Source organism: Peromyscus maniculatus, chromosome 19 (genome assembly GCF_049852395.1).
Source record: "Peromyscus maniculatus bairdii isolate BWxNUB_F1_BW_parent chromosome 19, HU_Pman_BW_mat_3.1, whole genome shotgun sequence".
NCBI lineage: Eukaryota > Metazoa > Chordata > Mammalia > Rodentia > Cricetidae > Peromyscus > Peromyscus maniculatus.
Window position 1 is genome coordinate 22,460,817 of NC_134870.1, and position 72,089 is coordinate 22,532,905.

Sequence of the window (72,089 nt, forward strand, 5' to 3'; positions counted from 1 at the left end):
TTTCCATGTTCATTACTGACTGTTAATTTGGGTTCTCTCTTTCTTTTTCTTTTTTTGTTATTTGGGCCAATGGTCTGTCCATCTTGTTTATCCTCATTTGTTGATTTTTGTATTATTCTCTTTGTCTCTATTTCACTGGTTTCGGCTCTGCTTTTTATTATTATTATTATTATTATTATTATTATTATTATTATTATTTCTTGCAATGAATTGGGTTTGGATCTGATTTGAATCACTGAGACACTTATCTGTGCTCTTTCTGATGTTTCAATGTAGGCATGCAGAACTACCAATTTCCCTCACAGGACTGCCTGTACTCCAAAGGTTTGATTGTGTTGTGTTTTCATTTTCATTTGGTTCCATGACATTTTCTTTCTCTCTTGATTTCTTCTTTGACCCATTCATCATTAAGTATTGAGTTGTTTAATCTCCATGAGTTTGTGCATTGACTAAAGATTTCTTTGTTGTCAGTTTGAAGTTTGGTTGCACTGCACTCAGAATGCAATCTGTGATTTCAGTCATTTTGAATTTGTAAAGATTTGTTTTGTGTCCCTGGATTTCATTTATTTGAGGAAAGCTTCCACATGTTGTTGAGTGTCTTTGAAATAATTCTACTTTTTTCTTTTGGTTTTTCAAGACAGGATTTCTCTGTGTAGTTTTTGTGCCTGTCCTGTTCTGGAACTTGCTCTGTAGACCAGGCTGGCCTCAAACTCACAGAGATCTGTCTGGCTCTGCCTCCTGAGTGCTGGGAATAAAGGCGTGCACCACCACTGCCCAGCTGAAATAATTCTACTTTAATTAACATGTAGAAATGTGATATAGCCATACATACTCATGCAGATGTGCCTATACATATATTGACACATACATGCACATACCTGTATTTTTTCCCTCACTAATGCAGCTGCCTGTTTTTTATCTGTTAGAATAATGTCTTAGTGGCAAGTGATTAATGATGGTTAGAATAAACAAGTTAGAGAGCTTCCTTCTATCTCCCTCGTGGGTAGCTGCAGCTAGCTGCTAAGAATTAAATATGCCTTAGCTGCTTCAATTTTTCAGTTTTTTTTAACTCAACCAAGTCTTCATATAAATAAAAAAACTCTGTAAGATAGGAATGAAAAATAGTTGTGATGGCTAATTGTTATTGTCAGGTTCACTGTATGAGGCATTACCATAGGAATACACCTCTGCCTGTGTCTGCAATAACCTTGCTAGATTACATTATTGACACAGAGAGAGATGCATTAGAAGTAGGTCATACCATTGCATGGGCTAACATCACAGACTGAATAAGGGGAGGAGAGTGAGTTGAGCATCAGTGATCATCACTGATTGCTTCCTGGCTGTGGAGGCAATGCGAGCAGCTGCCACACGCTCCTGATGCTGCGACCGCCTCACCGTGGTGAGCTGAGACAAACTCTTCCCCTCACAAGCTGCTGCTGCCAGGGATCTGGTCACAGCAATGAGAAATGGACCTCTGTAGTTGTCTCGACACAGAGCTCTCCTCGACTTCAAGAATCTTTGCACTTCACAGCATTGACTTATTCTAGTAGTTGTATAAGAAAGGGAAAGGGCCCAGTCCATTATAGGTGATGCCATCCCTGGGCTGCTGGTCCTGGGTTCTATAAGAAAGCAGGCTGAGCAAACCATGGGGTGCAAGCCAGTAAGCAGCTACCCTCCATGGCTTCTGCATCAGCTTCTGCCCCCAGGTTCCTGTCCTGCTTGAGTTCCTGTCCTGACTTCCTTCAATGATGAATTATAATGTAGAATTGTAAGCCAAATAAACCCTTTCCTCCCCAGCTTGCTTTTGGTCATGATGTTTTGTCACAGCAATTGAAATTCAAACAATGGGCTGCCCCCTCCCATCAGTCACTAATTTAGAAAATGTCCTACAAGCTGGATTTTATGGAGGCATTTTCTCAATGAGGTTTTCAGATAACTCTAGCTTGTGCCAAGTTGACATAAAACTCGGCAGCATACCTTGGTATCTGAGATGCCATATTGGGTATCTTGTTTTTATCTCCCTTTGGATTCTAGCCAAGTTTCTTTTGTCCCATAGCACTGCTTGTGCATCTAGGCCAATGATTCTCAACTTGTGGGTTGTGATACCTTTTGGGGTCAAACAACCCTTTCACAGGGGTCACCAAAGACCATCAGAAAACACATATTTATATTACGGTTTGTAACAGTAGCAAAATTACAGTTACTTTTTTTTTGTGTATCAATGAAAATAATTTTATGGTTGGGGTCACCACAACCTGAGGAACTGTACTAAAGGGTCAAAGCATTAGGAAGGTTGAGAACCACTGATCTATGTGATCACAAAGAGCTTGACTCACTTTATATAGGTTTTAGTGTCAAAGGAACAGTCTTTGTTCAAACCCACAAAGTTCATTCTTATCTTTTGCCCTGAGGGTTGTAGTAATCTGTGTATGTGGTGCCTAGCAGCTAATACAGGTTCAAGTGGATTCTTGGTCCTGCATCCATCTGATATACTTCCAATAACGTGTTTCACATCTGCCCAAGAGCAAGCCAGTTAAAAAGTCCAGCTCAGCATGGAGAGGCTCCTGAGGTTCCACCCTTAGCTGAGGGGCTATTGGCACTTAGTGGATGGCTGCTGGTAAAGAGATAGTCACTTTTCTTTGGGAGGTGGCTACTGATAGGTTGCTCATGTGCCTATAGGTGACTCAACACCCATGAGTATATATTGGTAGCACTAGTTGGACTCAATGGGTGTGGTGAGTTTTAATGAAAACGGCCCTCATAAGCTCATATGTTTGGATGCTTGGTGCCCAGTTGGTGGAACTGTTTGGGAAGGATTTGGAGGTGTGGCATTATTGGAAGAAGTATAGCCTTCTTGGAGTAAGTGTGTCATGGGGGTGGGCTTTGAGGTCTCAAAAGCCCATACCATTTAATTTGACTCTTTCCCTGCTTTGTGGTTGTTGACTCAGCATATAAGCTCTCAGCTGTTGTTCCAGTACCATGCCAGCTGCCTGATGCCAAGCTTCCCACCATGACAGTCACAGACTCCACTTTGAAAGTGTAAGCAATTCCCCAATAATCTCTTTTCTTTTACAAGTTGTGTTGGTCATGATGTCTCTTCACACCAAAACAAAAGTAACTAAGACAATAGGCTGTTGTAGAATATTATTTTAAGGTGTGTTACATGTGTTTATGCTCTGGAATATTTATTTAATGATGCGAAGATGTGTTGCATTCTTTTATGTTGCATTTGTTTAACTCTGAGAAGCTGTGTTACTTTGCCTGTCTAAATTAACTAATGGTCTATAGGTATAAGATATTATAGTAGATTATTGTATATACTCGTAAACAAATTTAGTAAATAGCAGCCTTAGATAATTTGCACTGTAGTTTGCACTGCTATGGATTCTTGTATGTTGATACAAATGTAAACTATTTTTATATTCCTGTTCAAGATAATTTGTATATTGATACAAATACAGAACTATATTTTTTATAATGTATATATATTTCTACTGTTATTAGAAATATTTGTATATTGATACAAATGTAAATTTATATCTGTCATACTTTATATATGTTCTACTTCTGTTTAGGATATTTGGCATATTGATATATATTTAAGATTATTGTCATATTGCATATCGCACTATATATTTCTACCTCTGTTATAAATATCTTGTGTATTGTCACAATTTTGAAGTTATCGTTCCTTACCATACATTTGCTTATAGACTGTTAACCTTGTTTACATGAAGCCTTAGTCCTTAGGTTATTTCAGTAGATAAGACTTATAGATTTATAGTCACCTATGCTTGTCATCTCTATAGTTACGTTAGTTAGGTTATCCAGATTTACAGATACATAGGTCAGATGGACAGGTAATCTTCAAACACTTCATAGATCTAAAGACTACGACATTTAAATAACTTAGAATTCTGTTGATGTGAGACACAATTGCTCGTGGCAGCACCAATTTGATCCCGAGAGAATGTTGGGCATCTAGACATTTCCATTTGAAAGTTTGTCTTCTTGGCACAAAATGGCCTAGTGGGCAAAGAACTGCCCTTGCCTCAACTGTTGACAGTACGAATGCAATGCTGTCCTTCCTGGACAAGCAGGACACAAAGAAAGTGACCACTGTATTCTGCCAAGACAGGGTAAGATGGTCTTTCAGAATTCCTGCTTCTAAAAATGGTCTGTCAAATACTCTAGACCTGTAGCCAATTTGAATGCACCAACAATGCTGAGAAACATTAGGTGACTGTCCAGGCTGCCAGCTGTCTCGGTCTACTCTTACAAGATTCCATCTTGCATCTTGCATCCATCTACCATTTCTCAGGTACCATTATATTCCTTCTCAGGTCTTTGATTGGACTGAAGATTAGCAGTTATAGTTACAACTTAGTTTATATATATATATAAAAAATATCTTAGATAGAACATATTAAGCATTAGATTCAGGTTCTTTAGGATAGGACACCCTTTGTAATGATCTTTGTAACATACCATTTACCTACGCTCTAGACTTCTCTGGATTTTAGTATGTGTTTTTTGCTTGATATTGTTCGCATTGGTTGTAGTTCCATCTTATCTAGGTCATTATCCCTCATTACTCCTGGACAATATTTAATAACCATTCCTTTGTATATAGTCTTGTATTAAGTTAGAACCTTTTTATTTAGACAAAAAGGGGGAGATGTAGTGGGTAGCCATTCCAGCTTTGGTCTGGAAGTTCCAACCCCCATTGAGGTTTTGGTAAGTACCACGCCCACAAGGCGGGGCCAAGGGAGGGCCTGAAGACCCAAGATCAGGATGTGCTGCACCCTCTTGCAGCTGGGAGCCCAGACGCTAGAGGTGGACAGAGGAGAGTTCTCTAGAGAATATCGCCGAACTACTGTTGCGTTTTTCCCAGAACCCTCAACCTACCTATTCCTTCATTTGTAAGTTACGCCACTAAATAAATCTCCTTTTAACTATGTGGAGTGGCCTTAATAATTCCACAATAAAGGATAGGTAGGGCTGGCAGTCAGAGAGAATAAATAGAAGGAGAAATCTGAGAGGAAAAGAAGAAAGAGCAAGAGAACAAGGAGAGGAGGATGCCAGGGGCCAGCCACCCAGCTACACAGCCAGTCACGGAGTAAGAGTGCAAGTAAGATTACAGAAATAAGAAAAGGAAAAATCCAGAGGCAAAAGGTAGATGGGATAATTTAGAAAAGCTGGCAAGAAACAAGCCAAGCTAAGGCCGGGCATTCATAAGTAAGAAAAAGCCTCTCTGTTTATTTATTTGGGAACTGAGTGGTGGGTCCCCCCAGAGAGCAAAGACTGAAAGAACAAAAACAAGCAACAACAATAGGCTATTCAAAAAAGAAAAGGACATGAAGTTGGGAGTGAGATGTGTTGGGAGAGTCCAGAGGGAACTGGAGGGAAGAAGTCAGGCGTAAATATGATGAGGATATGTATGCATGCATAAACATTTTCAAAGAATAAAATAGTAAGTTGTATTTGGGCCTGAATAACTTCCACTCTGTCTTTCTAACTCATCTCAGCATCAGCTGCCAAAGTGATTTGGCACACTTATCCTCCACCCCTGGTCTTAGTAAGGGTTTCTATTGCTGTGAAGAGACACCATGACCACAGTAATGTTTATAAAGGAAAACATTTAATTTGGGCTGGCTTACAGTTTCACAGGCTTACTCCATTATCATCATGGTGAGAAGCATGGCAGCGTGCAGGCCGACATGGTGCTGGAGATGTAGCTGAGAGTTCCACATGTTGATCTGCAGGCAACAGGAAGTGAATTGTCCCACTGGGCTTGGCTTGAGTATATATGAGCCCTCAAAGTCTACCTCCACACTGACACACTTTCTCCAACAAGACAATACCTACTCCAACAAGGCCATACATCCAGATAGTGCCACTCCCTATGGGCCAAGCATTCAAACACATGAGTCTATGGGGGACATATCTATTCAAACCACCACACCTCTCAATGACTCAGTACTTGTGAGACAATATTCAAGATCCTCAATGTGGAGGCCTAGGCCCTGGTGATCTGGTTCTTTGTTATCTCTGGCTTCAGCTCATCTTTAATCATTTCCATGTATGCCTCATATGATGGTTGGTTTTAATGTCAACTGCCACTAATTAGGATCGCCTGAGCAGGGAGTCTTCGTTGCCTTCATTGGTCTATGAAGAGCCTTCTCAAATGTGGGCAGTGCCTTCTTGTGACAGCCTGGATGAGAGGCCGTAGCAGAAGGAAGACTATTCACCATTTGCTTGCGTGGTTTCCTTGGCTTTCCTTCTTGCCACTGAGTTGATTTATGCTGTCGCTGCTGCTGGTTCCTTTGATGATATCAGACCCAGTGTTTCCAGCCTTCTACTCACTGAAGACCAGGGCTCTCCAGGAAACCTCCAGGCCTTTGGTGCCAGATTGGAACTGCTGAGCCACCCAGCCTCATGGATTGGGCAACTACTGCCCTCTTGCCTATCGTGAGGCAGCCCAGTGAGAGGACTCTGATTGCTGAGGGAGCTAGCCTCAAGGACAGAGCAGCTACAAGGTTCTCAGCCTCTCAAGTGCGATTCAGCTGTTGTGACCATTTCACTCCAGTGGATGTGTTCCTTCCTCTAGACTGTAGAGTCCAGAGAACCCTAACACACCTCATGTCCTGGGAAGAACAGCACAATGTCAACTTCCAGCCTCACACCTACTTCTCTGCATTCAACATTTCCTCCTAATGTAACTCATACAGAACTTGGCTTAGAAATTCCTCTTCAGGGGTGCCTGAGCTGGCCTAGCCAGGTAATCAGATTGGTGAATAACCTAACTGTCATCATAGAGCCTTCATCCAATAACTGATGGAAGCAGATGCAGAGATCCACAATCAATCTACAGGATGAGCTCCAGGAGTCCAGGCAAAGAGAGGGAAGAGGGATTCTATGAGCAAGAGGCATCAAGATCACAATGGGGAAACCTACAGAGACAATCAAACCAAACTAGTGGGAACTCATGAACTTTAGACCAACAGCTGTGGAGCCTGCATGGGATTGAGCTAGGCCTTCTGCACAAGCAACACAGTTGTGTAGCTTGATCTGCTTAAGGGACCCCCTGGTAGTAGGATCAGGATCTATCCCTGGTGCACGAGCTGGCTTTCTGGAACCCATTACCTATGGTGGGACACCTCCCACAGCCTTGATACAGGGGAAGGGGCTTGGACCTGCCTCAATTGAGTGTACCAGGCTTTGCTGACATGCTATGGGAGGCCTTACCCTTTTGGAGGAGGAAATGGGGGGTGGGTAGATGGGAAGGCTAGAGGGGAAGTGGAAGGAGGGAAGAGAGGGGCATGTGTGGTTGGTATGTAAAATGAATGAAAAATTTCTTAATAAAGAAAAAAAAAGAAATCCCTTTTCAAACATCCTTCCCTGCCCTTCTCAGGATGTTGAGTTTTCTTGGCCCCCTGCAATTGCAGCCATTTTAGCTCATTACTATAGTGAATATTCTTCAGCTATCATGCTTGCCACATGGTGTCAACTCGGACCGCAGATGCAGAATGAATGATAGAGTTTCACTGTGTGGGTACACATTCACCATCCTTTTATCCTACCATTCCCCTATCATTTGAAAAACATAAAGCTTATCTTTTTTTTTTTATCATATTTTTTAAAATTTATTTTACAATACTATTCAGTTCTACATAATAGCCACAGATTCCCTTGTTCTCTCCCTTCCTGCCCCCCTCCCCTTCCCCCCAGTCCATCCCCCATTCCCACCTCCTCCAGATCAAGGTCTCCCCCCGAGGACTGGGATCGACCTGATAGACTCAGTCCAGGCAGGTCCAGTCCCCTCCTCCCAGATTGAGCCAAGCGTCCCTGCATAAGTCCCAGGTTTCAAACAGCTAACTCATGCAATGAGCCCAGGACCTGGTACCACTGCCTAGATGCCTCCCAAACAGATCAAGCCAATCGACTGTCTCACCTATTCAGAGAGCCTGATCCAGTTGGGGGCCCCTCAGCCTTTGGTTCATAGTTCATGTGTTTCCATTCATTTTGTTATTTGTCCCTGTGCTTTATCCAACCTTGGTTTCAACAATTCTCGCTCATATAAACCCTCCTCTTTCTCGCTAATTAGACTCCCAGTGCTCCACCAGGGGCCCAGCCGTGGATGTCTGCATCCAGATTCCTCAGTCCTTGTATGGGGTTTCTGGCACAACTATTAGGGTGTTTGGCCATCCCATCACCAGAGTAGCTCTAAGTTACATGGCCGTTCTGGGGACGAGGGAGCTTTCTGGGCATCTGCAGGCTGAGGGGGCTTGATCTTAAAAGGACTGAGTGTAAAAATATTTCCTAAGTACCACTTCAAAAAGGTACCTGTCTTCGTATGTGAATGAAGAATTTTTATTTATTTATTTATTTTATTATATAAACAGTGTTCTTTCTGCAAGTTTGCCTGTATGCCAGATCTCATTATAGATGGTAGTGAGCCACCATGTGGTTGCTGGGAATTGAACTCACGACTTGTGGAAGAGCAGTCAGTGCTCTTAACCTCTGAGCCATTTCTCCAGCTCATGAATGAAGAATTTAATTGAGGTTACTTAAAAGCGTATGGGTAAGGAGCTCTTCAGAGGAGCGTGGGTAATTTACCGCTCTTTATCTCCTAGTAACCCTTAACTACTAGTGAATACTCAGGGAGGGGTTGGCCTTGTGAGACCGTCCCCCTCACTATGAATGTTGATGAGTAAATCTTACACAAGTCTCGAGCAGGCAATCACAGCTGTTGAGAGCTCAGGAGTGTAACGGGCACGCCGTGCCTGGAAGACAGCTTCCCGTAGACCCTCACCCCTTCCTCAGACTCTCACGGTCTTTCCACGCCCCCTCTTCTGCTGAGTTCCCCTAGCCGTGGAGAGGGTGATATGAATGCCTACTTTAGGGCTGGCCATGACTCGGAGAGAAAAAGAATCATAATTTCAGCTACTTGAAAACAGGAGTTGGCCCGAGGGTTCAGTTTTAAGTTGAAGTCCAGGGAATCTAAGCGTGAAGTATGGCTCTTTCTCTCAACCGCAAGGGGATCTCAGACACAGAGGCTGGCAGGGTCTTCTCAGCTTCACGGGGATCTATGGATCCATCCAGGGGCTGACATTTCTGCCTGCTTCCATGTGTTCCAGTGATGGCAAACCTGTCAAAGCTACTGAAACCGTGGCCACATTCCTCACAGACTAGCAAGAGAATGGAGAAAGCTTTCTCCTTGAAAACACCCCGTGGGGCTTACAAATCAGATATTTCAGTTTTCCAGTGATGAGGTTGAGGACTGTCACTTAGTTATTTACAATACTGTAGGGCTTGCCATATGTGCTGTCTTCACCAGATATGAAGCACTCACAGGGTATCATCAGGCACTGGGTAAGGTGGCACCTGCTTTGTTGGGAGGGCATTCTTCATGAATCCCACATTTTTGACATCTGAAGTAGGAAGGACACTTTTTTTCTGGCCCATCTTTCACACTTGCATATATTCATATTTGTATAATCTTTATACACACACACACACACACACACGTGTATGTGTGTGTGTGTGTGTGTGTGTGTGTGTGTTCGTGCACTTAGGTGAGCATGAAAGATTGTGTTGTTGCACGCATGTACATATGTGTGGGTAGATCAGCGGTCAGCCTTGGGTGTCATTCCTCAGGCACTGTATACATTGTCTTTTTTTTTCTTTCTCTGAAACAAGGTCTCACTGTAGTTTTGAGTGGCCTGGGACTTGGTAGTTAGACTGGGCTAGCCTTGAATTTACAGACATCCACATGTCTCCACCTCCCCAGTGCTAGGATCAAAGATTTGAACCACCATACCCAACTCTACCTTGTTTTTTTCAGTGTGTCTCACTGGCCTATAGTTCTGCAGATGGGCTAGGCTGGCTATTCACAAAGTTCCAGGAATCCTTCTTTTTCTAAATCCTCCATGCTAGGACTACAGGCATGCACCACCATATGCAGAGGGTTTTTATAGAACTTTAACTCAGGTACTTACGCTGGTGTCGCAAGTGCTTACTGACTGAGTTATCTCCCCAGCCCTCCAACATGGAAGGCAGAGACAGTGCTTCCTCGTGGATGAAAGGCAGGTAAGCTTCTAGTCCAACATACAGGAGTCTACCTTTCATAGTATCAGGTTTCTCTTCCCAACCTACTGTGTGAGAAAGCATGGTCTGGCATCATTTACACCAGCCACATGGGATATCTGAGCTCAGTCTGCTGATGCTCTTCTGTTCACTGGTAGTCAACTCTTACCTTTGTCTGGAATCTCCTGTCATCTACCCATATCCATGCAGCTGTTATGGGATAACTGTAAAAGTTGACCGGAAAACAGGTAAAATTCCAGCTCTTCACAACTCTTGACGCACATCTTGACACAAAGTCACGTTAGGCTGGGGACATATCTCAGTCTATAAATATACATTCTGTGCAGGCATGAGGACCTGAATGTGGTCCCCATCATCCATATAACAAGCTGGGCATGGTGACACACCTTTTTAATTTCAGTGCTGGTGAGGTGGAGACAGGTGGATCCTTAGGGTCCTAGCCAGACAGCCTATCGTAATTGGTGAACCTCAAGCCAAAGACAAACTCTGTCTCAGCAAGCAAGGTGTATGGCCCGTGAGGAAGGACATCCGAGGTTGTCTGTCCTCTGAGCTCCACGCATACCTGCACACTTGGTCACGCACCTTCCCGCACATATGTACTTCACCCCTACTTCCCCCACGAAGTAAAGTTCCAACATGTTGATTTGTTCTTGAGAACCTGGAGTGTGGAGGAGTCCGATAACTCCTCCTAAGCTGTAGAGAGTCAGAGCCTGAGGTGAGGTTTCTGTCTGAATCTAGCCTACTTCAGAACAGTTCTCCTGCATGAAGCTTTAACACTACATCGATATGCTAAGCTGCAAACTTGCAAATGTCTGCAGGTTTATCCCTGGCACTGAGCCAGCTAAAATCCGGTTGGCCCCAAGGCATTCCGATGCTCTGATGAGAAAATGTTCAGGAAAGGAATGGAAAACAATCGAGCCGCTTAAATAAGATAAACGTGTCAGGAGTTCTTTCCAAGGAGATACAGTTCTCCTCTGGGATTTACACAGTGCTTGGCTCTGAGCCCTGATCCACTGCCCCGCCTTCTGGAGAGCCTCAAGTCTACACCTCACTTGACAGGATGGATGAATTGGAAGAATACTGTGGAATCCAGCCCCACCAGTGGGATCATGGGAGCGGAGTGTGAGCCTTGTTCAGCCTCTCCTCCCCCTCTCCCGTGTGTGTGTGTGTGTGTGTGTGTGTGTGTGTGTGTGTGAAGGTGTAAGTTCACGGCATGTGTGAACCTATAGCGTCTTGTTTCTTCAGTGTTTTGTTTTAAACCCCCTATATAACTCTCCTCTATACAGACAAGGAGGAGAAAGAGAGCCAAGATGCTCTTTGGAAAGCTGACTGGCTCAGTTCTGTGTGGGCTCCACTTCCCCAGGCCACATCTCCATAAGCCTGGCGGCATAGTTCCGGACCCTCCTGTGTCTAGGTTCAAGAGTAGATGTCCTGCCTTTCAGGGTTGAGGTGGTGGTGAGGGAAGGTGAAGGAGAATGCATTGTGTGGGGCTGTTAGGAAGAGCCAGCCGGCTGAGTTCGGCTTTCCTGCAGTTTGAGTTAATGCCTTTGCTTTTAGCGTGCGTGGACCTCACTCCTTGTCTGTGGGATTCGCACACTCCAAAGCTGGGTCTTTCTAGGGTCCCCAGGGCCACAGCTGTCGTTTTGCAAGTGTCTTCCCTCGCAGGCCCTCCTCTCCATGGTTTACCTCATCTATCAGGTCTGTCCTTAGCCTTAACTCTGACCTCTGTCTTTAAAGACCTCTTGAAATCTCTTGATAGCAGTGGATCGAGCACACAGACCCATTTCTTCTCTGCCCTGGATTCTCATCTCCCAAATAAAAATTTAGGGGTGAGAAAGGATGAGCTACAGAGAGAAGTGAGATACGTGAGATACCACACCTTGTGTTTTTGAGACTGGTTGTCTCACTGGCTTGCCACTCTGGTTGGCCTAGAGGTTTGTCTGTTTCCCTTAGAACCACAAGTGTGCTCACTATTATGTCTGGCTTTGCTTTTTAAAATGTATTTTTATTTACTCTTTGAAAATTGCATTTACACACACAAGGCATTTTGATTGCACCCAACTTTATGGTCTCTCTTTTCTTTCAACTCAGCCCTGAGTTCAAGTCCAGCCGCCTGTATATGTGTAGGGTGTGAGCCCACCCACAGGAACACAGGCAGCTTACCTGGGGTTAGGGGTGGGGGCTCATCCTTGAAGAAGCCTGACTCTCCCTCCCCCAGCAGCCCTCAGCTGGGAACAGCTCCTCAGCTTGGGCAGGGCCTCAGGAGTCCCTCCCCAGCCAGTGCTGCAAAGCTCACTGGCTTGGATCTTACGCAGGCTTTGTTCGGACAACTACAGAGGCCGCAGGGGTTCAGAAGACCCCATGTCGCAACCGTCTTCTCTGGACACTCTCTTTTTCTTTTCATTTTATTATTAAGCAATTGTCTATTCATTTCACATACCAACCACAGATTCCCCCTCCTCCCTCTTCCAGCCCAAAAGCCTTCTCCCCCAATCCATCCCCTATTCCCACCTCCTCCAAGTCAAGGTCTCCCATTGGGAGTCAGCAGAGCCTGGTGCATTCAGTTGAGGCAGGTCCAAGCCCCTCCCCGCTGCACCAAGGCTGCGCAAAGTGTTCCACCATAGACACTGGGCTCCAATAAAGCCAGCTCATGTACCAGGGTTGGATCCCGCTCCCTCTGCCTGGGAGCCCCCCAAACAGTTCAAGCTAAACAACTGCCTTGCATATCTAGAGGGCGTAGTCCAGTCCTCTTGGGGCTCCACAGCTATTGGTCCACAGTTCATGGATTTCCACTAGAGTGGCTGGTCGTCTCTGTACATTTTCCCGTCATGATCTCGATGTGGAATCCAATTGATGAACACAGTCTCTTACAGTCTTTCACCCTGTCTTTCTACCACATTCTTTGAGCCCTGGGGATTGGGGAGTATGGTGCACACGCTTCATTTCAGGGCTGCACAATAAACCTTCATCCAGCCTTTTACCTGGAGTCTGGAGGTCGAACTTGAGTCTTTATGCTTGCAAGGCAAGTACTTCACTGACTGAGCTATTTCCCCATCCCCTGCCCTCTGTAGATTTCTACGGTCTATTCTGAGTCCTGTGTGATCTGGTCACTCCCTTTACCTTATGATAGATATCGCCCCGTTATTTCAGTGGCTCCTGATTCACGTGTGAGAAACCCCAACTTTCTTAGCTTGGGGCCTCGGCTCCTCTATGGTCCAGCTCCTACCTACTGTTCTGCTGACCCAACCTCCTTCCTCTCTGGGGCTCTTCCTAAGTCTGCCTTAGTCTTAGATTAAACTGTCTCTCTCTCTTTTCTTTTCTTCCAGTTTTCAAATTGATCTACCATCTCTTTGCTCTCAGTCTTTGTGATACTTGAGAGCTATGAACATTTGCATATGTATTTATATATCTTCTCTACTAAGCCTCAGACTCTTGAAGGCAGAAATAGTATTTGCAGCTATGTAGTCTCCACAATTACATAAGTACCTAGTAAATATGTGGCTGTCTCTGCACACACACACACACACACACACACACACACACACACACACACACACACCTCTTAAGTTCCTTACTAAATACAGATGACTCCTGACCCTGGATAGCTCTAGCTCAGTAGTTTTCGGCTGTATGGCAGGGTGAAAGTGTACACACACACAATCCTGTTTTCTCTATTCTTCGCTTTCACTACAACAGTCAAGAAATTACACATGATGGCCAATACTTCACTATATGAAGGCACTGGGTTCAGTGATTTTTGCCCAGCTCTACTGGCAAGAAGTGGAAGTATTCTGAGTGCCTGTAAGATACAGTAGGGTCAGCTGAGTTTGAGACCAGGTGTATAAATTACGTGTGTGTGTGTGTGTGTGTGTGTGTGTGTGTGTGTGTGTGTGCATGCATGTCATTATAGCAGAGGAAAGGAGAGAAAACCAGCAGTTTTGATGGAGAGGAAGTGAGACCAGTCACCCTTCAGAATGAGCTTTATTAGGAGAGGGCTCTTTGCAACCAAGGGGCCATGATGAGGCCTTGAGGTGGGAGAGAATTGTGACTATTCTGAGAAACCGCTTAAAGTAAAAGGTAAGAAAGATACCTGTCATGTAAAATGTGATGGGGGTGGGTGTAAGAGACAGAAAAGGAGGGGGAGGGGAGGAGGAGAGGGAGAGGGAGGGAGGGAGGGAGGGAGAGAGAAAGAGAGAGAGAGAGAGAGAGAGAGAGAGAGAGAGAGAGAGAGAGAGAGAGAGAGAGAGAGAGAGCTACTTCAGAGAAATCCTCCTCAGAACCAAGAGGATATATGACTTTTTTAAGGTTTTAGGGAATAGTGGGTAATTTTACACAGTGTGACTCCTATGTGGATCCTGGCACATGTCAAGCCAGGTACTTGATGGGACCACAAATTTGTATTTAAGCCACTAAAGGAGGAGCTTCAAGGCTACCACGTAACTTCTTAACTATCTGTCGCAGAGAAAGAAAGAAAGAAAGCTAGAGGGGGCGTGGCCTGGTTTCTGAGAGTGTGGTGATAGTAAGTCATTTAAAGAGCCTGTGATAGAATGTGTGTTCGCATACATGTGTGCATGCATGCATGCATTCTCTGTGTGTGCATGTGTACATGTGTGGAGACCAAGGAACAATGTTGGGTGTTGTTCATTGGTCGCTGTCCAAGCTGCTATTTGAGACACAGTCTCTTATTGGCCTGGGATCTACCCAAGTAGTCTAGGGTTGGTGGTGAGCAAGCTCACCTCTCTGCCTCACCATCACCGGGATTATCAATGTATGCCACCAAGTGTAGCTTTTTAAAATGTGGGTTGTGGGGATTGAACTCAGGTCTTCATGCCTGCAGGACAAGTGCTTTACCAATGAAACTTTCAATCGATGATGGGTTTACAGGACCAGATCATGCAGTCACAGGGCAAGGAGCAGCTCTGGTGTCGTTGCAGGGCGATTGGTTTTCTAGAAAGCAGCACAAGCTATTTCAAGGGTCGGCATGGTTGCTTCGTCACATTGCCATCCAGTGGTCGATTTTCCTTTGAATGTGAAGGTGGGCTGGGCTGTCCTCAAGCCCTGAGGCATGGATGGGGAGTTACTGACCCAATGGATACTGCTGCCTTCGTAGTTATACTCTCAGTGACAGGCCAGCTGCCCCACGTGATGCTCTCCCTCACAGAAAGCTCTATCACACTAGGTCAGCTCTCACCAGAGGTGGGAATGGTGTCCTAGGATGACAGATTTCTTTTTTCCTAATGGCCCTAAATTAACATTATTTATTTATTTTATAATTTAATTTAATTTTACATATCAGCCAAGGATTCCTCTGTCCTCCCCCCCCCACCCCCCCGCCAATCCCTCCATCCCCATCTCCTCCAGGGCAAAGACTTTACTGGCAAAGGTGCTGGACAAAGACACCTGGCTCAGGTGCTCAGCTTCTTGGCTAGTGAATTGTTCCAGAATTCCAAGTCCCAGGTGCTCAGCCTGAGTAGTGAATGGTTCTAGAATTCCGAGACCCAGGTGTTCCCACTCTGTAGAGCCCCGGATGATCATCTTCAACTCGCCAAAGGAAGAACAACCGGTCCTGATGTTGCTCTATTGTTGGAAGCAGCCTGACCTCCAGCAGCCCCCAGCCTTTCTCAGTCTCTGTAGATCTAAGGGGCAGGAGAGGATCTGCACTGGCCGGGGTTACTGTGGGGGTTAAAGGAGGCCTTCATGCTATGGAGCCGGGACTTCTCACTGTGTGCTCAGACCCCTGCTCTTTTCCCTCAGCCTTCCTTTCCAAGGCCTTTTTTCCCCTGTCTCCCTTCTTTCCTTCTTCACCTCCTCTTCCTTCCCTTCCCCCTTACTAGCTTATGAAAACTTCAGTGTGTGCAACTGTGCATACATTCCCAGCAACATTCTCTGAAGGAATGATGCCACTATGCACACACAGCCCAGCAACATTCTCTGCAGGCACAATGGGTCACTTCCATGCAGTGCCGAGGGAGAGAGAAAAAAGCTTCTCCCTGATTTATGGAGGCATAAGGTGTGTGTGTGTGTGTGTGTGTGTGTGTGTGTGTGTGTGTGTGTGTATGTGTGTGTGTGTGTGTGTGTGTGTGTGTGTGTGTATGCACACTCATATGTGGTCATGCACGTGTATGGACACTACTTCATTTATTCATTTTACCCATTGGCACAGCCTTCTGGTTTCTGCAGTCACCATCTTTATTGGTGGCATCTGACCGAGCCACCTTCAATGAGCCAGTCCTGTGGTCTTCACTGCCGCTGTTGGATCTGACCCAGGCTGGGCTGCACATTGGGCTGTTCTGGTAGGGTTTCTAGGCACTGGACAGTTAATGAGGTTGACAGGAGAGGGCAGCCATGTATGAGCACAGGAGACTGCTTCTCAGTGCCCACAGACAACACAGATGCCTTTGGGCCACCTAGGGGAAGGAAGGACAGATGGCCAGATAGCAATGTCAGTCCTCCTGGAACCCAGGGGCACTAGGACCATCCTGTACCAGGAGGCGTGTGTCTGTGGTGGCATGGATGCCTCTCCTGTGCCTGCTGAACAGCCGCGTGTGCTTACATTCAAGAAGACAAAGCCCCAAGCGGTGCACGCTGAAAAGCTGGAAGTGACGTCACCACAGGAGGAAATTAGAAGTCCTTTAGTGTTTCCTAGACATGTTCTCAGGAACCCACACAATAGGAGAGAAGCAACTCCCCCAAGTTTTCCTCTGGCTGACACATGTGTGCAACAGCCCCAGCCACACATATTAAGTAAATATTACGAGAAACCACAAATATTCCGTGAAGACATGGTAGGTCTCTGGCCAAGCCCATATGAAAGTGCAACATTTCTCAGCTCCCCTTCCTCAGGAGCCATGGGATACCAGGCTTGGTGAAGATTTAGAGACACCTCATCTGGTTTCAACTCTGTTCCATTATGGTGCTTTCTACGCCCTCTACACTTGACCACAGCTTCTGTTTGCTTTGCCCTACAGTCATTTGCCCAGGCTGCTGCTGTGGTGTGGCACAGTCTCAGGTTGGGCAGATAACAGCAGCTGCCCCCATCCATTGGTGCTTTCTGAGGTTGTAATTACTCATGGCCAACTGCCATCGGAGAATATTCAATCAGAAATTCCAGAAATAAACAAGTCATAGTCTCAAGAATCTTTTATTACAGCTTATGGTTATAATTATACCATTTTACTGTGAGTAACTGCAGTTAATTTCTTACTGTGCCTAATTTAAAAATTACATCTTAACATAAGTGTGTGCACAAAAGCCAAATACAAGGGGTTTAATACTGCCTTTGGTTTCAAGCATCCGCTAGGGTTTTAGACCAGGTCTCTCTAGATGAATGGGTGACAGCTGTAGCCAGCCTTTTACTTCATAGATGAGAATATAGACATCCATCAATCTGGGGTCATCTGGCACTTGACCAATCCCTTGTTATAATTAAATCCCTGCTTCTCAACCACACAGCATTCCCAGGACTTCCAGCTCCTTTGGCTGGTGGCCACACTTGTCTGGGCTTATATCCTTATTAGCTTCCCAGGGAATATGATATGGGTCTTTTTTTGATGGAGTCTAGTTGGAGATGACACAGCTGGGGGGCTCCTGAGAGGACCTAGGTACATTAGGGGGGCAGCCTGTGAACTCAGCAATGCTGGTTTCAGAGTGACCACAGAACCACTGATAATCCTACCTGGAAGGGGGTGGTTAATTAGCTCATCTTCTCCCTATTATTCATTTTAAATTGGTGGCATTCTCAGGACGTTTAGAGGTGATGCAATGATGAATTCTCACTAGCCAACACAGGCAGCCATGAATTCAGTGACCCAGCAATACAGTGATTACCTAGTATCTGATATTCTGTTCCTGCCCACAATGCTGGGAGTTAGGAACCAGGGGGTAACACAATTAGCATTATTTCCACTTGAAAAATGCCAGCATTAAGGCCAGAGGGGTCAGCTGCATGGCTTAAGGCCCTAAGACCAGTACAGAGGAGCTAGGATCCAAACCCAGGGCTGATGCAGTTCATTCATGGTTGTTGAATACAACTCTCTTTTTCTGATATTATTTATCAAAAAATCAGTGCGTCAGCCAGTAGCCCAATCACTGCGCTTCACCCTTCCATTTGTTTCACATAGCTGGTACCAGTGAGGGCAAAGGTCATTCTTCCTTCTGTTTTCTTGCCAGAACTGGATAATTCTTGCCCCATGCACACAGACACAATGTTATACAAGAGAAAAGCCAGCAATGGGTGGCATTCACTGTTTCCTAGACACTTACAGTAGTGCCATTTGATAAAGACTGCTCGGTTACATTCCAAATTTATTTGTCATCATTTTGAGCCGGGTTGATGGGAGATGAAGGTGCCTTCTAGCTCAGGCACCTGCTGTTCTCCCCAAATATCAAGGACTGACATTTGATGCCAGTTTCCCCAGTCAGCTTATAGGTGTCACACTTCTATACATCCCCATTCCCAGGCCCAACCACCCCATGCACACTGAAGAGAACTTTCATGCTAGTGAGATGAGACCTGCACTGTACAGGGAGACCTGTGTATCCAGATGTTCTCTATTCCTTGTAGAGCCAATGCCGGCCTCTGGGTGGCCATCAAGTCCCTGGAGGAGGTGCTGTGTGTCCTGGTTCCTCCCACCTGTATCAGTTTCCTGGCAGGCACCCAGTGTTCTGCAGTAAGAGTCTTGGGGTGCCCTTGAGGGCCTCCTGATGTGGATAATGGTGGCACAGAGTGGGTGTGCTTTCTCTCCAGCAGCCAGAAACATCTTGCAGGGAGGTGAAGTCTGCTACCTCTCAGATGAAGTATTCCTTCTTGCTGTTGTCCCCGGCGTCCTGGAGGGCAGGGTCACATTGCAGGGCTGCATCGGCGCTCTCGGCGAACTCTGTACCTTTGGCCTCGTTGGTGTGGTAGGTGCCCTTGTGCCTATACATGTAGCGGAGCATGAGGAAGAGGAGGCAGACCAGGACCAAGGCCACTGCAGTGATCACAGCTGCAAGAGGGAGACAGGATTGTAGGTCAGCTTGGGGTAGTGCTGCAGTATGACTTTTTCCTCTGGGCATAATGTCATGCCATCTTGGAGTAGAGTGCACCTTGGCAAGGCCAGCTGGCCGTGGCCAATCAGTGAAATAATGCAGTGGTATCTGGGTCCATGGAACTACTAACCTTCCCTAGTTGATAAGAGGGGATCACCTGGGGGGAAAAGAATCTCTATTTGCTATCTTATGTCTATGCACGATTGAGCATGAATGTTATTAAAATCAAACGCGTCATAGGAAAGGCCATGTGTAGTATACAAAAGCTCACATAACCAGAGCCGATCAGTCAACACAAACATTCACCCAGTGACTGCCCAAAGGTGAGCTGAACAAGAATGACTCCAATGAACTTGCCAAACTGGACTTTAAAAAATCCTGTGAGATCATAACCCTACACAAAGAACTACAGGAAACCGAAGAAAGCTGGTAATGGGAGAGGTGGCCTTCTCCAAGGAAAAGTACACTAATTGGTTGACTGGTGCCCAACGGTCAGCCCTGAAAACATACACACAGATTGCATTGTATGAACTAAACAGGTTATATTTGGGAATATATATATATATATATATATATATATATATATATACACACATATATACATATATGTACAAATATGTAAAAATACATATATGCAGTCAATAAAAATGAGTAAAAACAGAGGCCACAAATTTAAAGGAGAAGGAGGAGGGATATATAGGAGGATTTGGAGGGAAGAAAGGGAAGGGGGAAATGTAATTAAATTATAATCTCAAAAAAATTCACCCACACATTTCTAGCATCCAATTCCCCCTCCTCCTATGTCCACAAAAGGAAGACTCAGGCAGCATCCGAGCACCCTTGGCAAATCTTGCTCAGGACCCACTGTTCTCTCATGACATCCGCACTCTGGAATTTTTACTTTGCTTTGGAATAAAAACCCTTGGGGGGTGCTTATCAATTCCTCCAATACCCAGTCTCTACAGAGGCCACCAGTAACACAAGTTCTTATATTGGCTTGAAGCTGAAGGGGCCGTAGAATGTCGGGCTTCACTTCTTCAGGCAATCCCATTTCCATATAGGAATTTCTGCGCCCAGACTAAAAGTCCCAGGAAACTAGGAAGAACTGGTGACCCTCCATAGAGTCCACAGCGGGAAGGGACAAGGGCGACTGGGTATGGTATGATGGGGTGGGGGAGGCGCTCTTTGGAGCGCTGTCCCTAACCAGCCTGAACCATTCATTCGTGGGAGGCGAGGATTTCCAGGTCTCCAGGAAGAGGTAGACTTGGCCAATCAGTGAATGACATGCTCTGGTCAACGCCAAAGATGCGTTAGGTCCCAGGAATCACAGAAGTAGAGGAGAAGGAGAGAAAGAGGGGTCAGATTACTTAGGGTCTGGAAAAGGGAAATAATTCAGAAGGGTCAAGGGCAGTAATCCCATAGATGTTTCAGATTTGCTCACTAGGTCTGAAGCTGTAGAATCAAACTATCTTCCTTCACTTAGAATGCAGGGTTATTGGAGTAATAATGTTGGGGAATAATATAACTCCCGCGTCTCATTTGTATGGAATTATCTCCTAAGCTCCTTATGACTGTTGCAGGAACACTGTGCCTGTTAATACTTCCCGAGAAAAGGGAAATCTTGGGGTCCAAATGACAACAGAATGATCAGCTAGATGAAATCGTCAGGTGTCTTTGATGGCTTCCTGTGGCTTCTTTATTTTTAACCGAAGATGATTTCTGAGCTAGGCACCAGCTAGTGAGAAGAATGGGTCATGAAAAAGGGAGCAGGGCAGGACACCTCCCAAGCTTGGTTACTATGGAGCCAACTGCTCAGGGTCCAACCTTTAGGAGGGCAGTGTGAGTCAGGGCAGTGTGAGATGAGGGAGATGTGAAGTCCTCGAAGCCTAGGTTAGCGTATCGACTTGTACCGCAAGCCTGCTTTACAGAGTTAGGACACACCTGTTAGCTGCTGCTTTTCTTTTCTCCTAAAAGCCAGGCAACGCTCCTGTAGTCTCTCTCAAATCCAGCCATGGGGTGGAGTGAGACCTCGCAACTCTCGCAAGCAGCTGAGTCTGCCCCCTCCTTTGCATCTGGGAGCAAGCCTGGCTGATGCCCAGAGCTCTGACAACCTTGGATTATAACCCTACTTTTATCTAATGCCCTCCCGCTTTGTAACTCCTAGCATGCAGACTAGGTCACATGGTGTGAACTTATCTCTACCTCCTATCATCAACCCCCAAACTCTAGGAGTCAGAAACTGCTTGTTTTCTGGAATTGAAGGCTCTCTCCCTTCAGAATCCCTATCACACTATACATGGCACCTCTCTCCCAATGCCTTCCCACTTCAGGGCCTCTCATGGCTGCTATCACCACGGTGCTCTGACCACCCTACCCTAAATAAAGCTCTTCTTTAGAGGACTTTGTCCTAATTTCCTTTTCTACTAATCTGTTTTTATTATTCTTTTTAAAATTTATAACACACAGGACTCATTCTCCAGCCTGAGCCACTGGGGACCCAAGGTCCAGAGAAAGGATGTCTTTTGACATGTGTAACAAGCTCCTTTTTGTCCCTCCTCCCTCAGGCATCATATGTGACATTCCAGTCAGGATGGGAGTGTTCCTTTCCATCCTCCAAGTCCCCTCCGGGGGCAGAGACATATAGTTTTTGTCAACTGGGCACATGTCTACACACACTCTCTCAACTGAAGAATTGCCTTAACCAGACTGGCCTATGGATATGTCTATGGGGCATTTTCTTGGCTTCTGCTACCACTGAGGGTGGTTCCATCCCATAGTAGGTGGCCCTGGCCTCTACAAGAAACAGCTGAGCAAGCCAGAGGAGACGTGCTGGCCAGCAGTTTTCATCCATGGCTCCTGCCTCTAGCCCTGCTGGAGTTCCTGCCCTGGCTTCTCAGTGATGGACATGGAGGTATAAGCTACACAAACCCTTTCCTCCCCAGGGTTCTTTTGGTCAAGGTGTTTATCATAGCAACAAGAAGCAAACTAGAATAGGCAAGAAGCACCACCAGTCACAGCTGCCCCCTTTCCACCCAGCGCCTCAAGCCAGTGCTGGTCAGAGTCTTTTTTGGCTTCCAGAAGCCATGCCAAGCTCACCTGCAATGATGGCAATCTCCATTACGCTGTAGGACATTCCTGGGTCAGGCTCTGTGAACAAAAGTGAAAATGTATGGTGAGAAAGGAAGACTCCCCACAATCAGAAGCACCTTGGCCAGTACGTACCCCATGACCACTTGTAAGCAGCTTGGTGATTGCCTGCATGGGGAACAGCACAATGCACAAAGACCTTTGCTGGAAGGCACAGACCCCGCTCTGCCTGGCTACTGAACTAGGCCGAGAACACTCCGTGAATCCCAGGGCACTCCAGAACCATGTCAGCTCCCCATTAAATTCCAGCACAGAAGCCCACGCCCACACCTTGTAGATGCGTGGTTGACTTTTTCCCCCTGGATATAATATGTTCACCATCTTGGAGTGGAGACTAACCTTAGCCAGGTATCCACGGCAACTCAATGAGCAGAAAAATACAGAGGTGGCTACATTTGTTTATGACAATGGCAATGGAGCTTTTGACATCCCCTAATAGACGGAGGGAGCAGGTCTTAGGACCCTCAACTGAGATTGCAGCCATGACTCTCTTCCGGCTTCTCCCAGCTACAAGTGATTGTTGGAGACACTAGAGCACACAGGACACAGAAGGTTAACTGAAAGTGGACTCCATGATACGGTTCACCATCCAAGATGTGGTGATACAACTGATGGTGTGTGTGTGTGTGTGTGTGTGTGTGTGTGTGTGTGTGTGTGTGTGTGTTTGGTATATGTGTATGTTTGTATGGGTATGTACATGTTTGTAGGTGGGTGCCTGTGTACTTGTGTGTGTGTGTGTGTAGGCCACAGTTCTTTCTTGGTGACTTCTCACCTTACTTTTTGAGACAGCACCCATCACAGAACCTAGAGCTCACTGACTCTGCTAGGATGGCTGACCACTTAGTTAGATGCATGGCTCCTCTTCACCCTGCCCCTCTAATGTTAGGGTTGCAGATACATCCTACCACACCTGCCCATTTAACGTGGATTCTATGGATGCAAATTCAAGTCCTCATGCTTGAACAGTGGGCACTTTCCAGCCGAGCCATCTACCCAGCCTCGGATGTATCTGTTCTGGGGTTATCCACACTCCTGTAAGTAAATTTTCACCCATGCTCTAGATAAGAAAATAAGTTGGCCTTGGATAGAACCATTACTTTGGTCTGCCATTGGAGCCATATTTGGGGCAAATAGACAACTGTTCATTATCTCCCCAGGAAAAGTAAATGCAATGCCACTGCATCTAATCACAGAGGCCCACATTGGCCAGACACTCAGTCGGTTATGTGGGATGAAGAGCCGCACCACAGGCCATGTGATGGTCTGCTCATCCCAAGTCCGGCTTTGCTGTTGTCTCACACCTACTACCGCAGTGGTGTTCCTGAGAGATGTGTGAATGAATGCATGCACATCAGAGCAAATGGATTTAGCAGCTGGAGTTCTATGTAATGTAAAGAATATATATTTATTTTTGTTCACAGTTCTGGAGCCTGGGAAGTTCAAGAGCTTGGTGTTAACATGTGATGAGGGTCTTCTTATTGCATCATTAAACAGCAGCAGGAATCATATGGTATCCTGCAATGTTATCCTCCACACAGCACAGCCACCACTATGGAAGCTCTGACTACTTGCAAGGGACCCTCAAGATTGGGCTTGTTGACATTTCCTCATAGAAGTAAGGAATGGGGAGGGTCATTGGAGTCTCGCCTAGATTCCAGCCACTCCCTCCTGTACCCCTACATTATCTATATGAATTTTCTAAGTTCATGGTGAGAGCCTGGGACTCTGCAAAGCCAGATTGCCAAGACAGGTGTCTCTGTCATGGAAAGACATAGTCCTGTTACAAGAAGACACAGGACATCGTGCAGGAGGTAGACTTGGGCTCCAAAGGTCAGGTCGGGAAAGGCATCCTTCCCTGTGTACCTGTTGCGGTTTGGATGAGAAATGTCCCCCATAGGCTCAGGTACTTCAATCCTTAGCCCCCTGCTGGTGGCATTGTCTGGGGACATTATGGAACTGTTAGTACATGGAGCTGGTGCTGGAGGAGTGCTTCAATGGGGCAGGCTTACAGAGTTTACAGCTCCACCCCTCTCCCAGTTCTTACTGTCTGCTTCCTGTGTGCTGTTCAGATATGGTCTCTCAGCTCCTTGCTCCACCATGCTGGTCTGCTGCCATGCCTCCCCATCCACTGTGGACTAGAACTGTAAGCCAGAATAAACTCTTCCCTCTATAAGGTGCTTTTGGATATGATATTTTAATCACAACAGAAAAGCAACTAATAAGTGCCCCTTGAAGTCTTGCTCAGGAGGCTCTTTGTCAAGGATTTGCTCCCAGGAGGAACAGGTAAGAAAGGCCATGATGTCATAACTCACAACTCAAGATTTAGGTGCCCAGGCTCTTTCTCCATGTTTTTCTGCCATTATCCTTGTATCCTCTTATATCAGAAATATTTTTACACCACACACACAAAAGGCACTCACTTTTACCTCACAACCGATCAGCTCCCTTGAGCTATAGTGTGTACAGAAAAGGAAGAAGACTTTGTGGCTATTCTTCCGACAAGGAATAAAACAGGATCCCCTTATCCCAAGTCCAGGATGACAGCCTCATTAAAAAAGTGAAGGATGGGCAATGTGGAATCACTTCTATTGAACAGGGTTCTCCTCTAGGGAGGAGACTGTGTTAACTGCGGACTGGGAGGCAGGCAGGCAGTTTTTAGAGGCAGTAAGGGCCAGGGTGACAGTTCAGTCAGTGAAATCCTGGCCTCAAAAGCACGAGGACCTGAGTTCAATCCTCATCGGCTGTCTTAAAAAAATAGACACCCTAAACCAACCAACCAACCACCCAACCAACTAACCACCCAACCACCCAACCAACTAACCAACCAACAAACAAACAAAAAAACAAACAACCCAGGTGTAGTGGCATCTGCTCATAATCCCAATGTTGGGAAAATGGAGACAGGCGGATTCCTAGGGCTCTTTCCTGGTCTTTCAGCTTAATGCACTTGGCTGCAGGCCAATGAGAGACCTTGTCTTGAAAATAAACAAGCAATGCCAGGTACCCAAGGAATGACAGCCAGAGTTGGCCTCCACATGCATGAACACACACACACACACAAAGGTACACATGCATATGTGTACCTACACATGCATGAACACACACACACACACACATACAAAGAATGTGCCAAGTGTTGTCTTACATTCATGGAGTACTGTAAACAAAGAAGGAAGATGCTGTATCCCCCAGCTCCAACCCCAGCAGACATGTCCTGCATAGCATTTCTAGGAACTCAAATTTAAATCGACAGAAGGAGTCAGAGGATTCCAGTAAAGCTTTGATGGATGTCTGGCTCCTGGTGAACTGGGGGACCAGGAAGCTGCTGGAGCTAGATCAACACTACACTGTTTATGCTTGTGGAAAGCGGGCTAGTATCATCAGATAACTAATAGACTAGATATCTGGACAATGCCAAGGCCACCAAGGAGCTTGGTATATTTGCTCTCCTTTGGAGAAGGAGGAAGCCCACTTCAGGAGCAGCTGGTGTGGCTTTGACACACAGGAATAGGGGACCTGGTGGCTTCTAATGTGTCTCTCTATCAAGCTGATTGATCACTACAGTGAAAGGGAACCAAATTGCTAGGTGGGAGCTGAAGCCAAGGACTGTAGATGGCATGTTACAGGGAGTGATCCAGTGTCCGTGCTTGGGAGAAGCCAACCTCCCTAGACACAACCATAAAAGGCTGAGCACCTAGCAGTGAGCGGGATGGAAAAGTGGGGAATGGCCAGTGAGAAGGCTCAGTGGGTCAAAGTGCTTGCTGCCATGAAGCCTGATGACCTGAGTTCGATCCCTGGGACCCACATGGTGGGAGAAGCAAACTGGCTCCTGCAAGCTGTCCTTCTGCCTCCACATGTGCTCCAAGGTATGTACACACACACACACACACACACACACACACACACACACACACATACACACACATACACACACATTCACACACACACATATACACACACACACATATATACACATACACACATACACACATTCACATACATACACACACATACACACACATACACACACATATACATACACACCACACACACACAGAGTAAACACAAAATTAATAAATAAAACTCAATAATTAAAAAAAAAAGAAATGCAGGGCATGTCTTGGGACTATGAGAAAGAGACGGACCTCTCACTCTGGAATCCAGCAGAAGCTTTGCATCAACAAAACAAGAATTGTCACACAGTTGCTAACTTCTTACAGCCTTTCTCTTTCCCTGCTATAATTTCCCTGCAATTCTTTAGAAATCTCACCGGGAAAGGCCACCTACAAGCAAAGGAAATGTATCAAACTATTTGTGCAACCGTAGTGGTCGCTGGTGTTTACCTTAGGAGTTTACAATTCCATCCAAGACATCTCCAGACCAGCTCACTGGTCTCTCTTAGCAAAAGACCAAGAAGGAAAAAAGAGTTTCTTAGCAATCTTTAGAGATGTAACTTGAGATCCAGTAAAAGGATATGTATAGTATGATATGGCTAAACTTGGTTCTCAATTCTCGACTTGACTGCATCTGAAATTAACTAAAACTCAAGCAGCTGCACACATCTGTGAGGGACCTTCTTAATAAGACTAGGCAGGAAAACCCGCCCAAAATCTACACCTCGTGGCAGCCAGGAGGAAAGGGCACGGAAGAAGGAAGCTATGCCCTTTACTCACTTGCCATCACTCTTGTTGGCAAGTCTATCTATTCTGTTGCTGCAGCATCCTTCACCAATATTAGAACCTACTTCCTTGGGATTCCAGTGTAGACTAAAGACCGGCAGCTCTACAGGAAACCTCTAGGACTCCGGTGCCAGATCGGAACTGCTGAGATATTCAGTCCTAAGCGACTACAGGATTCTTAACTTCTCCAGTGTGAGATAGTAATTATTGGGACTACCAATCGAAAAGGAAAAACCCTTTAAATATACATATTCCTGCTCTCAGTTCAGTTCCTTTAGAGACCCTGACTAATACAAGTAGATAACGCTACAACAATGAATCGTGACTCACCCTTGAGAGATTTGAGAGACTTGGGAATCATCTTACTTCTTGTGCATCTTTGAGAAGCCCACACTCAGGCTCTCGGGTGTGTGTTCTTCTTGAGTACCCTCTTTTCTTCTAATCTCTATGCTTATGCCTATATAAAAATATCTTTAATGAAACCTCTTCATTATCACCTACTCCTGAAATTCTTTTTAGTGTCAACAATGTGAGTCCGGGTTTTGTCTTAATCAAGGGCCAGAAAGATACAGGGGATTTCCTTAGGCTGACGAGGGTGGCCATGTGGGACAATGTTGCCCCCCCCCCCACTGTTTCACTATGAGATTTGTCGGGTTGTGAATAGCAAAGGAAGAGATTCCTGCTTTCATCATCTGCAGAGCTTGACATCTAAGCCCTATGCAGGGAAGTGTAGTAGAATAGTTTAAGGTGTGTTACTTTTGTTTATGTTGCATTTGTTTAACTCTGTGAGGCTGTGTTACTGTGTCTCTCTAAAACACCTGATGGTCTAATAAAGAACTAAATGGCCAATAGCGTGGCAGGAGAAAGGATAGGTGGGGCTGGCAGGCAGAGAGAATATATAGAAGGAGAAAACTGGGAGAAGAGAGGAGGAGGACTTCAGGGACGAGCCATCCAGCAAGCCACAGAGTAAGAGTAAGATTTACGGAAATAAGAGAACAGCAAAAGCCCAGATGTGGTGGTATTATGTTCCCCAAAATATTGTGCACCCTAATAAACTTATCTGGGGTCAGAGAACAGAACAGCCACTAGATACAGAGGCTAGAAAATGGTGGCACTCACGCCTTTAATCCTAGCATTCCAGAGGCAGAAATCCCTCTGGATCTCTGTGAGTTCAAGGCCACATTGGAAACAGCCAGGCATGGTGACACACGCCTTTAATCCCAAGAAGCGAGCCTTTAATCCCAGGGAGCGATGGCAGAATGTAGAAAGGTATATAAGGCGTGAAGACCAGAAACTAGAAGATTTAGGCTGGTTAAGCGTTTAGGCTTTTGAGCAACAGTTCAGCTGAGATCCATTTGGATAAGGACTCAGAGGCTTCCGGTCTGAGGAAACAGAATCAGCTGAGGAATTGGCGAGGTGAGGTGGCTGTGGCTTGTTCTGCTTCTCTGATCTTCCAGCATTCACCCTAATAACTGGCCTCAGGTTTGATTTTATTAATAAGACCATTTAAGATTCCTGCTATACCCAGAGGCAAAAGGTAGATGGAATAAGTTAAGAAAAGCTGGCAAGAAAGAAGCCTCATTTCGGGGCTGGGCAGCCCCCCCCCCCACAAAAAGAGAAAAAACAACTGACAACAGGAAAGGAGTTAAATACTCTTGGATGTTGGTGTCCTTCTCTAGTGCCCATCATCTTATCTTTCTTGAGGTGGGATCACACCCTGGGGTGGTATAAAACTGTTCCTGTCAGTGTTCTATCCTCTTGGAGGTGCTTTTCCTTCTTTGCAAAGCAAAGGTAGGAAATCCTGAACAGCAGGTAATGATGTGGGAGATAGCTACTTCTCACCCTCCAGGTCAAGTGTGCACACACAAGAATCCCCCAGGGGGACCCGGAGAACCACAGATCATCGCTGCCTTCACCCAAGACCCTAGGTAGTCAGTGATGGAGGGCAGAGAACTTGCAATTCCTTATGAGTGTGTGTGGGGGGGGTATGGGGGAGAGGCACAGCAGAGGACAACCTAAGCTGTCATTTTCCAGGATCCATCCACCTTGCTTTTTGAAACGGGGTCTTTCATTGACTTGTTTAGGCTAGGCTAGCTGGCTAGTGAACCCTGGAGGTTCTCTAGTCCTCTCCTCTCTGATTCTCTAGTGCTAAGATGACAACCATGTGGCACCATACGTGGCTGCTTTTAAACATGGACTCTAGGGGGACCAAATTCAGGTCCTCATCTCTCAAGGCAAGCACTTCACTGACTGTACCCTCTCCCCACCTGATCTGAGAACTCACATTTCTCATATATTCTCAGGTGATGCTGCTGCTGCTGCTGCTGCTGCTGCTGCTGGTGTTGAAGCCTCGATCTAAGGACCACTGAGCTCATGACTGTGCATCTATAGACCGCAGGGCACAGTTCAAGAGGGTGATGTTTACCTTCGGTAAATAGGCCCGAACGTCCCCATACTCCCTTATCAAACAAATATAAAATCATACCACACCTCTCTCCACCACAACTCTTGGCTAGTGTCTCCTTTTCAGGAACCAGCTAATGTCACTGAAAACCTAGCACAACTGAGGACTGAGAACCTGTCATCTGCCTGTTCCTCTAGCTGCCCCTGTAACTATTGCTGGGGGTCAGGGAGAGGGGACTCTTGTGCCTGACTCTGGTAATGCATGTATCCTTCTGATCTTATGAGATCACAACGTTTCCAGCCTTGTTCTCTGGAGGCCCAATAAGTCCTCAGCTGAATACAGATGCTAACTAACTGCTTGTGAGACCAATGAAGGAAACCACCAGTGCTGATCACAATGAGACCAATGAAGGTGAAACCACCATTGCTGACTATAGTGAGATCAATGAAGGAAACCACCACTGCTGATTACAATGAGACCAATGAAGGAAACCACCACTGCTGATTACAGTGAGATCAATGAAGGAGACCACCACTGCTGACTACAGTGAGATCAATGAAGGAAACCACCACTGCTGACTACAGTGAGATCAATGAAGGAGACCACCACTGTTGCTTAGAGTGAGATCAATGAAGGAAACCACCACTGCTGATTACAATGAGACCAATGAAGGAAACCACCACTGCTGATTACAGTGAGATCAATGAAGGAAACCACACTGTGATTACAGTGAGATCAATGAAGAAAACCACCAGTGCTGATTACAGTGAGATCAATGAAGGAAACCACCACTGCTGATTACAGTGAGATCAATGAAAGAGACCACCAGTGCTGACTACAGTGAGATCAATGAAGAAAACCACACTGTGACTACAGTGAGATCAATGAAGGAAACCACCACTGCTGATTACAGTGAGATGAATGAAGGAGACCACCACTGCTGATTACAGTGAGATCAATGAAGGAGGAGACCACCACTATTGATTAATTTGAGGGCAGTTGGGCTATGATGATGAGGTGGGGAAATGCTTCCCAAATGACAAAGGAGACAGATATCCCTGGACATTATAAGGAGCCAGGAGGGTATTGTTCACCCCCTTCAGCATTAGCTTCATAGTTCTGAGCTTCTTAAGAGATGGAAGACCTAGACACACATGTTACAGCTCCATCCAGGCTTCCAGAGAGAGAAGATACCCAGGAAGCCATGAGATGCTCTTAGAGATTCCGCCTGCCCAGCCCACATCCTTGCAAGGTCAGCACACTTACCACACACGGGACAGACTAGTGAGTAACAACTCAGCTCTGGCACTTAGGCCTGTCTTTGGGGAGTGATGTGGTGTTTATATTTTTCCCCACATTAAAGATGGTTGTTCAACCATGTAGGATTATTGTTAGTATGTGCTAAGGATCAAGCTCAGTGCCTGGCATAGGTCAGATCATTTGGATATTAGTTATTACCTCTGGCAATACTGCTGTCATGACTTGGGTTAAGATGGTATGTTGGTTTGAATGAGAATGGCCCCCCATAGGCTTATATATTTGAATGCTTAGTCACTAGGGAGTTGAACTGTTTAGGAAGGATTAGGAGGTTTGGCTTTGTTGGAGTGGGTGTGGCCTTGTTGGAGGTACATCACTAGGGGAGGACTTTGAGGTTTCAAAAGCCTGCTACCAGGCCCAGTCTGTCTGTCTGCCTGCCGGCCTCCTCTCATTTGCTGCTCATGATGCAGGATGTAAAGCTCTCAGCTACTGCTTCAGTACTATGCCTGTCTGCCTCCCACTACAATGATCATAGTCCAACCCTCTAAAACTATAAGAAAGCCCTCAATTAAACACTTTATTTTATGAGTTGCCTTGGTCATGGTATCTCTTCAAAGCAATAGAACAATAATTAAGCCAGATGAGATTTTGAAAAATAGGCAAAATCAGTGTTTTTATACAGCATATGGCAAATCTGTTGCCCAAATGATGAAATATATCACTCTGGTTATTGATTCTAGAGAAATCATTTAGAATGGAGAAAAAGGTCCATGTTCAGGGAAGTGTGCTGCAGTATGGTTTGGAAATAGAAAATTGGGCACTGAGGAGATACATCAGTTGGTAAAGTACTTGCCATGCAATCATGAGAATCTTAGTTGGATCCCTAAAACCCAAGGGGAAAAAAAGCCGGATGTGGTAGTGTTAGCATGTAGTTGTAATCTCAGTGCTAGGGAGGCAGAGACAGGCAAATCCTTGAGACTTGCTGGCTGGACATCCAGGGCAGCAAGAGACCCTGTTTCTAAAAACAAGGTAGATAGCAAAGTGTTAAAAGAGAGAGGCAAAACAACAGCTGTGTTCAGGGAAGATAAAACACTCCACCCCCGCAGGGAAGTGTCCACTACTCAAAATACTTAAGAAAGTCCTAAAAACTGAACAGATTCTCTAAGCCCCTCTCTCCCCAGGTGTACATAAGCAATAAGGACCTGTTAAGAGGTACCATTGGGAGCTGGCCATGAAGAGCTGACCCACCTGGAAGAAGCAGAGCTCAGGCCAGATGCCTAGAAGAGGCCCAACCAACCGAGCCACCTGTAAGGGACTCTTCCAACCTGTTGAACTTGCTGCAGGCTGAGCAGTGTGCTCCAGATTTCCAGTTTTCATGAGCTGTCACCCATGCTGCCGTGGGATTTTGGTAATACAGCTGTCTTTAAGTCATTTCTGCTCCTGTAAGTAACCTCTCACCCATATTCATGAGGTATGAGGTAATCCCAATAACACTCATTGGTTCATCAAACTGGACTTGGGTGGTATCCTTACTTTGGTATGTTGTTGGTTTCCTGTCTGGGGTAAGTGGACTTCTATTCAAGTCTTCCCAGGATTAGTGTCACACAGCAACATGCATGTGCACCTCCCACATGCGCGCGCGCGCGCACACACACACACACACACACACACACACAAATAAAGTGTGTGTGTGTGTGTGTGTGTGTGTGTGTGTAAGTGGATCAGCATGCAGGTGCCTGCAGAGGCTGAGAATGAAAGATCTCCTGGAGCTAGAGCTATAAGTGGTTGTGAGCCACCCAACAAGGGTGCTGAGAACCAAATGTAGACGAATTTCTAAACAGTCTTATTAAATAAAAAACTCAGAGCCAGAAATTGGGGTTAAAGCCTGAGAGAGATCACAGGAATAGGAAAAGCCACAGCTAACCTCACCTCACCAATTCCGCAGCTTCCAAGAGCAAGCTACTTCCTGTCTACCCACACCTATGTGCCTTTCTGTTCTGTTCTCTCAATCCAGCTACATTACTTCTTCTTCCTGCCCAGCTCTGTCACTTCCTGTCTGTCTGTACAGACCTCCAGACTTCTATGGTTAGTACTGGGATTTAAAGGCATGTATCACCATGCTTGGCTCTGTTCCCAGTGTGGCCTTGAACTCACAGAGATCCAGACAGATCCCTGCCTCCCAAGTGATAGGATTAAAGGTATGTGCTGCCATTGCCTGACTTCTATATAGTAGTTGGCTTTTTCCTCTAATCTCCAGGCAAATTTTACTGGGAGACACAGTTTATTGTGGGGGGGGGGACACAATACGTCACCACAACCAAACTCAGGTTCTGTGTAAGAGCAATACATGTTCTTAAATGTTGAACTGTCTCCCTAGATCACCATGTGCTACTTACTTTTAAGGTCAAGAAATGGGGCTATATTCTCAGAACTGACTGTGATATCTCAGGATCTTGATAGTCACTGACCAGAAGATGCCAGCCTACCCTACCTTCCTGTGTGCCCCCACTGTACCTCATGCAGTGCCTCCAGACCATCCCAACTGCTGCTGGACAGCAGGCCCTCGGCCCCCACCCCCGAAAGGCCCTCTATGTGTTCATATACCCTTGACACATTAGAGTGAGGAGGTGCTGAGAACGGACCTTCTCACTTCCCATGGGTAAGCAATGATGGGATGCTGGTACATAAGCACCCAGTGCTCCTCTCATTCTTTCCCTGGTTTCAGGTGTAGACTGAGGGTCATGAATGTGGCTGGCATCCAAGCACACAGGGATGGAGCCTGCTGGAGGGGATAAAGGTCAGCGGTGGCCCTTCAAGGAAGCATATCTAGACGCACAAGCTGCAGTGTTTCCCTTCGGTCTCCTGCCCCCATCGCCTCCCTCTATCTCCACCCGAGGCCAACTTCAAACTCTTCACTTCTATCTGCATCTCTTGCTTCCTCTTCCAGGGTGCAGCATCTCATCAATGAGTTTGTCTCACACTTTGGTTCTATATGTTCTTATTTTTCTGCCAGCATGTGTATGTGTGTGTGTGAGCACTGTGCATATGAGATATGAGTGTGTAGTTGTGTGTGTGCAGTGGCACATGCCTCCCTCCCCCCCTCTCTGCATTTAAAGGCCTCATCACTCTCCATTTTATTTATAGAGGCAGATTGCCTTAAAAAAAAAAACAGAGCTTTCTCTGCTTTCTCTATCTAGTCACCTAGCCCCACGAATCCCCCATCTCTGCATCCTAGGTGCTGGCATTACAGGTAGCTGTCACACCTACTCAGCATGACTTCTGGGAATCCAAATTCCCAGCAAGCACTTTACCAATCATCTCCTTAGTTCTTGGCCTCCAACTTTTAAATACATGATAGGATTTGGGCTCTAGGAAAATGATTTTCTGGAAATCCTTCCATGATGAGAGCCTGTGTTGATAGCCCATGGACTCTAAGCTGCATGGGGTAGAAGTGAGAAAACAGAAGGTGTGGCAGTGTCATGCAGCCAGGCTGGCTGGGTCACTACTCTGGAGGTACCCATGGGCCTGAGAAGCTATTGGGTGGAGAGATGTGAAATGGAGGAGTATAAGCTAGAGAATTAACCGAGGTTGGCAGACAGCAGGGTGAGGGAAATGCAGACTCACTGGGTGGAGTCCTCACTGGTAACACCATTTAGCACAGGAGCCAACACTATGTGGCTGAAGCCAAATGAAAGCTGTGGTCATAATGGTGGAATCCTACCTATGTGTGCTTACAGGAGCCACATGTGGGGGAGACAGCGCAAGGCAGCCTTAGGGGCCCCCTTTGTGCTCTGTGGAAGGATGGTGCTTTGCAAGAGGAGGAAAGTGTTATACTTCAAAGAGACCAGGAAGAACAAGAAGGGGTCCCAGCTCTGTCAAGAGATGTAAGTGTGGGGGATACTCACAATGGCCACTCATGTCCTTGTGGGAGTCCAGGATCCCACGGGCAGAATGAGGGCAAGCTATGCTGAAGAAGAGGATGCGTTAAGACTTGGGTGTGGCAGCAGTGGTCCCCATGGGCAAGCTGGGTATGTAGGATACAGGGGATGTATGAGCCTCTGGGTATGGAGTTACACAAAATCACATGGAGAGGTGTGGGTAGAGGTAGTGGTCTGGGGTGTAGCACCTGAGTCTCTCTAGTGATTGTTCAGAAGGCCTGGGCTTCTAACAGACATTGCTTGTCTGCTCTTACCCCTCAGCTGCCTCCCCCAACACCACTCAGGCCCAGGACCAGACCCTTTGTTTCTTTAAGGGCTAAAGTCAAGTGTAGTTCAGATGAGTCTGGATGTCATCTGAGAAACTAGCTGTCCATCTCTGGCCTCACTAGCTTCCTGTTCAGTGACGGGCCAAATTTGGATGGATGAATGACTGTGACTTTTGCTGAAGGCATGGTCCAAGTTCTTCTGCCAACTTGTGAGGAGGTTTGAACCCCTTGCTCCTCAATTTAGGTAAGATTCCGCTGCATTTGCTTTTGCCCCTCATTTCTTGTGGGTGGCAACTGAGGTGGTCCAAGCGGAAGGGAACCCTGGGAAGGCAGAGTCTCCATACCATTTATGAAGAACCTGGTCCACTATTTCATACTCTTTTATGGTTAACTCTGTCCTGAAAAGGCGAAGTTCCAAGTGACCTAACATTAGTGTTCACAACCCTAAGGGCTCAATGAGGCAACGAATCAATGTGACAGATCAGAAACGGAACTGGACAACTGATGTTCTCAGCTGGCTTGACACTGAGTAGAGGGTGCGTGCTGATAATGATGGGGAAAACACATGATGAGCAGCAGGGAAAGAACGCGCTCACTGCCGGAAGACTCCCACAAAGTCCCTGCTGTACACGTGCAGCTGAGAATAAGGAAGTGAAATTACAACCGCAGTTGGTTTAGATAGCAGATTTGAATTTTAATGTATTAAGAAACCTGCAGGATCTATATCTGTATGAAGAAAATTATACTGAGAAACACCAAAGAATCAGGTGGATAGGCAAAACTCACTCTTAGCAAGGCTGAATGTTTAAGGTATAGCATTTTCTACATTATTTTAATTATATAATTAATTTTTTAAATTTTTTTTTGTGTTCTTAATTTTTGGGTTTTGTGTCAATATCACAATTCCTATGCGAGGGTAGGAATCGCTGGGTCCCTGTATCTTTCATCACAGAAATCGCCTTTTCTTCTGTCCTTACTGTTCATTTGCCTCTTTAATTGGCTTATTGAGGACGGGCAGAGCCTGGCGTACTGGAGCTGCTGAGACCCAGTCTCTGATCTAGTAACTCCTGTGATGAGCTTTGGAAGGTTATGGCCAGTCCTGGTTCCACTGTGTATTCTCAGCTTCCTGGTCATGTGGACAAACCTCCACTTCACGGATCAGCTGCTATCCCGCCCGCCTCACCACCATGGGCCGCTCCCTCTGAAACCACCAGGGAAAAGAAACTTTGTGTCCCTTAAGTTGTGTCTCTCAAGTATTTTTGTTACAGAGATGTAAGCGTAACGAATACAGGGACATTTCAGAAGGGAAAGCCCGCTCTTGGCGGGTTGACTGTACAAACCCAGGCCACAGACCGCAGGCTTGCTGAGTGACTCATTTATATAAAACCCTTTGTAGGGACGGAGGAGGTGACTTGGTTGGTAAAACTTGCCTTGCAAATGTAAGGACCTGAGTTCACGCACCAGCATCCATGTGTAAAAGGAAAAGAAGCCAGATGCGCATCTGTAACTCTAGCAAAGAAGCCAGATGCACATCTGTAACTCTAGCACAGGAGCCCCCAGGGTTCACTGGCCAGCCAGCCTAGTCCACCCGGAGAGTAAGACTGTCGCACACAAAGCTGCTTCCGGAAGAGTGACACCTTAAGCTGTCCTCTGGCTTCTGCAAGCGCATGCTATGCGGGTGCGTGCACCTCACAGTAAGCCTCTGTGCCATTGGGCGCTCCTGTGAGCACAGCAGCAGCGTTGCGTGGCTTAGCCTGACACTGGCCAGGTAAGCAAATGACTACTGCTGCACGCTCTGCCTCTGATGGTTCCCGGTGACTCGCCTATCATTATCGTCGCCTTCTGTGTGACTACTCCGTACAAACAGATTCACTAAACAGAGTCCTCAGAGGAACATCAAGCTTCCAGGGACACTAATGGCTGCCACTTTTAAGTTTCTGGCATGGACACGGGAGCCGGGGGGTGGGGGTGGGGGTATGTCTTTTTCATGCACGTGGGCCCTTGTGAGCCTTACACACACATACATGTGACTCAAGTACAAATCAGCAGCCCCGAGGCAGCCCGGAGTCATATCACACAGATGGGCCAGCCCCTGCTTCCGGCTCTTGCACGCTCATGCTTTCCTCTTCTCTAAAGGCCTTAATTCACTTAAGAATATAATTGCATTTTCAGCATGATTAGGTACCTAATTACCTGGTTAAGGGACTTGATGTCCTTGATCAGATTGCATGCGTAAATAATGATGATTTAGTTAGCCATGCTAACTCTAGGAGGCTCATTGTCTGCACACGGATGGGGAGGTGTTCTTTCCTTTCTGGACAGCAGCAGATCCTGTGTCTCTAACAAGCAGGACAGCTGGGCAGGAGGAGGGGGAAAGGAGTTTTGCAGTCTTCACTTTGAAAGTCTCTGTGTATGTGTGTGTATATGTGCACACACATGCGTGTAGGTGTGCATGTGGGTGGGCTATAGGCCAGAGGTTACTCTCAGGTTTTGTTCCTCAGTACATTGTCCATCTTGACTTTTGAGCCAGGGTCTCTCACCAAGACCTAGGGCTCTGCACTCAGCTAGGTTACTAACTGGTAAGTGAGCCTCATGGATCCTCCTGTCTGCCCTCCACCTCCCCGGGTGGAATTCCAAGTGCACACCAAGCCTGCCAGTTTCTCTACGTGGCTTCTGAGGATCAGATGCAGGCCTTCAAGCTCCTTAGTAAGTAAGCACTTTGCTAACAGTGACCTCCCTAGCCCTTGGATGGCGTCATGACAAGAGGCTGAGCGTCCACAGTCCAAAGCAAACAGCAGAGTTCCTTTAGGGAGGGTGAGCAAAGGAGAAGCCGAGTGCCCCGAGGCAGCAGGACAGAGTGTGGCCCAAAAGAGGAAAGTGCACTGGGAAGGAAGAATCCTGGAGGGAAGGGCTGGGGAGCAGGAAGTGGGTGTCCTTCCTGTGACCCGGAGGCTCTGAGAGAGCTTCTGGCTGGTGCTGAGTGTGCAGAGGAGAACCTCCCTCTCAGGGCTGTAGCCTGGCTCGCAGGAAACCTTACTGATAAGGACCAGGTGGGAGTGATACACGCTGTTCCCAATGCTGCAAAGTGCTTAGACCTCCACACACTAGATGTCAATTCCTCAGCTAACAAAGATTCCTAAATTGAACTTAGCATTCCTGAAAGACTTGAGGAAAAGCCTCCAGAATCTTAGGGTTATTTTAGAACTGAATTTTCAAGATGGACATTCTTTTTGCAAAACCCCAATGCTTTCCGTCATGCTGGCTTCTCTGAGCTTGCATTTGAAAAGGGTATATGGCAGAAGGCAGAGTGCATTTGGGTTTAAATACTGGGAGCACATTGGCTGGGTAGGGGGTAAAGACAGAAGTATGCAAATAAAATGCAATCGCCCTTTCCAAAAGTCACCTCACAGTTCTTCAAGAGGTCACTGCAGTGGGTGACACAGAGAGCCTGGAATTTGGTGTCAGAGGTCTGGCAGGAGTCTCGACTCCCTATGCATCCCAGCTACATGGGCTCTGGTTTGTAGAGACGGACATGAGACTATCCTGGATGGCTTCCTTGGGGTGGCTCTTCCTCCATGTGATCTCTTCTTCTTATCCTCTTGTGTGCCCATGTGGTCACAAGTATACACACATGTGTACACACAGGGCTTTGGAAACTAGCAGCCTGGACTTTGGCTGTGGAGGGATGAGATGGCAGGATGCTCAGGGCCAGCGCTTCCTTATCATCTGGGCCGGGCGGCTTTGGCTTTCCTGAGTGTTTCCCATGCTGCTATTTACCCTTCTTTGCCCCTCCAAATCCTGTCTACTAAGTATCGGGGCAGGAAAAACACCCATGTGAGTCACCAGTTTACTTCCTCTCTGTATCTGGGATGGAATCAGGAAGCGACCAGGCCATGGTCCCACCCCTGACCTGTCTTTTGTCTGTGCTTTGGGGAGGACAGGCCATTTCTCCCACCATTCCTGTCCCTCCTTTACCCTCTCCTCCGGCCGGTTCCCTTGCTGATGGACCACTCTCTGAATGTCTCAATCTGTCACTCTGGAGAGCTCCTGCTCCATCTTCCCCATTCCTGTCCAGGCCATTTGATTTGTATTTGCCCACATTAATTTTTTAAAACCAAAAGAAACCACAAACACATACGTAACTCTTCCTCCTGCCAGCTGAAGTCCCAGGACACAACGCAGTTGCCATCTAAATTGTTTTTCTCCTAGAAAGGGATGAATGCCCCTGCCCCAGACTAGTCAGAGGAAAGCCAACAAACTTAGACCCACTTTCACTTTAGGGATTTAGAGGAGGTGTGTTTGAAATCTGAACCCCGGTAAACGGGCAGACTGATTCAATTTCCTGCTGCAATGATGCATCCCTCACCCCTTATCAGGGGACCCCACTCCTCAAAAGCAGATTTGAGTCTGGACACATTCGCTCTGGAGAAGGAGGGTCATGGAAACATGGTCTCTTGACAGACTGCTGAGATTATTTCTTTATTAAACGTGAGGAGATTTTTTTAATCAAATTGGAAAACAGAATAAAATAAGTTACCAAGAAAGCCACTAGGCAGCTACAGGATTGGGTTCATTGTTCAATCAAGATTATAAAGATTCCTACTGGGCAGATTTTACATTCTTGCATTCTTTTAAACTATGGATATTGTCACACAGAAACAAATACAGTTTTCTGTCTTATACCTTTCAAATGATTACTTTTGAATTTTGCTTTGGAATTAAAAAAGCTGAGACTTGAGGAGAAAAGAACAAGAAAATATGAATGGCAAACCCCCTGACTATGCTGAGCTCATTTTCCTCCCTTCTTTTTCCTTGTCTTATTACTTATTCCACTATCGCTATCATGTTTGGTGTTATTAATACATTTTTATCATTTGTCTGCCTGGGTGAGTGATAGACAATGAAACATCCTGAAGGGTAGGAAAATTGAGTCTTTTCACATGAGCAGTGAGTAGATGCTGTGGAAGAGAGGTTCTAGAAGGAGGGTATGGTGGTTTGAGTATGAATGGCCCCCAGAAACTCATATTTGAATGGAGTGGCACTATTAGGAGGCGTGGCCTTGTTGGAGGAAGTGTGTCACTGGGAGTGGGCTTTGAAGTTTCAAATGCTCAAGCCAGGCTCAGTGTCTCTCTCTTCTTGCTGCCTACAGATCCAGATGTAGAACTCTCAGCTACCTCTCCAGTACCATGTATGCCTGGGTGCTGCCATGCTTCCCATCATGACAATAATGGACTAAACCTCTGAACCTGTAAGTCAGTCCTGATTAAATGTTTTCCTTTATAAGATTTACCATGGTCATGGCGTGTCTCTTCATAGCAATAGAAACGCTAAAACAAAGGAATTCTTTATAAATGCTGGAGAAGGGGCAACTACAATTAGGAAGAATATTTCCAGGGTCAAGCAAGATGGCTCAGTAGGTAAAGGTATTGCTACCAAGCTTGACAACTTGATTTCAACCCTCAGGACCCACATGGTGAGGTCAAGGCCACAGGAAGGAAAACTTTAACACTGATGCAAGGCCAGTGGTCTAGACCAGAGGTTACAGCAGGATGGTGACTAGAAGTTAACAAAGGGAATGTCCATGAGGAGGGAGAGAGAGGCAAGAGGGTTACGAATAACTTCTATATTTCTGTAAGTGGAATTATTACATCACAGTAATCACTTCAAGTATTAGAAATGAAGGTGTATTTCAGATTTTCAAGTTCACATCAGATATGTTACTATGGATGGAGGTGTAGCTAAGTGAGAATTTTGGCTAAGTGTACATGAGGCCCTGGCTCCATCCCTGGAATGGACTAAACAGATGAGTACGACGTTCTCCCCAGAGACTTGGGGATGCTCCCCTGACCTGGAGGCTCTGTGCCTGGTGACCTGGCCTGGGGTCCATGGACGACACACTCGGAGGGGCAGCCTCTTTACTCCTGGCTCTCAACCCTGGCTCCACACATGTCACCTAGAATTCTTTCACAAACAACTGTGCTGGGCTGTGTATGCAGCATAGCGGTGCAAGGCTCTGGGTTCAATCCCTGGCACTACCACAACAAAAACAAAACAAAGCACCTTTGTCTAGGTCCTATCCTATTAGGATTATTAGCTAAAGCTGCAAGATCCCTGAGAAGCTTACTTTTAAATAGACAACAGGCCTATTTTGGTGTAAGTGCATCCCAAGTACTGTCTGCTGGACCCACAGATGCTCATCTGAAATCTCTAGATGTGCTAAGTCAGAGAAGGTTGGAGGTTAATGTGGAATTTGAAGGTAGAATATGATGTTGTCAAGCAGGGTGTGTGTGTGTGTGTGTGTGTGTGTGTGTGTGTGTATGGCCAATGAAAAATCTAGTTGACCCTCTATGCAGGGGAAGGCAGCCTGGGGACCAGCCAACATGGCATATAATCTGATCATACCTCAGGTGAAATACCTTGACACCTCCGCATTAATCTAATGTCTCAGCATTAAAATGGGGATGGCAGTGCCAGCTTCACGAGGAGTTATGAACAGTTCACACTTCACAAACAACCCTACGATCCACTGGTTCCCCATATCTATAATGCTATGCTGGCACCCATGGGACCCTCAGTAGGTCTGCTCCACCAAGGCTCCTGGCCAAGTCTTTATATGTTCCCAAGCATGCTCTGCCGCCAAGGCCATCAGCAGCTTGGCCTGCTGTGGTGGGCAGGAAATGAATGAGATTTCCTGGGTCTCAGTCTCCTGTTTCTGAGAACCGTGGCTCTAGGAACAGGCCCAAGACAGCAGCTGCCGAGTGTCTGGCCCAGGCCCAATTTATCAGCACCAACTGCCCAGCGCAGAGTCCCTATATCCCCCTGGCAGCTGCCTGATAAGAGGCTCAGCTACTGTTTCAGGCTTATCAGAGGCAGACCTGGGTGGAGGGGCCACTGCCATCAGCATAAAGAGGAGGGAAAAAGGGCTCTGCAAGGAAATATAAAGCCCTCACACTCACACACAGCCATGGGAGCTGTCTGTCCCTCCAGCTACCCTCTGCACCGGGCTGGCGTGCATGGCCCATCTCACCTTTCACTCCGACATAGATCACTCCAGCAGACCCTTTATGATGAAGTGACAAAATGCCACCTGCATCCCTACTCAAGAAGTAACTGGGGTTCCGAGCTGCTTGGGGTCTGAAGTACAGCACAGGCTGGACACAATAGTCAAGAGGTCAAGCCCTGCAGGTGGACCCAGCTGGATCTCCTTAACAGTGTGCATGTGTGGGCGTGCATGAGTGTGCACGAATATGTATAGTAGGGATACGTATGTGGCACTTGCCATGAAGTCATTTGCCCCTTTATACAAGATCACCTAAAGTACGCTGTGACACAAGGGAAAGCTAACACAGACTGTGGCCAACCTGTGGGTGACCTACTTTATGTAAAGCATACGGATTTCTGTCTTAGGTCTGCCACTCACTACTGCTTGTGGCCCTGCCACAGTTATTCTCTGCTTCTCCCACGTGGCACCAAATTTGAGTACCTGTAGAGGTCCGCCTTTCATCCATACCACAAATCCATGAAGAGTGAATTTAGCTGGCTCACGAGTTTAGGAAGATTTGGTCTTCCCTCAGTCGTCTCATTGCCCCATGCCATGCTGTAGCAACCTGTCGATCTATACAAGAGCACCCCTCCCATGAGGACGTGCTGGATCTCTCAGAGACCCAGTGCGTGGCTCTTCTGCATCCTTCAGCTCTTTCTCAAACATCATCTCTCCTGGTGACGTAGCCCCTGGCCGTACTCTGTAAAATGGCACTCCCTTGGGTGGGAAGAGGGCTCCGTTGGTAGAGTGCTAGCTTTCCAAGCATGAGGACCTGAGTTGGATCCCTGGAACTCACATGTGTAGACAAGTATGGTGGTGTTCCTTTAATCTCAGTGCTTGGGGAGGAAGCAGCAGGTCCCTAGGGCTCTCTGGTCAGGCAGCCTAGTCTACTTGGTGAGATCCAGGCCAGTGAGAGACTCTGTCCTACCCAACCAACCAAAAACCTAAGGGGGATGGTGCCTGAGGGATGACAACTGAGGTTACCCTGTGACCTCCACATGCACATACATACACAAATACACATGAACATGCATTCACATGCACACACACACACACACACACACACACACACACACACACACACTAGCATCCCTTTTCTCCTCCATTTTCCTCTTCCTTTTGGATTGAATGTTCTCTCTAACCCTTAGCACTATCTGATGGACTGAGCCCTCCACTGTGTGTCTGTCCATTCTTACCAGAACGTCGGCCCTTCTTGAGGACCACTGCTGGTCTGCTCATTGTCACATCCTTGGGGCCTAGAACACAGCTGGTGCTCAATGTGTGACTTCTGGGCCACAGGCTTACTGGTGCTGGTCAAAGAGGCAGAAAGGGAAACTGAGGGCAGACCTGAATAGATTCCCTGCTCTTTGTTCCTAAGCCATCCTTCTGCACTTAACTCACTTACTGCAAGGACTGCTCTTAGGTGACTCTAAAATTGTTGATAATCAATCATCTACCAATCATCTATCTGTCTGTCTGTCTGTCTATCTAACATTTATGTGTCTACCTATAGTGTGTGTGTGTGAGTGTGTGTGTGTGTGTATGTGTGTACAGGTATGCACATGCTATAGAACACATGTGGAAGTCAGAGGAAAACCTGTGGAGTTTGTCCTCTTCTACTACCATGTGCGCCCCAGGGATTGAACTCAGGTTATCAGGCTTCACTTTACAGTAAGTGCCTTTACCAGCCGAGTCATCTCATCAGCCCTTATGTGACTTTATAAGCGGGGGAAATGGATCCATGGTAAGAGCGCTCGCTGTGCAAGCATGCAGCCCTGAGATTGGCTCCTAGCTTCCACATCAAGAGCCAAGTGTGGCTACTCCTGTACCCATACCCATGCTGCTGTCCGCCATGTAACTCCAGGCTTAGTGAGAGACCCTGCCTTGAAGGAGTAAAGGCAGAGAGAGTTAGAACAGGTAGCTGTCATGTTCCTAGCCTCCAGGCATGCGCAGGTACACACACCTGCATACATACATCCACACATCTCAGATGGACACCTCTAATGTGTGATTCAGGGTGGTACCTGTAGATGAAGTTCTATGACACATGCACAGGCCATCAGTGACTTCCTACCCTCCAATGGCCTGTCCCCACTCCTTCCTCAGCCCCAAAGTATCACTCCACTCTACCCTTGGTAGTCACATTTCAGACTGCTCTCATGCCTCCAGGCATGGACCTCATGAATAAACTTGTGACACTGGTCACATAAGTGATGACACACTGTGTCACAGGCATAATTGGCAAGACAAGCCCAGTTCAAGGTCGGGGAGAATCCTGCCTGTGCTTGGAAGCCATCATTTTATAACCGGCAGACTCAGGTACACTTGACCTCAGAGTCTCCATCTCCAATTCGGAGGATGGCTTCCTGAGTGGGCATCCCTTTCAGTAGGAAACGTGGAATAAGCTTGGTGTGGCACCTCCCACGTGGAACGTTTGCCCACATCGGGACAACAGGTACCACTTTGTACATGGGAGAGGGATGTCAGAGCCCAGCTTTAGGGTCAGGAGGAACCTGTCTGACATGTAGTAACTCCCTCCCCAGTTCCTCCTGAACCTGATCAGGTGAGGTGATGCTTCTCTGAAAGACAGTGGCAGAGCCTAAGGTGCCTGTTTTGGCAGAGGAGGTGATGGGATGGCCAGGAGTATCTATAAAAAGGTGGCCCTTGGCTGGCAGTCCAGGCAGTGGAGGTCAGGGGAAAGCATGAAAGTGTTTTGGGGGACCAGTTAGATGGACATGGCCTGGGCAGCCTTATGCTGCTGCTTGTAGCCTGATCTTAGCTGCAGAGCTCCTTCCATAGTTACCCACCCTGAAGCTGGTCTCCATAGTTACTCATCCCTGAAGCTGGCCTCCTTGTTACCTAGCCTTGAAGCTGGCCTCCTTGTTACCCACCCCTGAAGCTGGCCTCCATAGTTACCCATCCCTGAAGCTGGTCTCCTTAGCTACCCATCCCTGAAGCTGGGCTCCTTGGAGAGCTGTAATGGGCCAGGCTGCACCTAGACTTGGGAGCTACAGCCCTCTGTTGGTTTAAGTGAGGGGTTGGCAGGTTTTTTTCTAGAGCCAGATACTGAACAGTTTAGGCTAAGCCAGTGTGTGGGCAAGGGTTCACCTCAGCCATCACAGTGAAGCTATGTTCTAATAATACTTGACACAGCCAGGCATCATGGCTAGGAGGATGTCTCAGGGTAACGGCTTACCTTGCATACACAAGGACCTGAGTTTAACCCTAGAGCCCATGCAAAACTTGTAGTACATGCTTGTGATCCCAGAGCCAGGAAGTGGGGTGGGGAGATCCCTGGGGCTCTCTGACCAGCTGGCTTCCAAACTGGTAAAAGGCAGATCAAGGAGATGCCTTGTTTCAAAGGAGGTGCATGGTATTGTCAAGGATGAAACCCAAGACATGCACCCTCCCACAGGAACGTGCATGCAAACCTGCCCACACACATACATTAAAAACACAAACAAAAGAAACAAGGCAGTAATGGCTGGATTTGGGCCCTGGCCCACAGCCTACAGAGTTCTGGTTTCAGGCCCTCATCTCCTTGTCTTTTGCCTGTCATTGTCACATCCATTGAGGGGGGTAGGCCTGGCCGTTTACCTATGTCTTCAGCACAGAGGGCTCACACTGCACCTTTAACCCAGGTCTGTGTTACTCAGCGCCTCAGGTGCTACAGCCTGGGGTCCCAAGCGGGAGTTGCTGCCTCAGATAAGGCTACCACGTACTGCAGGGCAAAGAATTTGTCTGTGGGGAGCTCTTAGAAGAGCCATATTGTGGGTATCACCAGGGCTTCCCAGAGCAAAAGGCAGGGTGGAAGAAACCAGACTTTCTTCAGCCCAGAGAGCCACACCTCTGTTCCTCTGTTCTTACAGCCTTGGGGACTTGGCGGGTGAGATGTGGCCAGGGATGTTTCCATCAGAGACAGCTATTTATCGAGAGGCACCGCCTGGGCTGGCGCTCAGTGGATAAAGAGCTCGCCTCGCAGACCAGGTGACCTGAGTTAGGATCCCCAGAACCCATAGAAAGCCAGACAGAGCAATGCACATGTGTGACCCCGGTGTTCTTAAGGGGAGAGTTAGGATAAAGACAAGAGAGTCCCGGGAAACTCGAAACTAGGTAACCCGCTGTATGCAGAAGGGAAACAACATGGGGGTGGGGGAGGGTGGGGAGAAGGAGGCACCAGCCTGGATACAGAGGGAGTGAAGAATGTTAGCTGTCTCCAAGGAAACACTAAATTCTGATATGAAGGTTCTGGGGTGCTCGTGAGCAGGAAACATGGGCTCCCAGGGCATCTGCGTGTTTAAGATCGCCACCAGCCTCACCCGCCTCTGACTGTGGTGTCCTCAAAGATGCGTTTCGCTTCCTTCAGCATTGTCTGTTTTCTCTGTGGGCAGCAAGCATCATTTCACCCAAATGCTTAAAAATAGACTGTTTTCAGCCGGCTCTAAAGGATCTGGGATTCTTAAGTAGGAAATGACCCAAGGGTAATTACCAAAGCCTGACACAAACAAACTACTTAGCTCATGTGAAGGAACGTTTTCTTTCACGCTTGTGAATGAAAACTCTTTTTCTATAACTCCTCATTTCCTGCACATGCGAGGGCTGGTGTTAGGGAGGGGTTCAAAGACAGCGGGGGAGTTGTGCTGAGTTCAGAGGTGTTCTGTGCTCCATGATAGGGCACCATAGAAAGCACCCACCCACTGCACAGGAAGATGGGCATTGCTTCGCTGCTTCTGGAGGCCAGGCCGCTTCTGCACAGTGCAAGGACTTGGCACACCAATCCTCCCTTTCCTGTTTGGCATCCTTCCAACTCATCCTGACTTGAGTAATTCTCCAAGTTACAACATCAACCAACATGAAACACAGACAGCTGGCTTCTTCAAGCACAAGGGAATTTGTGTGTGTGTGTGTGTGTTCATGCACATGTGTGTAGGTGTGTGTGTGTGTGTGTACATGCTAGGGTATGTGTTCAGGTCAGAGGTGAACCTTAGATGTTGTTCCTCAGCTGCTGTTCATCTTATTCTTTGAGACTGGGTCTCTCCCTAGCCTGGGACTCTTTTCTCAAGTCTGTGAGGCTAGCTGGCTAGCAAGCCCTGTTGAACCGCTAGTCTCTGCCTCCCCAGGACAGGGATTACAAACGTGTGCCACCATGCCACGCTTTCCTAAGGGTTAAAGTCAGGTCCTCCTGGTTGCATAGAAAGCGCTTTACCCAGTGATCTATCTCCCCAGCCTACACACACCAAGTTTTGATTCAACTAGGTAGAACTATATCATGTCAAGAAGAAATTCAATATAACCTAGTATTAGCTAAAGAGCTGGTTGAGACCAGGGTGAGCACACTGCATGGAGCTACTCTTCAAATATCCCGGTTCCTGTTTAGCTATTAACTCAGCCACGAGGAAGACAATAAGCATTTTGATCCCAAAGCTGAATCTGTGACAAAACGCTCTTCAACAGAACTGGATGGTTAGTCTTCCAATCGTGACATGTACCTGCTGCTGTGTGGGTGGGGATATTAATTATCTTCACTTCTCAGCCTGAAGAACCATGACAGAGTAGACCACCATAAGTCTGCATATTCTGAGTTAGGAATGCATGAGCTAGCTCACCAACATTTGTGGATAAACGGTTACCACCCTAGAATTCTCTAGCCAGCTCCTGTTGCAACTTCCCAGTTTTTCTTTAACTTTTAAAATCTATGCATTTTATTTGATTTGTGTGTGGATGTGTGTGTGTGTGTGTGTGTGTCTGTATGAGTGCATGTGCCCATGTGTGCGCAGGTACCTGCAGAGGTCAGAAGAGGGCATCAGATATTCTGGAGCTGGAGTTATAGGCTGTTAAGAGCTGCCTGATGTAGGTTCTAGGATCTGAACTCAGATCCTCATGAATGAACAGCAAGCGCTTAATCAATCTCACCAGCCCCACGCTTTTCAAATTTTCTTCATGGTACCAACCTAGGATTATTGAGGTGAGATTAAAAATCTTCATAAACTGGGAAGTGGTGGTGTACATCTTTAATTCCAGCACTTGGGAGGCAGAGGTAAACAGATCTCTGAGTTTGGGGCCAGCCTAGTCTATGAAGTGGGTTCCAGGGCAGCCAGGGCTACACAGAGAAACCCTGTCTTGGAAAAACAAAAACAAACTTTAAAAAAAAATGAATTTCCTTCATGGGATTAATTGGCACAATGACACACTGAGGTCTGGTTAAAGGCGAACAATGAACCACAGTGAGAACATTTTACAAGTTCACATGGTAGAAATCAGTTCTCTAGAAGGCTCCACTGGGATCCAAGCACATGGTATCTTCATGGAAAGCAAAGCATGTAGTGGGTGACTGCTCTAGCTCGGAGAGGCGCGGGGCTACAGGATTGTCTGTCTCAGGATCGAGCCTCCACCAGGGTCCCACGGAGGCGTGGTTCCCAGTCACCTCACTTCCCACTCAGTGGTCTCACACGGAGAGTCCGTCTTTTGTATTTCTCTCCTTCCACTAAGACTATTTCAGAACTGTGACTGTGGGTGCTGCAAGGATGACTGAGAATAAAAACAACCACAGTGGAGGTTTGAGGGCAGACCGTCATTTTTGTGAGTGTGACTTGGGGTCAGGGACCTCGGGTGGGAAGACATTTCCTCTGAAACTGCCGGGACACGTGGCCAGGAGAGCAGCTCTGTTCGATGTGCCTGAACGAGGGGCGCCTGGGCCAGCTGTGTGATACAGACCTGGGTTCCCTGGTATTTTTAGAGCCTGACCTCCTAACCAGGCTCCAGTCAACAGCAGCCACGTGGCCTGTGTCTCCTGCAGTCTTCACACAGACAGGACTCACTGGATTAAGGCCTCGTTCACAACCTTGGGAGATGGTTCAGTAAGTAAATTGCTTGCTAAGGAAGTATGAGAACCTGAGTGTGAATCCCCAGCACACACACACATGAAACTTGGTGTGCTAGCGTGTCTGCAATCCCAGCATTCCTACAATGGGGGGGGGCAGGTAGAGACAGGGGAGGCCCTGGAAGCTTGGAGGCCGGCTAGCCTGGCATGCCCTGGAATGAAAAACAAGGGACCTGAACTCTACCAAGGTGGAAGGTGAGGACTGGTCCCTGAGGTTGTCCTCTGCCTCACACATCTGTAGCCCCAGCATGCTCTCACACACACCGACACACACACACACACACACACACACACACACACACATGAATACACAAATGCACATACACACACATGCCCCCACACATGAATACATACACACACATACACCACAACTCACCCAAGGAAAAGAAAAGGAGATGAAGTAAAGGCCTTTCCTTCTGGGGATGCAGGACTGACCTTGGGTCTTACTGGAGCCAAGCAGAAGGTCCCAGCCTGGCAGCTGACCAAGTTCTGGGGAAGAGGAGACACATCTGGCGTCCAGGCTGGAGTGCTGGTGATACACGGGGGTGGGGATGGGGGGCCATGGCAGGGGGAGATACGGCCTTTTGGGACCCCAGCTGCCACCTTTATAACCTGGAATTAGTAACTTCTCCACAGATGGCGTGGTGGTTGAATGAAGGACTGCGTGTGTATCCTTGAGTGGGAAGGTGTGGGCCCTTGTCATGCGCCACTTGGTGTCTTCCCTTGTGTGCCTGGGCTAAGTCCCTGGCCTTGGGCTTTGCCCATCTCTGACTTTGGTGGTTGGAATGGGAATGTCCCCCATTGGCTCGTGTGTTGGGAAACTCTTGGCCCCTCGTTGGTGGCACTGTTTTAGAAGGTTTGGACCCTTGAAAGACTGCCTAAGGTTTATAGGCTAAGTCCCACTAAGGGACAGCCTTGAGGTTTATAGCCCCGCCCTACTTCCTGTTTGTGCTCTGCTTCCTGACTACAGTAACAGTGTGACCAGTCTCCTCCTGCCTCCAAGCCTTCCCACCCACGAGGGATTAATTCACCTGAGTGAAATAAAACCTTCCTCCCTCAAGTGACTTCTGGTCACGTGCAGTCACCGCCCCAGGAAAAGTAAAAAGTAACCAACACACTAGACCACACACCAAATGCCAGTGATCAGTACAACCCCTAGATCAGTGGTTCTCTGCTTGTGGGTCATAAACCTTTTAGGGGCCACACATCAGTTATCTTGCATATCCAATATTTACATTATGATTCACAACAGTAGCAAAATGACAGTTAGGAAGTAGCAATGAAATAATCTTATGGTTGGGGGTCACCGGAACATGAGGAACTACATTAAAGGGTCGCAGCACTAGGAAGGTTGAGAAGCACTGGCTTAGATGATCCATCAGGACTCTGCTGGTCCTTTCTGCCCATCTCCCTCTTAACCACCATACAGTTGTCGATTGTCTCCTAAGTATTTTCATGCCACTGCCTTCCCTAGAGAGAATCCTCTATGCGGCATCTTCCATCCACGGACCCACAATTCTTCAGTGAGTATCGTTGCTTCTGGAAGCACGAACCACAATTCTCAAACCTTGAAATGAGGAGTAACCCAGTTTCGTGCTTTAAGAGGCCGAAGGAGGGGCTGGCGAGATGGGCTGTGTGTGGGAAGGTACTTGTAGCACTAGCCTGATGAGGAAAGTTTAGCTCACTGGAATCCACAAAAAAAAAAAAAAAAAAAAAAAAAAAAAAGACAGATGTGGTGGCTCACATCTGTAACCTCAGCACTCTTCCAGTGAAACCAGAGTGACAGCTGTCCCAGACGGTTGTGGAGCAGCTAGTTCGGAGCACAAAGAGCAGCAGAAATAAGAGTCCACGCCTCAGCACAGCTACTGGACAGAACTAACTCTTGAGACTGGTCCTTGGATCTCTACATGTTGTCCCCAAACCTCCACATGTGTGCTGTAACATGTTCCCTCTCCATTCAATAGTAACACAAAACCTTCACAAAAGAAGCCGGAAGAGAAAGCGATAGAGGCAGAGGTACAGAGGTATACAGGCAGACAGGCAGGCAGACAGACAGACAGCTAGGTGTGGGATGGCAGCCCAGCCTTTGGGCCACAGAGTGCCTATTATTGGGCCCCAAGTCTTTGATCTTAGGGATACTTTCTTTCTGACGAATATTGAATATTATATTTTATAGCTGTTGATAAGTGCACTCTTTGCCTTTAAAGGATCATTTTCTTCCTTCTGACTTTTGAGCTCCTCTAGCGTACTGTGAATTTTAATCCCTGTGCCCTAGGGGTGGGTGGAGCTGCCTGACGCCCTCCTCCACGCGCTCAGGGTGGTGGGTGAGGAGACAGGAAAAGAGAAGGAGGGGACAGACAGGGCTGCCTGCAAAGTCCCCTGTCCCCTCCATCTTTTTGGTGCCATCACACGCACGCACGCACGCAAAAGGGAGATAAAAATACCTCCCCTGAGGCTGCTCAGGGGTGAAATGAGATAACTTAGGCTGCACACAGGCCGTGTCTCCTCTCCGCTTGGAGTCATGGAGCCAGTCACGGTTAGAGGAGGAGGACGGGTCAGGGGAGGTGCAGAACTGATGAAACAAGAACCCGAGAAGAGATTGTGAAACTCACGGGGAAACGAGGAACACGCACGACTTTCAGTCAGAGCCGACCCTCCTTTTCCCAAAAGAGAGGCTCTAAAGAAACAGAAAGGGAGCTAATTTAGAGGGCATAGCAGCCCCAGAGCCAGGATCCAGTGGAGCAAGGGCCTGGCTCTCCTCACAGGACCCCCCAGGAGCCTGGTGACAGGAGGAGGGGAGGAGAGGAGGAGAGGAGAGGAGGAAAGGGGGGAGGGAAAGGGGGAAAGGAGGTGTCATTTCTCAGGAAGAAGAGGAGGGGGGAAGGGAGAAGGGAGGGAGGGAAGAGGCCTGTCTCTGGAGAGAGGGAGGCCAAAGTCTGGGCCGCAGCTGTGGACTGCTCAGAGGGTAACACAGAGGAGCTGAGAAATGCTGGTTGAGAAGACACTGGAAGGCAGAGGTCCTCCAGGTCAGGAGCAGGGTGGAGCCTTTACCGTGCACAGGGTAGGAGACACCCTAAATGCTAGATGGCGGGTTAAGAGGCAGAGGCAACAGTTGCTCACCGTCTACTGAGGGCCACCGAGGGGCAGGGTGTTGCATGGGGTTGATGAAAGCCTCCTAAGGAACGACAGTTCCTCCTCACAGAGCTGACTGATAAAAACATGAAGGATCATGCTGGGAGGCTGCCCCCCCCCCCCCCCCCCCCCCCCCCGGCTCAGGGGAAACGCTGTGCCATGCTACGGGAGGAGGGGGACACTGGTGGGAAGCCCTTCCTGTCCTGGGCTCTGCAGGACCCGATAGTCTTTACTCTTCCCTCCTCGGGAGGCAAGATTTCAGTCAACTGATGTCCAGAAGAACAGCTGCAAAGCTAGGGTGGCAGGGGGGTGTGGGAGTGTGGGGGTGGGGGTGGGTGGGGGTGTGGGGAGTGAGGAGGCGCTCATTCAGAACAATCATGAACTTGCACCTGGCATCATTCTGTGTGTGGCTGTGTACAGGTACACACGTGCACACGTGCACATGGAGGCCAAAAATTAGCTTTACGGTCCTCAGGTACCATCTACTTCGTCTTTTGAGACAGTTTCCTATTGACGTAGAACTATCCAGGAGGCTACACTAGCTGACCAGTGAGCGCCAAAAGAGGCGTGCCCATCACCACCTCCCTAATGTGAGCCACCATATGTTACTTTCTTTCTTTCTTTCTTTCTTTCTTTCTTTCTTTCTTTCTTTCTTTCTTTCTTTCTTTCTTTCTTTCTCTCTCTCTCTCTCTCTCTCTCTCTCTCTCTCTCTCTCTCTCTTTCTTTCTTTCTTTCTTTTGTTCTTTCTTTCTTTCGTTCTCTCTCTCTCTCTCTCTCTCTCTCTCTCTCTCTCTCTCTCTCTCTCTTTCTATATGAGTTCTGGGGAATCAAACTTATGCCTTTATGCTTTCAGACCAAGCGTTTTAACTGAGTGCTTTATCACCCAGCCCAGGGACTGTTTTGTCTGTCAGGAGATACTTGGTACTCAGAATCTACCCTTTACATTGGGAGCACCGTCATCCCCTTAACTGGATCAAGATTAGCTATAAAACTTTTGGACTCAAAGTAACATGACGATGTGGACCCCTTGTTAATACATGAAGAAAACGGCAATAGAGAAGCAGGAAGTTAGGAGACTGCTCTCTACGTTCAGGTCCTTGTGGTACTGCCAGGGTTACAGAAGGAGGCCCAGCCACTTGCCCAAGGTCATTGCTGGTTCACAACAGATCCAGATTCCAAATCCCACTCACTACTACTGCCAACCTCTTCATCACTAGCACATTGATAAAATCTATTTGGGTTGCATGGTTTTTTTTAATTGACTGAAGAGGGCTTGAGAAACAGCCCAGTAAGCAAAGAGCATGCATGAGGATCTCAGCCTGACTGCCTCAATCCATATAAAGAAAAGAAAATAGGGCATGGTGTCAGGTAGTTGTGGTTTCACATGCACACACTTATACCTACACGAACATTCAACCGCCTCCTACATGGGCCTCCTCAGTTGCTGAAGAGGAATCTAAACTCGAAGCCTCTAGCTCTGCCAAGCACTACACAAGCCTCTCCAGTGAGAGAGGATCCCCAGCAAGCGAACTCTGCTCTCAGTGGACCCTGAAGTTACCGACTCCCCCCCCCCCTCCCCGCACAGAGGACAGATAGGCGTGACTGCTCTACCAGGAAGCCATCCTTCCTTCCCACGGGACAGCCGCTAGTACCCATTTGCTACTGCTGAAATGTGATGATGATTCTCCAGGCTAGAGTTCCAGATGGAGCTGGGGTCACAGGTCAGCAGGAAGAGTGGGCCCCCGGGGCCATGCCCAGGGCACAAGGAGAAAGGCATGTGGGAGTTTGGGTGATGGCTCTCTGTGAAAAGGGGACACCTGGGCAGTGCAAGAGTGATCTGAAATAGGAATTCCTTCTCTTAGCCCCGGAGAGGAATCAGCGGCCTAAGAGAAGGAGTGTGTGATTTAACGCAGAGGGAGATAAGCAGAGCTAAGACCACGCAACAGCGTCAGCAAACAGTATCCGTGAGGGGCTCCGAACATGGCTCCAGTGTGTCAAGTGTTGACCACACAGCTGTGATCCCCAGAACCTATGTAAGAGCCATAAAAGTCAAAAGTAGTGGTGTTGGCATCTGTAAATCATCTAGAGAGATGGAGGCAGAGACAGGAGCATTCCTGGGACCTCTCGGACCAGCTAGCATCGCTTAGCAGCTGGTGAACAACAAGACAGATCCTGTCCCAACAAAGGTGGAAAGTGAAGACCAACGTTCCACATTGTCCTCTGACTTCCACAGACACACCATGGATGCGTGCACGTGTATCACATGTATACACACAGGGAGGAAGGGAGGGAAAGGGAGAGATGGGGGGGGGGAGGAAGAGGGAGACTGAGTGGTGACAGAGGTGAGGGTGTGGGGTATCAAGGCAAGAGAAAGAGTGAGGGCCTCGAGGTCAGAGGTCAAGGTGACAGCAAGCCCCTTCCCAAGCTTGGGGGCTCCCTGTGGCCTGGAGGCAGCTGTGCACAGAGCTTTCCAGCAGCTGGTGTGAGGCCTTGTCCAATCCCCACCTACCCCCGGATGGAATCCAGAGGCTCGGGCTGGGCTCTAGCCAGCGGGCGGGAAAGGGGCCATTGTCTGTCTCTACCACAGGCTCAAGGGTTGCACAAAAACCATTGTTTGGAAGAATGTACAAAAATTAAAATTTATAAAACTGAGGGCGGTAGCCCGCACTCCCCCAGAAGGTCAGCTGATACAAGGATCTAAAGGAGCCACCAGGCCCCAGCTGAGAGGTGGTAGTGGTGGGGAGGACGTAAGAGTGAGATTCAGCTGTTGTGTTCTTTGCACACCATGCGTTTGGTGTCCTCTCTGCTTGCTTCAACGGCTCATTTGTTGACCTTTCAGTATATGTCAAGTTCTGGCCTGGGACCTATAGGGGTGACGTCTCAAAGATATGCCCGGCCTTTGTTCCTGGAACGCTGCCACCTTTGAGCTTCAGCATGGCCTATATAATCCCCACCTGTTTCTGAATGGCTCGCTTAATTCTTTGTACCAGGCCCTAAGCAGGAGACAGGGGGCCGGGGGAGGGTGTGGGCACAGAGCCACTCAAGAGGTCAGATTCTTGAGAAGGGGCATGAAGGACCCGCGGGGACTGCCAAGGGTCCTCTTTGTAGGTTTGTTTAGTGGATGACTTCCAAGGCTGGGGGATTTTTTTTTTTAATGAGTTGGACTACATAAACAAGTATATGATAGACAAGCAGATGTGTTCAGGGGAGGGGACCCAGACATCTAGGAGCCAGATACAGGTTGTTAGGAAGGATGAAGCTGGAAAGGCAGACAGCATGGGCAGATACGTGAGGGCCACCGGGAAGGCCGCAAGAAGAAGTGGGGCAGGTATGACCACAGGAAGGGAGAGAGAGCATTAGCAGGTAGTCTTGGATCATGGTTGGAACACAGGCCTGGAAGGAGCTATGGAATGGCTGGCAGCTGTCACACGGGGCTCTGGTTTGGTGTTAATCAGATACAGCTCCTGCAGTGGACGGGACACCTTGCCTTGCGCATGCTCACCGGCAACAGGCATTTTAGTGCGTTGACATCCCCTTGGGTGGACCTCAGCTGTCTGCATCTGACAGCCTCCGTCACCAGCCTGGCTTAGTAGTTAGCATGTTGGAAGCCTGAGCCAGGCAGCCCTCCCTGATCCTCCTGTGTTTCTTTAGCCAAAGATCCATTACTTCGAGCATGCTGCGGTGATCCAGGCAAGGTCCATACCAGGGCCTGGCCTAAAAGCACTGATACTATTGTTACACTATCAAAAGCAAGAAATAATAGCCTTGCCACCTGCTGCTGGGAGACTGCCCAGGGCACCCATACCTGCAAGCTGGGTTTGCTTTCTCCTAAACCACCACTGCTAGGCATGGCTCCAGGTCACTTCTGTTCGCCAAGTGGATTCTGTGAAGTCGGTTGTTATTCCCACCAACGGAAGAGAAAGCTGAGGCATGGAGATATTGTGATTCCCCCCACCAAAGCCAGTGAACGCCCAGGTCTGACACCACACAAGGACAGATAGACAGATAGATGGATGGACTGGGCTCTGCCAGGCACTTCCCCCAAAAGTAATTGCATGTCTTATCAGTCATAAAACACGCTCAGACTCTCTTGTAATTAGAGAGGCATACTCCGAAGTTAGCATATTTCCCACCCATCAGTTTAGCGAGAGTGAGCAAGGCTGTGGGTGATTTGCTGTACTCAGAGATGGTCATGGACCCTAGAACCTGCTGTAGGACTGGAGAGAGGGCTCAGTCCATAAACTGCTTGCTGCACAAGAGAGAACCTGAGTTTGGTCACCAGGACCCACGTGAAAATGCTGGGTGTGGTGGCACATATTTGTAACCCCAGCCCTGGGGAAACAGAGATAGGCAGATCCCTGGAGCTCACTGGCAAGTCAGCCTAGCCTACTCTGTGAGTTCCGGGACAGCGAGAGGCCCTGCCTGACACGAAAGGTGGAAAGCACCCGAGAAATGACATCGGAGGCGGTCCATGAGCCTGCACGCCTGCCCGCACAAATAGGTGCATGTGCACACTGGTGAACATGAACACACATGTATGTGCGCGTGCGCACACACACACACACACACACACAGCTGGCATGACCCTCAGGAGGACAGTTTCTGAGAATTTAAGACTATTTTAAACACATAAAATATTTGTCTCATAGATTAAATCTTGGTATAGGGCACGTTGGCCAGAGCTCTTACAATCACATGTAGGTAAAATTCCACGTAAAAGATGCCTCCAGCCACCCAGAGATAAACCCACTTGGTTTTCTTAACCTCTCCCTACTCACTGTGGAAGCAGTTACCCACTTTCCCTGCACACACACACACACAGAATGCCTCTTACTCCATAGCCTTCCGCTTCCCAGAGTGTTTTGCAAGCCTCTAAAATACTTGCCCAACTGAGGGTACCCTGGGAAAGGGTCAGCTGCTTACTGTGCCAGCCCCACGAGATTCCCAACGTCCCCAACCTCTAGAGGGATTGCACAAGGGTTGAGATGTAATTTCATTTGGCACTTCTGGCCACCCTCTCTGCCTCTGCCAGCGACAGCAAATTCTATATAAAGCTGCCAAACCTGGCATCTGCACGCTAAGCAGTGACCCCTTGCAGCCAAGGGCAAGGCACTGGGCCACCCGTGCATAACTTGCTGGTAACAGTGACAATCAGGCCGAGAAGAAGCCCTGAACACTGCTGGGTCCAGGCAGACCCAACACAGGGAAGTTAATTCTCTCCGCTCCGACCTCAGGCACCGAGTAGCTACAGCTTCATCATGGAGACAGGATATAGACACATCCTGTCTGAATTAGCAGCAAGAAATAAGGCCCCAGGGGTGTCTCCTAGCAGGGACCCTGCCACAAATCCAATGGAGACCGTAATCTGGAGAAGTATCCGAGCAAAGGCTGTAACCCCATCAGCCCCGGAAGAGAGGTGTTTGCAGCTGTTGGCCAAGCAAGGTCTGAAACTGAGCACACGTGCCCATGCATCCACACAGGAGAACTTGAGTCAGCCACAGACTGAGACCAACACGTGTGAACCCTGAGGTCGATCGACACTCTCTCATAAAGTTCACCTCGGGGGGGCTACACATTTGTAAACATCTGGCACACCTCAGCCTCAACTCTCAAGTATTTATACGCATCTCATTCTTACAATCCAAGAGAGCTATTCTATGAAGATTTCTCACTCTGCGGATGCCGAAACCTGAGCCGGGACATCACGGTGATGATCCCAATACAGGCAACATACAGGATAGCATGTACCGGTGACGCGGATTGGCACACAGTCACAGACCACACACCATCGATATAAAAGGTACCTATCCAAGCCACACACAAGACTGGGCCTGGAGAGGCCTCCACCGCCTGCATTTACAGGACTTAACAGGGCAGACCAGGGGTGTAGTTTAGTGGTAGCATGCTTGCCTAGCACGCATGGAAGAGACCAGAGTTCCCTCTTTAGTATGGCATAAGCTCTGTGTTGCCACATGCCTGTAATCATAATACTTTAAGACAGGGGGATCAGAAGTTCAAAGTCATCTTTGACTACATGGCCTGGTCCAATCTACAAACTAGCGTGGGTGACATAAAACCCTGCCTCAAAAATAAATAAATAAATAAATAAATAAATAAATAAATAAATAAATAAATAAATAAATAAAAATAAAAATAAAAGGGTCTCTGTTATCTCTTATTGTCCTATTGTGTTAGAGAACACCATGCAGGCTTTGAGGAATTCCTTTCTGAGGTAAGGGGTAAAATGGATAAACAGTTGTTGTTCTTTTAAAAACAACACTTTAGACTGCAAAAGCCCCAAAGCAGACCAAAGCAGAGGAGGGCAGGGCAGGGAGAGGCCCATCAATGTTTCCTACATCCGGAGACTCACACTGCTCCTCTCACCAAGAAGTTAAAGCGTTTAAAAAGACAGTCGTTTTTGTTTGTTGTTTCATAATCCCCAGGAGTCAGAGAGAGCAGATCCACAAAGTCTGTGCCTGTCCCAGGGCCACTGGGCCAGAAAGAACTGTTTGGAGATTTTTGGAGTTTTCCCGGAGTTGGCCCGGGGTTCCCTGGTGCGAACTTGACCGGACCACGGCAACTTGCCTTGGGGGTGGGGTGGGGGGGTGCCTAGTTACTGAAGGCTCGGCCTCTCCCTTCCTCCCTCGGGTCCCCGACCCTTCCCAAGTCCCACACAAAGAAACAGCGCGCCACCGCGGGGCTGGTGGCCTCTTTGGGCTGGGGGACATCCATCCGGCCAGGGCGCCAGGCCTGCGGCTCCCGGGCTCGGACCCGCGCGCTCGATGCGCCACAGTGCGGCCCGGGTCTGGCGGGGATCCGGGACAGTCCCGGTACTCACCGGGGTGCGCCGGAGGCGGCGTGCTCACGGGGCTGCTCATCGCCACGCGGCGGGGAGACGCGGTGGGCGCACTGCAGCGGCGGGGGTCCCCAGCTCCTGGACCCTGTCTCTCGGTTGTACCTGGGGCTCCCACTCCGCGCGGCCAGAAGGGAGGGGCTCCGCTCCAAGATAGGCACACTTCAACTTTTTTTTTTTTTCTACAACTTGGCCATGAGGTTCCCACCCATTTTTTTTTTTTTTTTTTTAAACACACACCCGCCCACTTCCGAACGTTTTCTTCTGCGCTCTAACTTTCTGCTCAAGGCTCACAGTTCTCGGTGTTTCTGTTTCCATCTGCCACTATCAGATAGAAACCTTGTGGTTAGACCCCCTCTGCCTCCCCGTGTGAGCGCTGGAAAAAGTCCCACGTGAGACCCAGTGGCCTGGCTGGGTACTGTCCAAATAGGGACAGACAAGCATTTCAAGCCTGCACAGCTTGGATGCTCTGCAGACAGAACCAATCTAAACATTTTTTTTTTCTTTTTAAAATAATTCCTCTTAATTAACATTGATTGTTGTATATATTTCCAGGGTATGGCACAATATTTCAGGACATACATCCATAGGCTTCGTACTGATGGTGTCAATCAGCATTCCTAACGCTTTACCAATCTTTTACTTCTGGAGGCATCCAGCTCAGGGTGTGTGTGTGGTGTGTGTGTGTGTGTGTGTGTGTGTGTGTGTGTGTGTGTGTGTGTGTGTGTGTGTAGCCATGCTCTGTTTTAGTACCAAGGTTTACTTACCTAACCTTGCTCTGTTTTTCCTCCTGTTGCTGGTCACTAATAACTGCTACTGGACTTTTCTACCAGATAGGTAATGCTTGCATTTGACTCTGTGTCTAGCTTAGTTTACTTGACGAAATGCCCTCCACTTCCACCCTCTGTCACTCGACAGGGCTGCCAGCTTGTATCATTAAATGATGCTGTCACCTTGCAAGCATGAGGAGGACCCGAGTTCAATTCCACTGTCTTAGTTACTTTTCTTGTTACTGTGATAAAATCAGGTTTATTCTGGTTTGTAATTAGAGGGTATGGTCTATCATTTCAGGGGAGGCACAGCCTCAGGAACTTGAGACAGCTGGACACCTTTTATCTACACTGGAGAAGCAGAAGAGGGGAGAGAGGGTGTGTGTGTGTGCTGATACTCACCTCCCACCAGGCATTCCCAGATGCTAGCCTAAACAATTAAACAGTAAAAGAGCCAGATGCAAGGGCACACACTTAGAACCTCAGCACTGGCCAAGTGGAAGCAGGTCGATTCCTTGAGTTGGCTGGCCGGCTAGCCCAGGTTGCTTCGTGAGTTCCAGGTTACTGAGACATCTTGTCTTAAAAACCAAGGTAGATAGTACCTAAGGAACAGCAGCGGAGGTTGACCTCTGACCTTCACACACGCATGCGCTGAACTGAAGGACCTTCATCTCACGTTTTTCCTTGATTTGTCATCCCACATGTGACATCATTGCATCAGGGTCAGAAGGATGTCTAAGACTTTTGATGTGCTCCGATCTGTTGCTGTAGCTATTCCTGTTTCAATCAAGACAACCAGCAGCGGCCCCCAGAATTAAGCACTAAATTTCACACTGGTGTTAATTAATTCCATCGTGAGAAACAATTGCAGCTGCATTTGTCCCTGTTCCTGTGGCTGTGATAAAAACATCCCAACGAGAGCAACTTAAGGAATGAAGGGTTTATTCTGGCTCAAAGTTCAAAGATGCAGCCCATTCCTGAGAAAGCCTGGGTCGGCAGGAGCATGGGGCCCCTGGGTAACTGGGTCGGCAGTCCAGAAGCAGGGAGCCATGGTATTAGTGCTCAGCTCACTTTCTTTTTTTATGCAAGATTTAGGGTGGATCGTCCACACCACAAACTAACCTAAACTAGGTACTCTATCACAGGCATGCTCAGAAGCCCATCTCCAGATATGTTTTATCAAGTTGGTGATTAACACTAACTAACCATCCTACATGAGAGCTCATCAATAATATGCAATGCTAGATCCTGACAAAATAAGACTCTTTAAGTGATGGCCTGGAGAGCAGAGGCAGCAGGTAGAGATGATGTTAAATCTTAAATCTTACATCTGACTAAGGGATAACTTGACTAGGACAGTTGAAGAGAGACATTATCGGAGATGTAAAGATAGACATGTCGGCTTCTCACACAGAGCAAGCTGTTATAGAACAGTATGCAGTAGAGCTGTAGAGTGTTGGGGTGGGAGGTAGAGCCCCACAATGCAGGCCACAGTGGCCAGGCCTGGAGATAGTGCAGGGGGATGTCAGGGCTGTAATTTAGTACCACAGGCTGGATGACTAGAAGACAGATCAAACCCTAGGAGAAAGTCAAAAAAACACTATGTAGATGAGCTGGATGATTGTGAGGCAGGACATGCCTGAAAATGTGATGTCTGTACTGCCTTTCCACAAGAAAAAAAAAATGAAATAAGAAAAGAAGCAAATAGCCAGAAAAGTGTACAAGGAGCTGGAGGTATTGCTTGGTGGTTGAAACGCTGTGAATTCATGAGTTCGGATCCCAGGACCCACAGAAGAAGTCTGGCACAATCTTGAATGCACCTGTGACACCAGGGGCAGCCCGGATCAGGATGTTAGGAGTATAGACCTGAGCAACTGGTGAAAGACAAATGTGAAGAGCCCTTCTTTCGGAACTCCCTCCTTCCCTCCTTCCCTCCCTCTCTCCCTCCCTCCCTCCCTCCCTCCCTCCCTCCCTCCCTCCCTTCCATCCTCCCTCCTTCCTGTGTGTGCGTGCACTCTTGCAGATATGAGTGGGGAGCAGAGGTCAACCCTGAGTGTCTTTTCCAGTCACTTTTGAGACCCGGTTTCTCAGTGAATCTCACCGACCCTGGAGATTGACGATTTGATTAGACTAAGTGGCTGAGAAGCCCCAGTGCTCCTCCAGTGCTGGATCACCAGCAATGTGGCACTGCACCCTGCTTTTGTGTGGGTGCTGGGTATCAAACCCAGGCTCTCGTGCCTGCTTGGCAAGGAAAGCACCTTACCCACTGATCCATCTACCCAGCCCCAGGAGAGGCTTTCTGAAGGGGATTTCCACTATTGTTATTTTTGGAAGCAGTGGATTGGCTGGGCAGAAATCCTAACTTCAACCCTGTTTTGATTAGTGAGTTCATTAGGGTAATTCCAGCTCAGAGATGTTGCTATAGATACAGCCGAGGCCACTGGGATTTATTAGATAATATCAGACTGTCTCCCAAAATGTATCAGTTTCTGTTGCCATTAGACGTGCTTGGGGGTTCTCAGTGTTACCTTCCAAATATTTGGTACTTGGGTTCTTTTACATTTCCTGACTGTGTTGGGTGTCGGAGCATCTCACTGTGGTCTTAACTTGGCATCAATTGATACAAGTGAGGTAATACGGCCAATGAGGTGAATGAAGTACTTGAAATCAAAATGGGATGCTGGGCAATTAGACGGACTGGGAAATCTGGGCTTTGGCATTGTGGTGGGTAGTTTAACTGTCAACTTGACAGAACCTAGAATCAAATGGGAAGCAAGTCTCAATGAGCAATTATCTGGATCAGGTGTCTTGTCCACCCGTCTGTAGGGGATTGTCTTGATTACTTTAATTGACACAGGTAGTATCATTCCCTGACTTGGGGACCTGAACTGTGTAAGAGTAATGTAGTCTAGCTTAGTACCGAGCATGCATACATTCGCCCTCTCTCTGTTCTTGGATGTCATATGACTAGTTTTTTTTTTTTAATTCCTGCCTTGACTTCCCTACAATGATGAACTATAACTGTGCTCCAAGTTTGAGTTGATTTTTGTCAGGTTATTTTAATCACAGCCCAGGAATGGAACCAGAACAGGAATGGACTTACGTGGTAATACTGGATTCGTTTTTCTCTCTTCTGTACACAGTTTTCTTCTTTGGAATGTATCACATAGCAGGTAGCTTGGAAACCGTAGGTACTCAATACGTGGGGGCTGACTGTTATCTTTACTTTTGCTTGGCATTGTTACTCATGAGGGTAAAAAGGCAGAGTTCTAGGGAGCAGCGAGTGTCAGGCCTGCTGGAGAGTTAACTGCTGGATGAACCCCCACGGTGGTTTGTTATATCATCTAACAAATATGTGCTCTTCCTGCCCTCAGCGTGAGCCCTGCAGTCAGCCAGCCAGTCCTACCTGAAATCTGCTCTGCTGGGAGGAATGTTAGAGGAGCTCCCTGCTCTGCATCCAGCGGAGGCCTGGAATGTTCTTTCTGGGGTGGAGGGGATCTTGGCCTTCTGCTTCAGCCCTCCCCCATGTACAGAGCACACTCAGGTGGTCACTGCTTCCCTAGCACTTTGGAGTGTGGATGGATCTTACCACACTGTTCCGATTTGTGTATAGCTCGGTCAGAACCTGCTGGAAATGACACTCTGAAACATATCATAATTTCATTGTCTACGGCAATAGTAAAAACTAATGACTATGAAGTGGATTTTCTGTTTGTGTAACAATGGATATGACAGTGGACAGGTGCTCAGGCATGCATCCCTATAGCCACACAGGGCTTGTTTCCTCTGAAGCACGAAACAATTAATACAAAAGGTCTTTCTGCTCTGAAGAGAGAACTTGGTACTTAAAGGACACAGACTGTGTAAAAGTCATCATTTTCTGGCTACTGGCGCACTTGAAATGTGAAAACTAGACTAGACTCTTGGAGGATGGAAGCAAGCTGGATGTGAATATAGAAATATTTACAAAACGGTAAACTATAGACCGCATTCTTAGTACATATAAGGAAAAGGTTTATAGTAGCTATGAAGAATTCCGTTTTTGTTCCTCCCACTCACCCTCCCACTCACCTATTCCTTCATCCATCCAACACTTATCCAACCCGTCATTTACTCAATAGTTATTCATAGATGACCCAGGGGACTCATTGTGGGGACACAGGATGAATAGTATAGAGTTGTGCTTTGAACAAGAACAGAGTCAGCACTGGAGATAACGACTTCTCAGAAAAGAGAGATTATCTTGATTATACTAATTGAAGTGAGAATATCCACCCTAATGTGGGCTGTATGATCCCATGGGTTGGGGCTGTAGAGTGTTTGAAGGAGGGGTATCCACTCTAATGTGGACTGTATGATTCCATGGGTTGGGGGTGTAGAATGCATAGCTGACCACCAGCATCCATCTTTCCTGCTTCTGGGTGTTGATACAATGTGACCACTGCCTTCAGGCTGCCATGCCTTCTTTGCCCTGACAGACTGTGTGCGCCCTGGAGTGTAAGCCAAAATAGGCCTCTCCCTTAGGTTGTTTTTGTTGGTACTTAGTTACAGCAACAACAGAATTAACTAAGCCACCAATCCTCTCAACTGTTAAAAACAGAAAACCCGAAAGCTGTCTCCGCTAATGAGTATCCGAGGCAATAGCAGATTGTCCCCTGTACCTAGTCCTCTTCTGGATTTGCCCCCTACCTTCAGTGCAGTCCACCGTGGATATGTCTATTGTCTCTCTGTCACCGTGAGACTGAATGAGGCAATGCACACAAAATACTAAGAAATATATCTGGCAAAGAATGGAACCTCAGTCATATTCTCAGTAGCGGCACATCTTCACGTGCTTCTGTGAAGACTTCGGGAAGGCAGCTGAATGTGGAATTGCTAGGGGAAAGGGTGGATAATTTGGAAAGAGCTGAGAGCTATCCGACAACTAGTAATTTTCATGTGGGCTTTTCTAGCACAAGGAATTCCCAGTGTGAGGGACTGGGGAGATGGCTCTCTGTGGGAAAAACAGTCGCTTGGTGGGAGGACTTGTGTTCATAGTCTCGGAAGTCACACAAAGCCAGATGCAGGAGCAAGTGCACATGCAATCCAGAGGCTTCTCCTGGGAGAAGGACGGCCTCGGGAGACGCCTCAGGAGCTTGTGGGCCAGCTAGCCTGGGGTATGGAACTAGTCTGGAAGGAGGTAGAAAGCAAAGCCCTATACCTGAGGCTGTCCTCCGACCTCTGTACATGTGCTGAGGTAGGCACATGCCTGCGCACATACAAGCACGCACAGCATATGCACACACCACATGCATATGCATACGTAAAGTGTACAAAATCATGGCATTCAGACCCAGCATTAAGAAAACTGGCTGGACGTTATGGAGAATTATTAAAGCAGGCAATTTTGAGGGGCCCAGTTCTGGAGAAAGAAAGGACAGACGGCGGGGAGAGCTGACCTTTGGCATCGTTTTTTTTCCGCTGAGGCTTTTGCTTGTGGACAGTCACAGCTGAAGGGCCTGAAAAGAGTTAACAGCATTCTTTTGAGGCTGAAGAGAAAATGGAATTCAGGGCCGGGGGTGGGGGTTCTGGTAAGACTCCAGCCTCTGTGTGTGCTTTCACACCTGTGGTGTGCATTAGTGTGCCATGTGTGTGTACTCTCTGACTGGTTAGTGTGCATTAGTGTGCTCTGTGTGTGTTCTCTGACTGGCTAGTGTGCATTAGTGTGCTGTGTGTGCTCTCTGACTGGTTCGTGTGCATTAGTGTGCCGTGTGTGTGTGCTCTCTGACTGGTTTGTGTGCATTAGTGTGCCGTGTGTGTGTGTTCTCTGACTGGTTAGTGTGCATTAGTGTGCTGTGTGTGCTCTCTGACTGGTTAGTGTGCATTAGTGTGCCATGTGTGTGTCCTCTCTGACTGGTTTGTGTGCATTAGTGTGCTGTGTGTGCTCTCTGACTGGTTCGTGTGCTGACTTGATAGTTATTTTTCTCTGTGTAAATGTCTGTGTATGTGTGTGTTTGTTGGTGTCCAGGTCCATATGGCCATGTTTGTGGAGACCAGAGGACAACTTCAGTTGACATTCTTCAGTTTCTGTCTACCTGTGTTTTGAGACAAGGTCTTTCACTGGGTGACTAGCCAGTACTAGGGATCTGCCTGCCTACCATCCCAGAACTGGCATTACAGATGTGTCCTCCCATGCCTGGTCTTTTAAGATGTATGTTCTGGGGATCAACCTGAGGTCCTTATGTTTGCTAGACAAATGCTTTACTGACTAAGGCGTACCCAGCATAAATGCATTGTTATTAGCTGAAGTATAGTTTTCTTGAAGGTGAATGGTAAGGGAAGGTGAACCACCAACTTGTGTCATGAGGTTCTACAGGTTTTGATGAATACAGTGTCATGTATCTCTGATGACAATAGTCTTACTGCATGGGCCTGCCATTTTTTTTTTTTTTTACCTGTTCCTCCCTCTTTAGGAGCTGTTAGCAGTCACTTATTTTTCTCCCATTCTTTGACTTTCTGTGTAGCTAGAGTTTTTTTGTGTCCACCCAGCTCCCACAGCCACTCAGACCCAAGCAAACACACAGAGACTTATATTACTTATAAGCTGTATGGCCACGGCAGGCTTCTTGCTAGCTAGATCTTACATCTTAAATTAACCCATTTCTATAAATCTATACCTTGTCACATGGCTCGTGGCTTACCAGTATCTTTACATCTTACTTCTTTTTTTTTATTTATTTATTTTTTTTTTTGGTTTTTCGAGACAGGGTTTCTCTTTGTAGCTTTGCGCCTTTCCTGGAACTCACTTGGTAGCCCAGGCTGGCCTCGAACTTACAGAGATCTGCCTGGCTCTGCCTCCCGAGTGCTGGGATTAAAGGCGTGCGCTGCTGCTGCTGCTGCCGCCGCCACCACCACCACCACCGCCGCCGCCGCCACCACCACCCGGCTCTACATCTTACTTCTTTTTTTTTTTTTTTTTTATTTATTTTTTTCATCACAGGCAATTTATATTGTTCTATTCATTCACAGTTAATACAGAAAATACTTGGAAACATTTCCATAGAATGTTTGACACAGAAATCATCAAATAGAAGTATACAATGTTGACAGGAGGCAGTACATTTATAATTTATAACCCCAAATGTATTTATAAATTAGAAATGGAAAGATCTACAAATGAAATTATGAAGGTTCACCAAAGTCATTTAATCTCTCAGTTTCTCATTCATTTTTATGTCTTAATAATATTCTATTGTATGAATAAGCCACATTTTATTTCTCTCCAGTATTTGATAGCTATTTGAGTTGTTTTAACTTTTTTACTATTAGCAACACACTGCTGTAAACTTTCATGTACATGTTTCATAGGTGCACATTTTCAGTAGTTTGAGGATTTATTCCTGAGGGTAGAATTGTTGAGTAACAGAGTAACAGTGTTTTGCATTTTGACCAACCACCAAACTGTTTTGCCAAAGTGGCACACCATTTTACAATCTCACCAAATCCTTGTTTTTAAGGCTCTGATTTTTGTACAAAAGCATTCAATCATTCTGTCAGACCAAACCAGGAAAAGTAAGCTATAGTTCAGAGCTGTTCTATTCCATTTACTATGCAAAGCCATTCTTGGCATTTGCAACTCTCAGCCCTTTTGAGTATTCTTGCAGTGTTCACCTTTTCCTCCACCACTTTTTTCTTCTTCTTTCTTTCTGGTTTATTTCTATCTATTACAAATGTATAAAAAATCCTCCATCAACGCTGCTGTTAGCAGCAGAACCTTGAGAAATATACCTTTGGTTTGCCTCAGAAAAGGAACACATATTGCACTGTAAAGTTTATAAAATTGGCGCAAAACATTGTGATAATGTTACAATACCAGTTTTAAGAGTTCAGTGACTAATGGGGAGCCGATGGGATACATGCAGAACTGTGAAAGCGATCTCACTTAGCCAGCTGTACATGTAGACTGTAAATCTACATTCAGATCATTTCTGAACTAAGACTATCATCTCAGTTTATCTGTTGAGGTCAACCAGGAAACCCTAGAATATACCTTGATTTTTGCAAAAAACAAAATAGGGGGAGGGGTTTCTTCAGCATTTCAGTCCACGAGTAACAGTACCCTAACAGGCAAAGTGTTCTCTCACTGTCAACATAGAATGAACTGCTGCTGAAGGTCAACTTGGGTTTTAATTTGCATTAGCACTTACATGCATAGTAGTCCAAGTTGTTGACCTCATGACTTTAAAAAGTAACTCTAAAAAAGTAAAATGGCCCTTCTTGGAAGACTAAAGAAAGACATCCAGCCACAGTTGTAAAAAGTCTCATCAAAACAATATACCCTTTTATGAATTATGCCTCAATTAAAAAAAAAAGTAGCCCCAAATAAGAAGCAGCTCTGAAAAAGAAAATATAACTTAAGATATTTGAAAAAATACTTGCAGCTTGATCTGCACTGACAATGATTGTCGAAGCCTAGAATTCAACATTTACAAATTCTCATTCACACACACAAAACACACTATTATCACACAACTTGTGTCTTGAGAGAATCTTCTGCTTTTTAAATCTTTGGCCTCCCAGTCAATCCCAAGTTCAACCAACTTTAACTAAAACTTCACTCAGAATTTCACCAAGCTTTTCACCCACACATTAATGCTTGTCGTATCTTTCATCAACTGTCAAAATCTGAAGCCTGCTCAGAGATCGCCAGGTAAAAGAAAATAAATGAAATACACAGAGGTTATTTCAAAACAGAACATAACCATCATCCAAAAAAAAAAGAATGTCACGATTCCCAATTGGGATCATCTTTTGTTTCCCACGTTGGACTATTTCACACTCCGGCCTTGGCCAAAGGACACGAGAGCTGGTTCTGGAGCATACCGTTTCTCACACAGATGTCCCCAGAGGAACACCAGAGACAAAGTCACGTGAGGCCTCTCCTGTACAGAGACTGTCTCACAGGGGCAGTGAGGGAGAACACCCACTAGTTTGTGGAGATCCCTGAGAGAGTATGATTCTTAAAATCTGGACTTTACATAATTCACATCAGCCCTGTTCAGGTACTTACTGGAAGAAAGATGCAGCTGTTTGCCAGAACTCAGCACTCCACTCTAGATCTCTGCTGCCTTAGTCTCCGTCGCAGATTTCCGAGTTCTGGTAGTTACCTGGACCACTGAGGCATTGCCACAAGACTTCTTCTCTTTTGAAACATCCTTTTTCTCTAGATATTAGGATAGCTACACCAGCTTGTTTCTTAGGTCCATTTGCTTGGAAAGCCTTTTCCCAGCCCTTTACTCGGAGGTAGTGTCTATCTTTGAAGTTAAGGTGTGTTTCTTGTATGCAGCAGATAGATGGGTTCTGTTTTCTTATCCATTCTGTTAGCCTATGTCTTTTTATAGGTGAGTTGAGACTATTGATATTGATGGATATTAATGACCAGTGATTGTTAATTCCTGTTATTTTTTGTGGTTGTGTTGTGTTGTCCTTCTGTGGTGTATGTTGGTGTGGGATTATCTATTGCTTGATTTTTCATGGATGTGTTTAGCTTCTTTGGGTTGAATTTTCCCTTCTAGTGCTTTCTGTAGGGCTGGGTTTGTAGACAGGTATTGATTAAATCTGGTTTTATCCTGGAATATTTTGTTTACTCCGCCTATGGTGATTAAGAGTTTTGCTGGGTATAATAGTCTGGGTTGGCATCCGTGGTCTCTTAGTGTCTGCATGAGATTTGTCCATGATCTTCTAGCTTTCATAGTCTCTATTGAATAGTCTGGTGTTATTCTGATGGGTTTACCTTTATATGTTACTTGGTCTTTTTCCTTTGCAGCTCTTACTATTTTTTCTTTGTTCTGTGTGTTTAGTGTTTTGATTATTATGTGGCGAGGGGACTTTTTTTTTGGATCCAGCCTATTCGGTGTTCTGTAAGCTTCTTGTATCTTCATAGGTATTTCTTTCTTTAGGTTAGGAAAGTTTTCTTCTATGATTTTGTTGAATATATTTTCTGTGCCTTTGAGTTGGTATTCTTCTCCTTCTTCTATCCCTATTATTCTTAGGTTTGGTCTTTTCATGGTGTCCCAAATTTCCTGGACGTTTTGTGTTACGACTTTTTTGTCTTTAGTGTTTTCTTTGACTGATGAATCTATTTTCTTTATCGTGTCTTCAGTATCAGAGATTCTCTGTTCCATCTCTTGCAATGGTTGGTTATGCTTGTTTCTGTAGTTCCTGTTCGTTTTGTCAGAATTTCTATTTCCAGCATTCCCTCAGCATGTGTTTTCTTTATTGTCTCAAATTCATTTTTCAGATCTTGGAATGTTTCTTTCATCTGTTTAATTGCTTTTTCTTGGCTTGATTTGATTTCTTCCCATTTTTTGTTCGTTTTTTCTTCCATTTCTTTAAGGGAGTTTTTTATTTCCTCTTTAATGGAGTTTTTCATTTCCTCTTTAAGGGAAGTTTTTATTTCCTCTTTAAGAGAGTTTTTCATTTCCTCTTTAAGGAAAGTTTTTATTTCCTCTTTAAGGTAGTTTTTAATTTCCTCTTTAAGGAAAGTTTTTATTTCCTCATTGAGGGAATGTTTTATTTCTTCTTTAAGGGCCTCTATCATCTTCTTAAAGTCATTTTTAGGGTTGATTTCTTCTGTTTCTTCTGTCATGGTATGTTTAGGTCTTGCAGGTGTAGAATCACTAGGTTCTGATGTTGCCATATAGGTCTTTATGTTATTGCCTGTATTTTTGCGCTGGCGTCTACTCATCTTTTCCTCTGTGCGGTGCAGGTGGTGTCTGTGTCTGAGAGTGGCCTCTCTTGTTCTAATTTTTAGTCTTGGTTTAGTAGGGGTTCTTGGTTAAATTGGTGCTATTGGGCTGTTTCTTCAGGGACAGCTGATTTCAGTTGGTGAATTATATACTTATGATTCTGGTGATCTGGTTTAGCGGCTGGGTAGCGCCTTCTTCTGTGTTCCCAGGTCACGTTTTATTCATTTGTCAACTCCTCAGCTGATCTTGTTTCTTCAGACTTCCAACTGTAGGCATCTGAATCCTCGCCCAGATGGGTTTCAGCTGAGCAGGGTAGTCTCACCTCCAAGTTGTTGGGTTTCACAGGATCAGCAGTTGGGCCCTGGGTTGTCCCCAGACAGAGTGCCCAGACTCGCCCACAGAGATAGCCTCTTCCCCAGGTGTTGGGGCCAGGGGCGTCCCTGCTCCAAGCTGCGTCCGCCCCTCTCCGTCCCTGGGCCTGTCCACTCCTGCAGCCCGCCACCACAGGCCCACCTGTGTCCACTTGTCTCAACCGCTGGGCCTGTATGTCCCTGTCAGCTGCTGCTGGGTCTGTCTGCCTCTGCGGGCCGCCAACGGGCCTGTATGTCCCTGCTGGCTGCCACCTCGGGCCTACCTACCTCCGCTTGTCACTGCTGCCGGGGGCCCATCCACCTCTGCGGGCCGCCACCGGACCTGTATGTCTCTGCCGGTTGCCGCTGGGCCTGTATGTCCCTGTCGGCTGCTGCCACTGGGCCCGTCCACCTCCGCAGGTCGCCGACCTGCGTCCGCCTGTCTCCGCCGCGTGGCCCGTCCACCTCTGTGGGCTGCCGCCGGGCCTGAATGTCTCTGTCGGCCGCCACCGCCGGGCCTGTCCACCTCCGTCTGCTTATCTCTGCCGCAGGGCCTGTCCACCTCTGTGGGCCGCCGCTGGGCCTGAATGTCTCCACCAGCTGCCACCGGGCCTGAATGTCCCCTTCGGCCGCCGCCGGGCCCGTCCACCTCCACGGGCCGCCACCACAGGCCTACCTGCGTCTGCTTGTCTCCGCCATCTTCACATCTTACTTCTTATGGCAGCAGCAGCTGGCAGCATCTCCTGACTCAGCCTTCCATTTGCCAGAATTCTCCTCTCTGTTTATCCTACCTATACTATACTTCCTGCTTGACTACTGGCCAATCAGTGTTTTATTTATCAATCAATCAGAGCAACACATTCACAGCATACAGAAAGACATCCCCAGCATTTCTGTGATTGAGATAGAGCTGTAAGGCTAAGGATAACGTGGAACTTTCCACAAAGCCCAGGCTGTCTCCAAATTCCCTATCTTCTTTTTTTTTCCCAACCTTCCCATGCTAGGGTTACAGTACTGTACCAACGTGCCTAGATGGATGATTGCTGAGCATTATGATGATGTCTGAATGTCTGCAAGCTACTTTAGCAAATAATTGAACCCCAGAGAGAGTTACGAGAACCTCTGATTCACAAGTAGTTTGGATAGAAATGGTGGGTAATCTCCAGACCTCCTAAGATCAGTATCTGAAATGGGATACATCCTGTGAGATGCTGCTGTGGGATCTGTACTAACCAGGAAGTAGCAGAATCTAGCCAAATTTGGGACAATTAGCTGTAGTCTGCAGGAAGTTGGAGAATTACTTGTTTCTGTGTTGAATGTGAATATAAAGAAAACACCCTTTTCATTCTCAATTCCCTTCTCTAACACTCTTCCAAAAAAATATTTTTGTTTTCAATTTATTTATGTGTTGATGTGTATGTACATGGCTCATGGGGCCAGAAGAAAGTCTCCTGCAGTGGGAGTTAAAGGTCGTTGTTATGCACCCTGTGGGTACTGGGAACTG

The 72,089-nt window shown here is 47.0% G+C and overlaps 1 protein-coding gene across 1 annotated transcript; it reads right to left on the minus strand.

Moving 5' to 3' along the window:
- Window positions 1–17,235: 17,235 nt before the first annotated feature.
- Gypc (glycophorin C (Gerbich blood group)) lies at window positions 17,236–59,138 on the minus strand. The gene is made up of 3 exons (XM_076554884.1): window positions 58,724–59,138; window positions 22,237–22,287; window positions 17,236–19,097 (listed from the first exon to the last, which is right to left on the minus strand). The coding sequence occupies exons 1-3, from the start codon at window positions 58,761–58,763 to the stop codon at window positions 18,901–18,903; spliced, it is 288 nt and encodes a 95-aa protein (XP_076410999.1). The 5' UTR covers window positions 58,764–59,138; the 3' UTR covers window positions 17,236–18,900.
- Window positions 59,139–72,089: the final 12,951 nt, after the last annotated feature.

What these genes read in the sequence shown, in the direction of transcription:
- Gypc (XM_076554884.1), bottom strand. Translation starts at nt 58,763, where the DNA reads ATGAGCAGCCCCGTGAGCACGCCGCCTCCGGCGCACCCCG. An exon ending in GCCGCCTCCGGCGCACCCCG is followed by an intron (nt 22,288 to 58,723) that starts GTGAGTACCGGG and finishes TTTTGTTCACAG; the next exon opens with AGCCTGACCCAGGAATGTCC. An exon ending in GGAGATTGCCATCATTGCAG is followed by an intron (nt 19,098 to 22,236) that starts GTGAGCTTGGCA and finishes TCCCTCTTGCAG; the next exon opens with CTGTGATCACTGCAGTGGCC.